The sequence below is a fragment of the Oreochromis niloticus genome, linkage group LG3 (genome assembly GCF_001858045.2).
Source record: "Oreochromis niloticus isolate F11D_XX linkage group LG3, O_niloticus_UMD_NMBU, whole genome shotgun sequence".
Classification (NCBI taxonomy): domain Eukaryota; kingdom Metazoa; phylum Chordata; class Actinopteri; order Cichliformes; family Cichlidae; genus Oreochromis; species Oreochromis niloticus.
Genome location: NC_031967.2, coordinates 15,636,256 through 15,701,405, shown reverse-complemented (window position 1 = coordinate 15,701,405; position 65,150 = coordinate 15,636,256). Strand labels below are relative to the sequence as shown.

Below are 65,150 nucleotides of genomic sequence, written 5' to 3'. Positions count from 1 at the left end.
GTTACTGTACTTTTATTACAAGTATTATACTGTAAAAGCAACAGGCTGCACGCTGCTTTAGCTCCTGTGCAGAACTGAATATCAAATATATGCAAACAACAGCATGTTTTCAGTCTCTTGCCACATCTGTAAAGACAGTAACATTTTTTTAAAAGCTTGTACTTCAATAACTCCTCATTAATCAGGAACTATGGATTAAAGTACTGTAGTGTACTGTAATACTGAAAAAATGTAAGAACTTCAGATCCTGAGTGTGTGAGGACAGAAGAATCAGCTTTATTTCAATTTTGAGGGATAAAATTTATATTTGAGTTTGATGGTTCTGTTGTCTTTGTGATTACAGGAGCTGCCCTCAGATTCAGACCTCAGCACCACCCAGTGACAGCAGACAGATCATCCAACATGTTAACTGCAAAATGAACTGATGAAAACAGTACAAAGGTTAAAGTACTACATGTGCTGTAGTGAAAGCTGCAGCTTTATTGATAAAGTTAAAGACAAAAAAACAAAAGGATTAATCACTCATGTAACTGTGTCACTATACATCAGTATTAACAGGACCTCAGTTTGGTGTTTCACAAAGCTGCTGATCTCAGACCTGCACAGCTTCCGTTTTAAACACTTGATGTACTCAGCTGCATGAAGAGCATATGAGATTTTCTCTGGCACAATTAAATAAAACCTGATGAAGGTCAAAGGTCGTCACTTGTATGTTGAACTACAAACTTGTCATCTGGAATTCTTTCACAGTTTTTTGCAGATAGTGTTATTTACCATAAAGTGATTCAGAGTTATTCATACCAGAGTAACCAGAGAGGATCATATATTTTTAAATATATAACTTTCTACAGGACTGAATATAATATCTTTATGTAAAAGTCTGGAGCCTCTGGGGAGTATCCGAGTATTTATAACATTACACAAACCAAAGGTCTCCATCACAGTGTTCATGAAATGCTGGGTTTATCCATCTCCTGGATCGAGCCTACGGAGGAGTGCTGAAGATTTCCCTGTGAGGGAGCTGCTGGTGAAGATCATGAGTCCTGCTTGATCTATGCGATGAGCTTCAGTCTTCCTGGTGTTTCTTAAATGATGCCTCTTTCAGTAGGTCAACAGCACCTCTGGCACAGGACAGCTGTGATGAAAGAAAAGGAAGAAGTTTCTCCAAACCTCTGGACCCAGGAAACCCAGCTTGGCCTGGTGGTCTCCCTCACTAGTTTCTCTCCAGGGTGAATGTAGCTGTTGATATAATAGGGACTCTATTATTAAATGAAAAGAATAAATCACACTACACTACTGAAACGTTCTGCTGATGTTTTTAAAGTCTCCATGTTACCAGGCTGTAGAGGGCTCTGAAGATTTAAACAGTTTTAGATCCATTACACTCACAGTCTTATGTTAAAATCTCAAAGGACAGCATTATATGTTTGATATTAACAGTAACTCTGGGCCTCTGTAGAGTGTGCAGATGATCTCATCGCTGTCTAAAAATGGATAACAAACATAAGAAGTGCTGAATCCTTCAATAACACAGACTATTAGAGTAGCAGGTGTGTAGCATCGCTAACTAGCTAGCAACAAGCCTCCAACACAGCGCGTATGCTAGCGGCTAATCTAGCAAACGAATTAACAACAAAGTGATTTTAGAACTATAAGATGATAAGCTGTGCGTCTTTTTTTATAACAGTGACATGGTTGTATTTACCTTAATTAAACGAGTCGTCAGTCGCGGTAAACCAGCAAAAAAAACTCGAGCAGCCGGGCTACGTAAAAAGTGTAGGGGGGCGTGTTTGCGGTCATGTCCAGCGGGTGTGTGGGCGGAGCGTTACACAGTCGCTCCACCTCAAGTCACTACTGCGCAGACTCTGGCTCCAAATTTGCAAGATGGCAGCCTCCACAAGCGGGATATTTTGGCTTCATTTTTGCACAATGGTAGGAGGCGGAGTCGCGTCGTCCATGTTTTCTACAGTCAATGGTCCCAACACTGCTTACAACTGGGCTCGTCAAGCACTCTTTTTGGCTGCAGTGGTTATTATAATATTTGCATGTTTCCATCTCCCGTTTCTGGTCGGTGACAACTCGTACTTTTTGACTCTCCTTTTTCTCCCTCCCTCGCGCTCACAGACACATAACGGGTATGGCAGTCCATTCTTGCTGCAGCACGGACTACACTACCCATAACGCATACATTCTTTAGGGCTATGCCTGTAACACACTGCCTATTCGATTCATATTAAACAACTTTTTGAATAATAAATTTTAAAAATATTTCTTCATGTCATTATGCGGGCCGCCAGTAGAGATGACATGGGCTGCGAGACAGACACAGGCATTAGAGCCTCTTAATGTGTGTTTTGTTTGGGTTTCCGTATATTGCTGTTTTCTTTGTGTCCCTAGCCCTACAGGTGTGCAATAAACCCAGAAAAAACACTAAAACTGTGTTGAACCAGTCAGCTTCAAATTTCTTAGTTTGAGTAGTGTTTGTTATATATAGGTGAAATGATAATCTTGCATTCATTATCTTGCTGAAGTTGAGGGTTCATAACAGATTTCCTTACCTGCTGTTTTAAAAGCATTCCCTTCTTCTATAAATAGTGCTTGTTTTTCTTGCATTTGTGTTCTTTAATATGTAGTGTTTTGTAGTGTTATAAAACCTGTGGAAATCCCTATACAACCTCTGGTACCAGTTGATGACAATAAAGGCAATAGAAGATCAACAGATGCAACTTTTCCTGACCTGTGTGGACCACTGTGCAAAGCCCTGACAGCGCCCGAGAACATTTTGGCCAGCCGTTCATCGTGGTCTTTTGTGCCGCACCCTTGTATGTTAAAGTTTTCACATGTCACAAAGTGGTACTTTTAGTACTTATCTACTTTTCTCATCCACAGTGTATGATACTTATCTTTAGCTCAACTATGTTCTGGACATCAGCAGGCCCAAAGATGAGCTGATTGCTGAAACATCTAGTGGATGTCTCACGCGGGCTGATTTTTGGACTCCGGGTTTAAATGGACAATTGGAATCTATAGTAAGTATTTCTGATTTGGTCTGTGAATATATAATAATAAAGTGTTCATTATTTTTTTCAGATTGGACGTGGCTGCTTTGAGCTTGTCACTAAAATTGTTCAGTCAAAGGTACTGTATGTTGTATATGAAGAGTTTTAAGCTTAACCCACTATACACAAAGGCAGGATTTAGGGGCCAAAAGTATGTTTCACTTTTGAGGTCACATTTTTATAAGCATGTTTGGTTTGTTCCAGAGTTTTAAGGAACCTATTCAGTGTTCCAGGTTAAGTGCATCCCAGATCATGTTTTGTTGATCTGGAGTGTTCGCACATACAGTACATTCACATGCTTGTTTATAAACTATATCAGCATGATGCATTACTATTTGATTTTTTTTCTCATCTTCACATTCTGATGGTCAGTAAAAAATAACTTTGACTTGAAGGTATGTGCTAGTTTGAATTACACTCGTCTTCTTTTAAGGGATTTTATTAATGAGCCTTTATTTTCACTGTAATAAAGGGTTTTCCGAGCCAAGACTTTGGAATTGACTGTGGGATCTTCATGCTAATGGTTATTTTTCTCTCCTGTTCCTTAAGATTCATACAAAAGTTCATTTAAGCGCCGAAACAATGTAATTATTATTTTTGGTCCCAAACAGTTAATGCTCAGCTGAAAAAAATATGATGTTTCACCAATTATATGGTGAAAAAATTTTATCCCCCTTTTTTCTGAAAAAATTACTGGTAATATATAACCTAACTGGCATTTAAAGGGTAAAAAAAAAGAATTTAAATAAATTTTTTGGTTTTCATGACAAGGACTGATGCCGATTTAACTAATCAAGTGGAAACTGTTTTAATATATATTCATTTTATAGCATTTTGTGAACGTAACCAGGAGATGGCCACTTTTGGCCACAAGCATGCTGAGTTGAAGTTTTTCTGTCACTGCACAAAAAAGTAATTATGCATATAAAATCAATCAATAAATTGATACTGTTAATTATTGATATACATCTTACTGCAATCATGGTGAGAAATAAATCACATTGCATATTTTATTTTGAACATAAATAATGATTTTATGCTTTTATCTCTTTCTAAATCATTACAATTATGTGATCTAACTGGTACTGAAAGGGTTAAAATTCTGAATTTGAATGACGTTTCTCTAAATGGTCTTGTGCTCATGACCAAAACTGGTGCTAAGTTAAAGAGTCAAGTCGTTAAACGTATTAAAATGTTTTTATATATATTAATTTTATAACATTTTGTGAAGGTACAAAAGGTGGCCATTTTTTGCCATTAACAAGCTGAGTGGGAGTTTTATCTGTTTTGCAGGTAAAACTGCAAACTGCAGCTTAAGGGTTCAAGGGAAAAATGTAAAAGCAGATGTTGAGGTTAGTGAGCACTGATCTGGCCACCGAATGGTTGGAAAACCCCACCGGCAAAGCTTGCATGAAACACTGTGTAGTTCTTAAGTCCCTGGAAAGAGTTGCTGCAGTTATAATGACTGCTGGTACAGAGAGAAAGAGAGAGGGAGACCAGAATGCTAACTGAATCCATTGACTTGTTTTCTTATTTGGTTGCTTCGCTCTACAGACTTTGATAGATGAGAGGTTAATGTTGCACTTCTCTGTTTAATAATCACTCTTGTTCTGCGCACACCTCCAGTGTGAAACCTGGTTGCCACAAGTGCTTTAAAATCCAGCTAGCTGTTTGCCATCACCAACCAAATGTATTGAATGTGCATGCATAAATATATGTATATGTTGAGTGGCCAGTACTCTGTAGGATAACTAACCAAAGCATGTACGGTTGATTTAAGTTGTGCACTCACATGTCGTTGTGCACATGTCCATCCATCCCTCAGGAACACTGACGCATTGCTTTGCAGTTTGTTTTCATGCATAATCACCTAATATTATACCTGCTATTGCAATCTTAGCAATAATACTAAAAAAGACTTTGCTATAAAACAGGAAATGGATGCAACATACACATTTTTACACACCAGAGATCAGTTTTATTTAACAAAGTTTCTCCTACAATATGTACAAATGTATTAAAATAGAAAACCTATGTGCAAAAGACGTGCTATATAAAACCACATCATGTCATCTTGTCACATCTTTCTTCTAAGTTGTTTCAAAAATATTAGTCAGTTTTGTCTTTGTCCACCTTCATTTTTCTACTTCCATGTGCACGGGAGCGCTCCTGTAGTCGAGGGGCTCCAAGTGTTGGAGTGTGTCACTGTTACACCAGGATGGTGTGGAAAAAGTCAGCCACAGTGGCCGCCTCAAATCTCTTTAGACCCTTCTTTCCGGGCTGATCAGAGGCCGATCCCTCTCAGGTGGGCCGGCCCTGTCGCTGGCAGTCAGTCGGATTAGATAGCGGCTGGCCATCTGCAGGTTCCACTGGTATTTGGCGAGGATCTTGACGCAGTCCTCTCTGGAGCAGAGGCTCAGCGAGTACAGCTGCTCCATCTGCAGAGAGAAACAAGAGGAGCAAGCTCAGAAGGAGAAACCCCCCCACTGTGGGTATGGAAGCAGCACAAACATAAGCAGCAGTTTACCGTAAGCAGCATGTAACATGTGCACAGACTGCAGATTTCCTCTCTTTAACTACTTGATAGTAAGTTTATAGTTAATAAGTATTGCTTTAACATGCATGAACAAGCCTGTAAAGCACAGCTGGATACCCTGTTAGGGCTGATCTGGACACAGATTCACTGTTGGTTACATATTAAACTCACCTCTACTGCCCTGTGACATCCTAGCATTAAGTGCACAAACCAGGCGATAAATAGCTTCCATAATACAAAAAGTATGGGCCGAGTTACCTACTTTTGTGCCCCATTTATTGTACCAATCTGTTGGTTTCTGAATTCCTCTTTTGTAGTCTTGAGATGAGCATTTATGCTGTCACCATCTTGGTTGCAAAAAAGCTGATGTGATGAGGAAGGGTGGTTGCAGAACCACTGGCTAATGACCTCTCTTTTTTTTTTTATTGCCATAGTTAGTGTTGATTTAAATAACGTAACTTAACTAAAACAATAATGGTCCCGAGCTTTTAACTCGGAGACCCTCTGCAAAATTCATATCATGAATTAGAAATATACCACCTGCCTTTATCTCCTGCTAACAAAGGGCACAAAACAAAACAAGACTTCTTGTGCTGTATTAATGTGCATATTTTGAGTATTGTTACTATTTATGTGCATGTTGAATAGGCAGTATATGTTAACATTATGACTTTTTTTATATCGTACATATACTGTTTTGAGTTCCCTAGATAGCCATTTATATTTTACAAGTATAAACTGGATTCCTTTGGCTTGTATTTTATCATTAGCTTCAAAAAACAGGTGCAGCAAAGTGGGTTTTTAATTAATTATTCTTTTATTTGATGGTCTGACCTTTAGTTGCTGTTCAGCTCGCACTGGGTTCCACTCATTTCGTTGAAGTGCGTTGTGAACCTCATCTGTGGTCACGCCATGTACCGCCTCCATAACCTGAACAGAGAAATGAAAACAGCTTACAGTGAGTAGGAAAACTTGAATTACTACCAACCAGACAAGCTGTAGTTTGCATCAGTGTCTGTCCGCACTCACAGTATATTTAGTAAAAACTCTGAAAGAATTTATTAGGTGAATTTACTGTGGCTGCAATTTGTCCTTTTTTCCTGTCTTTTATGGTGTTCAGTACATAAACAGGACAGAAGATGGATGTAAACAGGGTGATGTCATCTGTTGGTTTATGCTGACACCATCCTGGTTACAAAAAGCTGATGTGGTGAGGCAGGGTGGTTGCAAAACAATTGGATAATGGTAATGTGGGTAATCTGTGATTTACAAATTAGCTAATGAACGTGTGGTTTTACACCACAGATAATCCTCTGTTTTTAAATATGACCAAGACCAATTTTCATTCAATATGACTCTCAAATGACAAAGTGTTTGCTGACAGGAAACTGTGTCCCCATACCCTTCTATATCACTGGAAGTCTTTTTGCAACCACAGCTATCGTCATCTGTTGGCCTTCAGATATAATGCAGATCATTTGAGACTGCCTATGATTCAGTAATAGCCAGAAAATGGCTTTTGCACAATAAATGTGTCACTGTGAAGTTGACCATGAGACATTTTTCAGGTGAGCCCTTGTTTCTTTACAGGTATTTCACAAAATGTGCATGAACAGGAGGTCATACTGACCTTCACTTTTGATCTAAACAGGTTCAGTTTTACCACTGTAGAGGCATAAAATCATGTTAATCTGCAGGAATCTCATCACTTACCTGTGCAATGAGACCCTCTCTTGTGTTCTGAGGCACTTTCTCCCGTTCTCTTATTCGCTCCCGATCTCTCTCTCTGCTGTCTGAGTACTCATCCAGCTGTGGGGTAGAGCGTGCCAGCTGGGCCATTTTGGTGAGGTTGGAACCCCCGACAACCTGCTGAGGCTGAGGTTGTGTCTGTATCAGAGCAGAGGGAACCATTTGCTGGGGCAATGCATTGCCCTGGGCTTGGTTAATTGTAGGTCTCCTCTGGATTTTTCGAAGCACTTTCAGGTTGGGAGGTGGCGGTCGAGGAGGGGGAACGATACTAGCCTCACTCAACCGACGCGGATCCTGTTGCATCACCGCACTGTGAGCCGGCATCACAGGAGGAAGGAGTTTGCCGTGCTGATCCACTCTGAACATCCCTACTGTTTGAGCTCGGGGCCGATGTCCACCCAAGACTGACTCCAGGCTTCTAGTCATAGCTGAAGACAAAGGAAAATCATTTTTAATGTGTAAAAACGATCAAGTAGATTAAAGTTATACACTAGTGAGCTGAGGCAGAAAGCTGGGCAACTGCTGCTGATTGCTCTTTAGAAAACCAACATATTGGTTCAGATATTAATCATTTTCTCTTCATCCATCCATTTCCTAATTAAATTCAGGGTTGTGGTGGTGCTCGATCCTCTACCAGCTATCAAAGATCACCAGTCTGTAGAATCCCCAGTTAATATAATATGCATGCATTAAACATGGAGTCCTCTTTGGACTGTGGGAGGAAGCCATGGAAGTACCCGGAGCGAGCCCACAGAGGCACAATGACACCATCCAAACTCCACACAGACAGCACCACAGTGATGCAGATTCCAGCTTCTAACAAGCTTCCTGATTGAGCCACCAGGGGGCAGAGTTGCTAAACAAAAGTGAGCAATTTCCACCTGACATGGATTTGATGCTTCATGAAAGAAGTCTGAACTTTAAAGGGTTAAGACTGCAATTGCTTCATTCAGCTGTATATAAAACAGATTAATACCTTCTAAATGTCTTACAAAAACAATGAATGGTGATTCTAGACTACATGATGAAAACAATAATAATGTACACAGAGAATATACTAACACATCAATATGAAATGATCATGTCTTTGCCTTCGGTTTCTGACAGTCTATTCTATTTTTTATGTTGACTTTGTATTTTTCAGAGCTGTACCTGGTGGTTTTGCTCACTACATTTTATACCCACATGTATTCTTAGGTCCTACCTGCCATTTTCTGCAGATTGGATCCCTCCTTCTCCCTGCCGGGGCCTGACCTCCAGCCACCGCCAGCCCTGCACAGGTCACCACAGCTAACACGTTAGACTGACATCTTTAACTCACAAAATATATTAACTGAAAACAGGAAACAGTGGAGTGCTATGCTTGTCATTGTACAATAAAACTCAGTGACCTGAGATGAAAATGTATATTTATATTTTTTTCTTTCCAGGACACAAAACTAGTCAGTTAGAATAACTGTGTGAGTTATAACTGAAACATCTTTTTCACTGCTATTTCACAGGACGTGATTTTCTATCTGATCAGGACATTATGAAGAGGCAGAATAAAAATAATTAAAGACTCAAAGATTCTTTAAAAAACTAATTTATGGATAAGTGAATGAGGGTTATGACTGACTCGTCCAGGGTCACAGGCGTTCCCCAGGAGTGATCAGGGTTGACGTCTCCGTGCCCGGTGTGTTGCAAACTGCCCTTTACTGGGGTTGAGATGTAGCCACCAGGGTTAGGCCCGGAGCTGCTGGAGGACACTGCGGCACCTGAGGGGAGTGATGGGACAGTGAGGCTTGCGGGAAACCAGCCGATGGCCATCGTCCTCTGGTTCTGCCCCCTCCACTCACTCAGCTCCAGACTGCAAAGAGAAAGGGAAAACAACTGGTTAATAAGGAAACAAAACAGCGTTTTATTTGTTTCTATCAGCTGGCACCGCACATAAAACACCAAAACATGCCCACGAGGTAATTAACACATAATGCCGGCAATGACATCGGCCACTTATGTAGGTTACATCGCTGCTCCCTGCGGAAGTCTAAATGAGGCCTTACACTGACATGCAGCTTCCCTCTAAAGTAGCTGAGAGTTATGTGTAATCGGCTCACTTGGTGGTCATTTGCAGTGAAAACACAGTATAATGATTAGCACAATGATTATGCCTCCATTAAACAAAATGTAATAAATTCTAATAATGATGCAATAAGCCAGAATGTTCATGTGAAACGCTCCCTCAACTGACATTTCCTACTCGGAAAGTCGGCTCCAACCCTGAGTTAACAATCCAAGATGGCGGCATTGAAGGTAAACAACAGTTAAACTGTTAAACTTTAAATCTGCCCTTGACGTGTATTTGTATTTGTAATACGCTGTACTGCCAGTGATACATGACTAGCTCTGCCTTGCTAAAAAGCTAAACAAATATGACTTCCTTTCTGGCAGGCACAACTCAAGACTGATGTCGCTCCCAAGTTCCTGCATTCGACTTCTAAGGTAACTGGAACGCAGCTTATAAATCAAGCTTAACCATGAAAAGGTGCATTTTATTGTTTCGGCATTAAAACCTAATTAGTAACAGAAATTATGTGTTAGCTTCTCATTTTAAAGTTAAACCGTGTCACTTTAAATAGCAGCAACCATCGAGGGGCTGGCAGGATACTCAAAAATATGTGCTTAGGAGTGATCTGTAAGTCGCTTTGCTAAACAAATCGAGGTGAAGTGAAATTCGACCATTACTCATTCTGTTTGGAGACGTCACAATAAACTCATGGTGAACAAATAAATAAATAAAACTAAACACTACTACAAAAACACTATTGTTGCCTGGATGCCATCTGTATCACGTAAGCAGTTACATTACATCAGTGGGCTTAACTTCCAGCATTGTCAGTCACTTCTAAAGAGAATACCTGCCGTGTGATAATCTGATTTAACTTTGGCCTTTCACTGCATGACTAATATACCTTTAATTGTAGATTTTTGTGTCGCAAACAATAAACTTCATGAAGTTTGTCAGATTTATATTCAACAAGATTGGTGGAAAAAAAGTGCTAATCGTGACGTAGGTAATACCAATATACCCATCAGATGTGTTACGTAAAATAAAAACAACACAGGGAGATTTCAAAGCTGCTCGACCTGTTCAGCAAAGTTAAATGCATTCGAAGACTCGCTGAGAGCGGAATGTCTCTTTAAGAGCGGGCTGGTTCAAATCCCCGTCTCGTCTCAACAAAGGTCCATTGTGCCAGCTAAAGTTTTTCCTTTACTCCCCTTTCGTCCCGCCCACCCTCCTTTCTCTCACCCACCTGTGGTCGATGACAGTCACGAGGTCGTTGGGCAAAAGGGCGAGCTTTCTGGGTTCGGCAAATTCTCTTATTGCTTGCACCTCTCTGGGTTTAGCCTGTGGAGGAAGACGGAAAAGAAATGATGTGACATGCAGAAAAGTGCTAGAACAGCAATCTCTGCTTTGATTTTTTTTTTTAATGAAAAGGACAAGAAAAGCTTCAGACCTCTGCTACCATCGCGGTGAGCTGGGCAAAGCTGGGTCTGTCTGTAGGATTGCATGCCCAGCACTTTCGCATTACAGCGTATATCTCCTGAGGGCAATCTTGTGGCTTCTCCAGGCGCTCGCCCTCCCGCTCTACCCGCCATAATATCTAGGGGAAGAGTGAATGTCAGTGATGCTAACACACTGAGTCATAGCGCATGCCAGAAAAAACAAACAACATAAGGGCGGTGCTACACATTCCAAACATGAATGACAAATACCTTGCCTGGCATGCACACAAATACAGAAAAAACATGGCGTCAGTGTTCTGACAAACGCTTACCTGCCGGCCCGACAGACCAAACCAGGGCTCTTCACAATAGGTAAACATCTCCCAGAGAGTGACACCAAACATCCACACGTCCGAGGAAAGGGAGAAAGAGCCGACGCGAAGACTCTCTGGAGCACACCTGGAGAGAAGGGAGGCAGACAAACCAGAAGCAAAAGAAAGAGTCATTGGTGTTATTAGTGAGAATCTGTTAGATTTCTAATTATTTCCCACTCAAGCTTCAAATTTTACCCAACTGCCCTCACCATGCAAACGGTATCCGCCTGTGTGCCGACATGATGTAGTGATCTTTCTCCTGGTTCAGGCCTCGCATCAGACCAAAGTCCCCGATCTTCACCATATCCTTGGATGCAAGCAGTACATTTCTTGCAGCCAGATCCCTGTGGATGAATCTCCTGCTCTCCAGGTACTCCATGCCTGACACAATCTGCGTAGCAAAGAGCCAAAGGCGGACCAGAGAGTACTCATACTGACGTGCACGCAGGGTGTCGTAAAGCGAGCCCAAGGCGGCCAGCTCTGTTACCTAGATGAAAGGAAAAAAAGGATTTAAAAAAAAAAAAATCTGCCTCCTAGAAAACACAGTAGTTGGCATACGCCAACGAATTATTTCTAGTTTACCATCTTGAGGGGCTGTGTGAGCACCACACCATAGAGTCGTATGATGTTGGGGTGGTCTAAAGACTGCATGACGGTTACTTCTTGAAGAAAGTCTTTCAGTGTGTCCGCCTGCCTCGACATACTGCTCCTCAGCGATTTAACTGCCACAGGCAACTGAGGAGAGGAAGGGGATAAAGACAGATGCTCAGTTTCAATCAGGCACAAAGATCGACACCTCACTGTGTACACGCCTACTGTTCCAGGGTACAATCATAAAAAGAACACGAAAGGTAAACGTAGCCACTCTGAAGTCACCTGCTGGTATTTTCTTTTTTTGAGCAATGGCTAACACTATTTATACGGAACGATGGAATGATAAGTTATCAGCTAATCTTAGCAAGCTTCGTTTGCAAGGCATAATCAAGTGGCAGAAAAGTAATCTTCATGGACTCCATGTTAAAATGTCCTACTTTAGAGCAGAAAAAAAGTTTACACCTATTTTCATTTGTCTATGTAAAAATTGTTTCCCTTTGTGATTTTTTTTTAACTCACAAATTTATACATTATTAAGGTTTAAACTGAGGAGTATGGCTTCTCTGACTGATAAGCACATGTTCACGCTGGCAGCTGTAACTGTCCGCTATGAGCAAGCTTTGGCCTTCACTGAGTCATTTTTGGAGCGCTTTTAATTTAACTTTCTGACTAATAACAATGAATGCTATGCGATTAATTACACTAACAGTCTGCTTAAGAAGTATGTGCTCCAGTTTTTTGTGAGCGTACTATGTGAGTAATACTTTAGTCAATGGATGTACCTTGCTAGCTTGATTAGCAAGATAGCACGCTTGCTGTTAGCTGACAGTTTAGCATTGTCATCCAAATATTGTAATTGGACTGGTACTTATTCAATGTTTTTCTGCTCTTTGAGCACTCAAAGTGCCCTTACATTCATATAAGCACTTTTCCCCTCAATGTTAAAAGACTTTGCCCAACATTCAGATACACGATTACACTCCAATGGATGAACTGGGATGATGTTATGTTGATTATGTCCACCTTTTGCATACAGTTGTGGCCAAAACTCTTTTAAAATTTATTTGCCAGTAACAGTTTTTAAAACGTATTTAATCTTTGTAAAAACCAAAAAGTTGTTAACGTAATTGTTAAAAACAAACTTTGTGCCAGAGAAAGTCCAGCAGATCTGTAACTGGTCCTCACCACTCTTCCAGTGGGCGTGTGCCACTCTCCCCTCTTCACCACCCCAAATGACCCAGAGCCCAGCCTCTCCGCCAGAATCAGCTCACTGTCTTGGATCAGACAAGGAAGAGCCCGGACTCCGACTTCCTGGCCCTGTGCTTGGCCACCTCCAGTTAACTGCTCTCCGCCATCTGAACCTCGGCCGCTGAACACCTGTGTGCATCATTAAGTCAATAAAAATGACAAACATGATATCAGGCTTGAGAAATATAGCTAACACATAACAGTTCATAATAAAGCTAATGCAAAGTGTTTCGGACCTTTGGCACCCATGACCGCCCGCGTGCGCTTGTCTTGTAGCGTTTCAGAGCTTCCCATAGTCTTCTTTGTCCTACAGGAAAGAAAATACAGAAATGTTTGCATTTTCTGTTAAGTATATTGAATATCTTTAAATCAGCAGCAATTGTTACTTTCCTTTATTCTACACCCTTCTGAAATGGTACACACTAAATGAATAACCATAACATTATCAAGTAATAGTTGATAATACACCTATGAAATAGTTGCTGCTCTGTGTGACAGTATGTTGAAAACTAGGTAGAGCTGGTATCTTAATAATCTTAGCTGCAAACAACGTGAATTCATTTACATCAGAAAACATTTCTTATTATTTTAAATTAGGGGGAAGTTTGAAATGCCAGAAGATGTGGCTACGAAAAAGATTCTTTTATGTTAAACTCTTTACTCAAACGGGCTTTAAATTCATCATTAAATAAGGCCTACACTGATTAGAAGCCAATCTCCTGCAGGTAAACAGGGGACAATGCTTTTGTTTGAGGGGCACTTAAAGCCTGTCTTTCTTTTGTGATTAGCCCAACTCCATTACTGAGCCTAAGGGGAAATGTTTTCAGTCAGGGGGAGCAGTTCCTATTCATTTACAGCCAGGATGAATGATCAGAGAGGATGATCAGGCTCACCAGGTTTGCTGATTCCTATCTGCTCCAGATCGGCCTCTTTGACGTAGCTGAAGTGCTCAATGCGAGTGATATTGAGGCCATCTCTGAGGCGCAGGTAAAACTTCTCCAGCTGGACTTCAGCTAGGAGTTGGTATAGCCATTGAGTGTCCTGGTCCATCACCATGACCTGGCTGACCTTCCTGTTGGGGTTATAGGTCAGAGGTTATAAGACAGTGGAGAGAATTTCTGGCCTATTTTTTCCTTCTCCTGAAAAATCTAATGTTGTTCTAGTAGATGGAAAATTCTTATAGGACGAAACATCCAGGGACCTGAGGATATCACACCAAAACTTGTAATATCCTCAGCTCACGCTTAGGTCAAGTAGGAGAAAGCTCTAGCTAAGCTTTTAACAAAGAGCCAACTTTTCTTCAACAATGCAGGAATCATATAATGATGACCAACTTCACATTTGCTGATATATATATATAAACATACTTTTATTTGCATATGGCTCACACTTTCTGTCAGATACGCAAATGAGGTCACAATGTGACATAGAAAGTGCTGAAACGTGGTGGAAGATGCAGATAAGTGAAAATGAAACAAGCAGACAAAGGTACCACAAACACAGACTAGCATGACATTGCATAAACTGAAAAACTATCTGTATCTGACTCTAGCTTGACAGTCTGCTGAATACCAGTGCATCTGCCTCAAACAGGCCCTCCTCCACACTGTCGTCATTTACGAAGTGGTCTACAAACCCGAACATTACAGCTAACAGGTGGGTTTTCCTGTTTGAGTGCAGCTAGCAAACACTGAAGAACCATTTACTGCTTTAGAGACAGAGAGTGAACGTAAACATCCTTGGTTTTTTAACAGAAAACTCATTTCTTCAGCCAGGAGCAGCACAGAAATGACCCTTTTAACTGCTCTTTATTAGTTACTGTTTCTGTCACTAGTTAGCTCATGTAAAATATTAGCACCAACCAACCAACCCAGTGACGCCACGTTCTGTACTTAAACAAAATGGTGTAACACATGCTCTAAAAACTTCCATTTCATGTATTTCTTAAATACACCTTCACAGAGTCGGAGCTGTGGCACTCTTGAAAGCAGGGCTCCACAGTGTAAATTAGCCTTTATACATGTAGTCTTTCATATCTGCTTTAATCTGGGGCTGAGTTTGGTTCACACGTTAACACCTTAAGAGTGTGCTTTGTCCCTCGCTTTCTTAGTCAGATCCAGTCTAGCCTTCAAAATAGGACCTTACAAAAAGACCAGTCTATGCTTGTGCGTGACTAATTTTGAACCTCAGAGGCAACGATCCCGGTGCTCTGTGAAAAACACAGTTGGAAACTTTAGCTTGTCTGAGGTTTAGGGGCACCAGTCTAACCGGATCCTGTTCGCACAGCATTTATGTAACTGCAGAAGTGATCATGTGTGTTGTAATAACTCTGAAACAGCTGCATGACTGTGACTGATATGAAGATTCTGGTCATATTTAGTTCAAATTTACCAATGTTAGTGCTGATAGTTTTGAAGCTCTTTGTGAGTGAAACAGAAGGAGTGTGTTAATCTGAATAACTTCCTCACTACAAGAAACGAAATGTTAAATGTCAGCAAATTCTTCTTTTATGAACCATGCTGTTCAGTTTACTGGAAGACTGTACCGCCATAAAACACTTGCTTATCACCAAACTAAGCCGAGCAGGTATGAGAGAGGGAAGGCCTTCAACATTCCCCTATCAGCTACTCTGAGGAAAAAACAAAACAAAAACACCTTAGACTTAGCAACTAGCTGGGCTACATTATATTTGACAATTAGCTTTCCTCATTCTAACAGCCATGCACAGGGTGCAAGAGGGTACTAGCCCGGGCTTGCATTACAATTTGTAGGGACAACTCCCAATTAAATGAGCACCTACTGCAAGTTCAAATCAACTCAATTCCCTGCAGATTGCGTTCAAGTTAATTAGTGAAAGCCCACACACACAAAAATGCACACAGGTAAACAAAGATAACTCTGTGATCATTGTCTTTATGTACACAGTGATGAATATTTAACCTGTTGCCCAGCTACTGAAATCTCCTCTCAGTCTCACGTGAACCCAAGGAGTTCAACTATGAAGTTAGCCTAATGTGGCTCAACAGTCACGTGTAGCACTCCCCCACCTTTTATCACACAGGCAGTCTTTTTTTTCCCCTTCCCAACTTCAAATACCAAACTGTGTTGTTTATCCAGTACAGGTGCATATGTTTACACTGCAGAAACTTGAGCAATTTAAGAATGAATCAAGACGAAACTGACAAGGAAGCGCAGAGGAGGATTACTTTTCAAAGAAAGTGCATATTTTTAGTCATGACTGGAATATTATAGTCCACAGACACTCTGATCTGTGATTGAAAGGGTGCTGGGTGTGCCTAAAAAAGGACACTATGAGCATTAAGAGATTTGATTTCTTACCTAGGTAAAAAGCAGTAATTAGTAAGCATACTAATATGTACAGTATGTAAGAAGGCTAATAACTGAAAAAAGTAGTACTCAGAGAATAAACGATAATGTAGTTATTTTGGTTACCTTACTGGATCTGCCATATAAAGGGCTTGGTGGTTTAATTATTATTAAACTGATTGCACCTACTTCAATAAACTGATCAAATCTTTTGTAGCTGTATTGAAAACACAGCAGTCAAATAAATGTAAAAAAGTACTAAAAAGTGTTGTATTTTATAGATACATGTAGTGAAACACGCTAGTATAAAAGCACCATGTAAGTAAACTACACAGTACTTTAACAAAGACATTAACTCTCAGAATTTGTTCTCAATTATTCTTCAAAGGAAATGACAGTCGGATACAAAACAGTACATTTAACACAGTTTTGCATTTCTTAATAAAAAAATAAAAAAAACAATTTCAGCAAACTTACTTATATTATTGAGTTCTTGTTAAAACGCTTTAGTCGCCGGTTGGTGGCTGTCTTAGTCACAGACGCTTCGAGACAAGTGCTCCATGTTTGCGGTGAAACCTGTAACGACGTCGACGACGGTGCTTCGCTTCAAATCAAAGCTTCTGTCTGAGCCCGAAACCCGCTCTTTTTAAATCACCATGTGACAAATTCGGGGTGTTTTTAGTCACAGGTTTGCCCTATATTATTTCGTTTCCCGGTGACAAGTGGATAAGTCATCTACCTGTAATGCTGCGGGTTCCTTCCCCACCTCTTTCCTTTACCTCACTAGACCACACCCCTCCGTCACTCTCACCTGAGCTTTGAACACAAGGGGAAACATGTAAAGTCACTCAAAGGGTTATAATAACCAAGTTAGGCTTCACCCCATGTGGTCTGAGGGAAGTAAATGTATTAATGTGTCAATCGTTGGGAAGTTCTTTATTTTGCTTAATTTTATTGTAAAAAAATAAATAGATAAATAAATCCACAGCACATTTAAACGTACTATATGAATACTTACTAAACAATATGACTTCATGTTTCAAGTATGAATATTAAATCACTTGTTTGTTGTTTTTAGACAGAAAATTTAATTATATAGCTACTACATTAAAATGACTTAAGTTGTAATACTTTGTCTGCTACAGTGGTTTGAGCTAAACTAAAACTGTTTTCATTAAGTTTATTTGTATAAAACGATCTATAAATAAAAACTAATATATAAGGGTCGACAGTTTAGTGAAACTGATAAAGCAAAATAAAGTCTGTCTTATTTTAGTTAAAATATCAGCTAATTTTATTTAACGTTAGCTTTGAAGCTAATAGCGATTTCTTATGTGCACTTAGTTAAAAGTAGGTAAATTTATTGGCAGATAAACATTAGGCAGCTAAAACTGCTTAAAGGTTCAGAAAAGTGTAAGTTGCTTAAGCAGCTCTAGCTGATTTTGACTATAATAATTATAATCATCATCATCATGCCACGTTGAACATATGTTGCCTGCATGTAACTTAATTCTCTCAGAACTTGCATCTGTGACAGAATTTGGTTCAGTCGCCACTAAATGCTGAATAAATATTTAGAAATAAAGTACTTAACTATCATTGACATATAGCTTAACAGACCGCAACTCGAACTGAAGACATTTTTGATGACCTTCAGGACTGTGTGAACCCTTTAGCAAATACTGCTAAAGTTTATGTAAAACTTTTAATTTTAAATGTTTTGTGGGTTGCCACTGCTGTAACTAGCACGTGTTATTGCACTGGTAAAAACCAACAAACAATGTGGTCACTTTGTAAATACATGTTAGTAAAACAGCAATGTGTGTTGTCTTGCTAATACGTGTGCTGCTTGTAATGTGATTACTTTTAATCAGACATTGACTATAGTTTGAAAAGAAGATATATATATTATTTTGGTAAAGTGTTTGTAAACAACCATGTCTTTGTCACCGTATACTGAAGACATTAAGAATGACAAGATGAACTATCTGTAGATGCATGTGCTACATGATGAATCCAAAAAACTGCCTTTAGGCTGGATGTTTGCTAAGAATAATAATTATAATGATGATGGAAATAATATAACAACATAAAAAAATGACAACTTTCAAAAAGATTACAAGGTTTAATTAATACTTCTTTGAACTACTTTTAGTTTGAATCTCTGACTGTATTACTGAATGTATTACTTGCCTTAACTGATCAGGAAATGACCATACTAAATCATAACACTACTCCACATGAATAGTGTTGTGATTAATTTAAGTTAATGAATACTAGAGTACAAACTGTTACTACGGTGTAATTAACACTATTGTGTTACTCTTAAGACTGAGCATGGATGAAACCTGCTATTAAGTTTGAGTCATATGAAGTGTCACAGATGGTTTTCTGTTTCAGTCTTTCTTTCCTCCATGCCTGTTGTTGCTGAGCCAGTTTGACGAGATTTTTAACCTCTCAAGTTGCACATGAATGCAAAGCAGGCAGCACAGATAGAAGACCTGCCTGAACTTTGCACTTCCTGGTACAGTCTCTCCTACTTTACTCCTCTCTGCCTGCCTGCCTCGGTTATACAACCATGACAGCAGAGGAGCCTATCAAAGGACCGTGCACACATGATCGCCCTAAAAGATCTGTTTCCACTTCTTTCAAGCGCTTCCAGCTCGGCTACGGCTTAACAGACACAACAGGCTTGTGATGACTTAGACCTCTTTCAGGAATATGTTTGGGTTTTTTTTTTTTCTGTAATTAGCTTCAGGCAAACAATAGAAACATTACGACATAATGAGGTGACAAATTATGGTGTCATAAAATTTCTTAAATTAAGATGATAATAACCCGTTACACATTTATTTAGAGAGAAATGTGTTGTTTCCAGCAAGCGACGACAGGGTAGAGGCTGACAGGAAGTGTGTGTGGGAGAGATGTTTCCTGTTCTCCTAAATCTCCTGGTTTTCTGTTACACTGGGCATAACTCTGATTTATAGGACACAAGCTTAGCTGGAGTTCATTTCATTTCTGTCTGACCGTAGCAAGATAGGCAGTACCATCCAAAACACAGAAAAACAAACAAAAGGGGATGAAAAAGATACATATAATAAAAATAAAGGGGAAACATGACTTATAGAAGATAAATATGTTGAAAAGTGCGAGAGCTCGTATATGTGAACTTGTATTTTTTTAAATGAGATACAGCAAAATATTTAGTAATGTGTAGACTGCTATTTACACACAGAAATATTTGACTCATATATTTATGTTTTTTAGTTAATATTTACAAGTTCTCACATTCACAAGCTCTTGTATTTTGCAATGTATTTAACTCTACACGGGCGAATCATTGCTGTGAAAATGAAAAATGTCACGACTGAACTGAAAAGACCAGAAGCAGAAAGAAATATAATAGTCTTCACTGTCACTGTTTGTAACTCACACACAGCCAGACTCATATTCATACAGTAAATAAAAGAAATAAGAGACTGAGAACCAGTGCTACCTCTGGGCTGGGCTGGGTTCACCCTGTCAAAAAATGTTAATTATCTTAAAGAGTCCCATGAAGAGAAATAAGATATATGGAGGATGGGTAAAGAATAGAGACTTTGACAAGTTCATTCAGCATCTTGTTATTTTAAACCTTTTGTGTCCGTGTACTTGCTGCATTGTGTGACACTTGTGTTATAAAACTCCACAAGGACTATTTGTTTCAGGTATAATTATTGTAGTAGTCAAAACAACAAAAAAAATCTAATAACCATTTATTGTGTTGTAAACACACACACACACACTGTACCACTTACCAAATCTCACTTTAACCCCCGACTGTTCTTGTTTTTCTGTTTAGGTGTAGAGGTAAAGCCAACCATGTAGGCAACAGAAAATATATTTTTTAAATTCTCTTTTAGTGCTTACAGCTGTAACATGGATTTAAACCATAGCCCAGCAGTGATCGCGCTAATGAATGAAGCGATTCCTGAAGTCTGGGCCAGGACCACCCCCCCTTGTGGGCTGCGAAGGTACTGCAGCTCGATGGCAGTAACAACAAATGAGCCACAGCTACAGTTACATATTTAAAGAAATCTATCTATTTCTATTAAAAAGTCAATCAAAACTGGTACTAAGAGGCTGTTAGTTTGCGATATTACGCATTACTCTGAGCTAATTTTCACTGCTTAGGTCTTAACACTTTGCACAAGAGTGGACAGTATTAGCAAGTTAAAGCCACTAGCCAGTTTTGTTTATGCTTTGAATAAAAATGTAAAGGAAACAGATCATTTTCTTGGCAGCGGGGGGTCTTGAGTTCAACTCCAGCATCTGGCCAGGTCCTTTCTGTGTGGAGTGTGAGTGGGTTCTCTCTCAGTACTCTGGCTTCTTCCCACAGTCCAAAGACATGCAAGTAGCGGTTTTAAGTTAATTGGTGATTCAGAATTGATTGTGTGAATGTGAATGGTTGTCTGTCTCTCAGTGCTAGCCCTGCGATAGACTGGTGACCTATCCAGGGTGTACCCCACCTCTCACCCTATGGTAGCTGGGATAGGCTCTTGATAAGGATAAGGGAAAGAGAGTGGATGAATGGATAGATCACCTTCTCTGATTAGACAGAGGATTTCAGATTAGAAGCAGAAGCAGCTTTTTCATTGTTTTTTTTTCTCTAGAGATTCTTCTCCTTTTCTTTAATCAACCAGGATCTCTCCTGGACGTACAACACCACAGCACTGGCCAAGAAATCACAGCAGCGTCTCTTCTTTCTCCGCAAACTAAGAAGAGCAGGAGCACCAGCCCCCATCATGTACACTTTCTACAGAGGCACCATCGAGAGCATCCTGTCGAGCTGCATCACTGTGTGGTTTGGAGCCTGCAATGCGTCCTGTCATAGAACCCTCCAACGCATAGTGAGAGCTGCAGAGAGGATCATTGGTGTCTCTCTCCCCTCCCTCCAGGACATTTACAGCACCCGTCTCACTAAAAAAGCCCTTTGCATAGCGGCTGATCCCACGCACCCAATGCAAAGCTTCTTCAAGCTGCTGCCGTCAGGGAGGAGACTGCGGAGTCTCCAGGCCAGGACCAGCAGACTGAAGGACAGCTTCATCCATCAGGCTGTCAGGAAGCTTAACTCCCTCCCGATTCTGCCCCCTCTCCCCTCTCTCCTCCACAGTCTCACTGAACTCTGTCACACACACACACACACTCTCTGACTCACTCACTGGCCTGCACCAGTTATTAGTCACTTTGTGGAGCATTGGACTGCCATTACCTCATAAGACTTTGTTGTTACACTATCTCCTTCCGTACATTACCAAATCTCCATTTGCACTATTTGCCTATTTGCACTACCTTGCCTGGTTTACACTCAATGTCATTTACCCTTACCTGAATATTGTATATTGTATAGCTTTTTTTTTGTTATATGTAAAATTGTACTGTATTTATTTAAATTTTTACTTTTTAATTATTTTACTTGCATTTTTAACCACTCTCTTATATTTAAATGTTCATTTGGGTTTGAGAGTAACGAAATTTCTATTCTCTGTATGTCCTGTACATGTGGCAGAATTGACAAATAAAGTTGACTTTGACTTTTGACTTTGACTTTCCTCACACAGTGAGCTGTTTATTCTGTGCATTATGGCTAAGGAACAGAGGAATCAAGGTCATGTTTGAATCCATCTTTAATTGGACCACAGAGGAAATATTTGCTGGAGGACACATGGTGTCTCCCAAATTTCTTCCTTTTTTTAAAGTTTAAAGGGTCAAACTTTTGAAAATGACCACAACTTGAAATCAGAACTTCTATTTTTAACAGAGACATAATATGTCTCCCGTGCACCAGAAAGATGGTGCACCATTTTTGGTGTTGTAGGTTAGATTTCAGTTCAGTTCATTGTTAGAGTCAAAATGGGCACAGGGTTTTGGACCCAAAGGCAGACAGTGAGAGAGAAACCAGGTTTGATTACACAAGAGAACGGGTCTGAGCCAAAGGCAGACAGGTGAACAAAGTTTTTCCTAGACAGTTTGTTTTCTTTCAGATGGGCAGACCAGAGGGGATCTAAGACCGATGGAGAAAAACAACCAATGAAGACGATTTCCTAGAGCTGCACTAGTTACTGAGTCCAACACTGAGCTGGACATAAGTGGATGAAGAGCCGATTCGTACACGTGCAGGTAACTAATGATGGAAAGTTTGTGTGCCAGCAGCACCAGGTGAGGAGAAGCTCCCACATCTCATCGCACCAAGAAGGTGTCCTGACACACTCACTCAGGAAACAGGGAGAGAGAGAGGACACTGTGGAGTCAGGATAATAACGTCCAGCAGGAAAAACCTTTTGAAATCCAAGCAAAATCACAAAGCCACACTTGACCTATTAGATTTGACTGGTGATTCTATATGTGCAGTTTTTATGATGTGATGACCACTGAAAATAGATATGTTAATGAGTCGGTGTATAATAATATGAATGTCACAATAATTGCAGAGATTGAAACTTTACTTATAATTCTTCCAATAAAATAAAATAAAATAGGAAAAAAATCCCCTATTCAAAAGTGTCATGTGACCAGCTAATTTGCACATGTAGTGTTGACCTCAGCAGCAGCCTTGTGAGATTTTTAGGATATAAAATTCACCTTTCTTTGGTCTGAACTTTTAAGTAGGCAGAGAGAAAGTTCCATTTTCAGCCCAAATGTCTGTTTGTTCAGAGCTTTAATGTTCACAGCCATCAATCATTCAGTATCAACTAAGAAGAATTCGAAAACATTCAGATTCTTAGAAGAGTCGTAGTATCGAGATACTAAAACTAAAAAAAAACAACCATGAAAAAAGGCTCACCCCATCGCTCCTGAGTGGAGTGAATTTGTAGCACTCAGAAAGGAATTTGATAAACGTAGTGAGGAAAAACTCCACCTGGAGAACAGGATTAAGCAAAGGCATGTGGAAAAAACTCAGTTGGACAAGAAGTATCGTGAAGTGCGGTCAGTGTTCCAAGACATGGAGAACAAAAATAAAGGCCTGCAAAAAATGTTTGATGAAAGAGAAAGAGGAGCAGGAGGAATTACGCCAACAAATGCAATGTAAGCTTCAAGATATGGAAGCTGAACTGAAAGCAGTTCAGCAAGAGAAGCAAGAGGCACTGAGATGGAGATCATGACCCAAGACATGATTGATGAAGCACAGCAAAAACATAAACAAATGTTGTATGAGCATGAACAGCAGGAGGAAATACAACAACATTTGCAGTGCAAACGTCATAATATGGAAGCTATACACCAAGTGATGAAGTGCAAGCTTCAAGTGGAAGAGAAGAAAAAATGAAGGGCTGCAAGTAATGTTGGAAGAATCAGTGAGACGAAATACCCAACTGTTGAAAGACAAAGAACAGCAGGAGGCAGCACACCAACTGATGAATGGCAAAATTCAAGAATTGTAAGCTATAAATCAAGAGATACAAAGCAAGCTCCAAGACATGGAAAGAAAAAATCAAGGCTCACACACGTTTGATAAAGCCTGCCAAAGAAATGCACAAATGCTGAAAAAAAAGAAAGGGAAGAGTCCAAGCTTGAAGCCAGGGAGAAGAAACATGAAGAGCTGAGATTATTTTAATAATTTGCCTTAAATTTGTGAAGTAATCTATGTATTAGTGTTGACTAATCCTAAAATCAGTTGAAATGGTTCAGCAAGGGGAAGAACTCACAACTCAGAATAAGTTCTATAGCAGGGGTAGGGAACGTTAGTCCTCGAGAGCCAGTGTCCTGCAGGTTTTAAATCTCACCCTGGGTCACCACACCTGAATCAAATGATTAGTTCATTACCAGCCTTTGAAGAACTACAAGACATGTTGAGGAGCTAATTTAGCCATTTGAATCAGCTGTGTTGGATCAAGGACACATCTAAAACCTGCAGGACACCGGCCCTTGAGGCCTGGAGTTGGAGACCCCTGCTCTACACTGACAGTACACTGTTCATACTAACTTATAATAGATATTATAAAGTTGGTACGAAGGAGGAATTCGGTGAATGAATTTCATCCGCTAAAAATCATATTAATCTCTGCTACACCTGATGTAACCTAACTCTGACCATGAGAACAGCTGCTGTGCAACAGTCCAACACCGTGTTACTTTCACTTTATACCACAGGCATCCAAGCTGGTAGCAGTTAAATCGTTGCTTATAAAGCCATCAGTTGACCTAGCTTTCTTAGGCCAATCTCCAACCTAGTAAAACAGCATCCTGATCATCTGCAGAGGAATGGTTTATTTGAAGAGTTTCGGTCAGGTTTCAGAGCTCATCGCAGTACAAAAACAGCTTTAGTGAAGGCTACAAATAATCTTCTTATACTTTTAATGATTTCGTTTTGACTTGTTCGCTATTTAATAAAACAAAAACATCCCCCTAAACCGTGAATGACCACAGAGTCATACAGACAAAGATAAACAGCACCCTCTATTGGGCATGCGACGTAGATGATAGAGTTTTGTCGCTGGTGTAAACGTCATCACTCAGCGACATAGTAGTGTGTTTTTCTAGCTCCCTCTCGCTTTTTCTTTTAAATAAAGCTCTATAAAGGTTTTTGGACCAAAGTAGGATTTATCGTAAATGATCCGTTTTTGATTTCATTGTTCTTGGAAACATATATCGGTGCAAAAAACCAAAAACAACCTGTCCGGAAGTTGATTCAGTGATTGTAAACACACATGGTTCGCTTGCTCAATTATGCCAAAGCTCTTCGATATAAAGTTCCCGGGAGGATGTAAGAGTCTCCCCGATGGCTTCTGGTCAGCCGTAGACGTGTGGATAAAGAAACCTCATGTTGTAAACAAGCGTCTTTGCGGAGTTAAAGAGACAGACAGCAAAGATGCGGACCAAGACGACCTACGGCTCCTGCTGCATGATCCTGAACTCTTCACAGATGTGCTGCTCTTCATGATCAGTGGGGCCTCACCTGCCCACGAACCCGACAAACCATGGTCCTCCAGCGTCAGGACATTTATTCCCAAAGTAAACTGTTATGGGACAAACCTGCATAAAGAAATAATTCTGAAAGGTAAGAGCTTCTCACTTCTACAAACTGTTGTATCAGTTATATTAGTTTCTAAGGCCTTTTCTCTTGTTCTCTGCAGACTTTGGTAGACATCGAGTGACCTTTATTCCATTTGAAGAGGATGCAGAGGGAAAAGTGTCGCTGAGGAAAGGCAACATTTATCAGATTCAACTCTGTAATCAGGACTGTGAGGAATGGTGAGTCTGCAGTCATCATCTTTACGTCAGCACATTAAAAAAAAGAGGAAATGTCTTGTTTTGGATGATAGTTTACTGGTTGATTATACAATCCTTATTAATGCAAATGTCTAATCAGTCAACCACATGGCAGTAATTCATTACATTTAGGCATGTAGACATGGTAAAGGTGACCTGCTGAAGTTCAAACTGAGCATCAGAATGAGGAAGAAAGGTGATTTAAGTGACTTTGAGCATGGCATGGTTGTTGCTGCCAGACGTATAGGTCGGGATATTTCAGAAACTGCTGATCTGCTGACATTTCTAGAGTTTACAGGGAATGGAGTGGAAAAAGAGAAAATATCCAATGTGCTGCAGCTCTGCTTCTTCATGTCAGAGGTCAGAGTATGTCCAGACTTCTTCGAGCTGATAGGAAGCCAACAGTAACTCAAATAAACACTTGTTATAACAAAATTTATAACAAGAATTTAGCATTGCTGTTGCTTGAACATGACAATGAGTTCACCGTATGCAAATAGTACCTCCACCTCTCCACTCACCAGTCAGTCTCAGTCCAACAGAGCACCTTTGGGATGTGGTTTAACATTTTGGGCCAAAATCTTTGAGACATGTTTCCAGCACCTTGTTGAATCTGTGCCATGAAGAATTAAAGCAGCTCTGAATACCAAAGAGGTCCAAGTTGGTGCTAAAGGCAAACCTAACAGTGGGTGTATGAAAGAAAGACAAGTTATCAGGATTTTTTGAGGGTCTTCACCATATATTCCATACTACACCACACCATATAGTATTATTATTTTTGTAGTCCACCACTGATGTTTAAAAATGGGTCAGGCATTCAGTGTCAACAGATATAAGAAAATTTAAACCACAGAATATAATTTAGAGTTGTTATTCTTATTGTTTAATAGTTTTAAATAAAAAAGACTTTGTTACATTGTTTCTGGTTTTTTATTTATTTTGGGTTATCTCCTTTTTCTTGTTAATATTTACAATTATTTTCATATTTAAAATCCTCCTCATGTTGAAATAAAGGAACTTGGAGCAGCGCACTCAGGAAAGGCGACATCACAAACTCTCAGTTAATATACATGTTACTATACTTAAATGAGCACAACACTGTAGATGACTTGTGCTTTATCTGCAGGTCCCTGGAGTTGTGTGCGCTGTCGGTCGATTCCTGGTTCTCTGATGGCGTCGCCTACCCCAAGCTGCCCTGGCTGTCCTCTGACCTGCTGCCTAAACTGGTGCGCTGGGCCACCGAGTGCAGGAGTAGCGAGTTCAGGAACACGTTGTCTCTGCTGCCAGTGGAGAAGTACAGCCTCATGTACCAACAGCTGAAGGACAAGTACAAGGCCATGGTGAAGGTGAGGAGACTGGATGATGTGAGGCTTGTTTATTCTTTTGTTTACGTCCTATTCTCTTGTGTTGATATATTCATATATATTTTTCATACTGTTTCCAGGTTTGGCCTGAGGTTACAGATCCTGAAAAGTTTGTCTATGAGGATGTTGCTATTGCTACGTATCTCCTGGTAACTTCAAACCTTCCAATAATGTTCTTTTCACCAAATGAGTGGATCCTATCACGATTATACTTGTGTTAGCTTTTGAAATAATTAACAAATATGTCCACACAGGTACTGTGTGTGCAGGTAAAAACAACAAATAACTCACATGACCTTATGCCACGTGTCACAGGGTCATGCAACTTAAGCTAAGTCAGTCAACCTGAATGTGAAAAATGACCTTTGACCTTAGGAATCTATACGTAGGTCACGAGTATCAGCAGCATCAGCAGCATCAGCAGCATTTGTCACTCTGCAAATTTGACTACAAAGCTCCCTAACCATGAGTCTGTGTCACCGTGCACGCTGCAGGTGCTGTGGGCTGAGGAGAGAGCAGAGAAAGGTCTGACTGCCAGGCAGTCCTTTGTGGACCTCGGCTGTGGAAATGGCCTCTTGGTTCACATTCTGACCAATGAAGGGGTGAGTTCAGTGCTTGATGAATTCATGTAAAAGCAGCAGTTTATTAGGCCAGATCTTCACGCTGAACCTAGTGTTTGATCTTTGCGAGTGACTGAATCATCAGCTTTTGTTCTGCACATTGATTTTCTTCTAAACTCAAACAAACAGCAGCTACTTCCTGGTTACATTCTCACCCAAAGCCCACAAAGTCCTCAAAATCAACCACAGTATGAGATCACTGTTCATATTTGATAACCCTGTATATGGTGGTCACATATAAAACATTTCACACTAACTTTAGGAAAGCCAGAAGCGCTGTCTTAAAGGTACAGTCAGTATATTTCTTTTAGTTTATTTGATAAAAAAAAAAAAAGATAGTTGTACTCATAAATATACATATATTAGTGTGTAATTACCTCTTTCACCAAACTGATATGTTCATATAAACTTAGAATGAATCCATTAAAATTACATCGTAGAAACGGACTGCCATGTTTCGCCGTATTTGACTACCGTAGTCGGGAAGGACATCTCCCTTATGATTAAAGGCTTTTTAAATATCTGTCTAAGCCAAAGTCGAAGCAAAAGAGAACTCGTAGACTTTTGAGTGCCGTGGAGGGACATTTAAATTTGTGCCTGCACATTTAGGCTCGCGACATGAAAAACTATACCTGACCACTTCTCTGTTATCTGAGAAGTGGTCTGCTTCCCCAAACAAGCAAAAATGCAAAGGCAGGAGACAACGTCACCGGCATCTTAATAAAATATAATATAAACCTTATCTCATACCTTGTTTCTTGAACTGAAGACACGAAAATATTCATAACTATGCTGATTTATTCCAGATATTGTCCCAATTACATATTTTCAACAGATTAGAAATGTGACCCTCTCATATTCGGGCAACTGACAATGAGCTGGCTAAACAACAACAACAGTTAGTATAATATAGTTTAAAGGTCACATTTTCCCTCTGATAATCAGTTTGATTGCATTCTCACATTGGATACAAGTTTATTCAGTAAGTGTCTGATTCCAACAATGTTGGATCCACTTCACTGACGTTGGCTAACAGGAGCTAACAGCGGCAAAAACAGCAGCTCAACCCGTTTCGATCTCCTTTGACAAAGTAAAGCGTAAATAAAGATGCACATCTGTCACTCAGAAGCTGAGGTAAACATTGGACTGACAGCCTTTTATAGACAGGGGAAAATGCCGGGGCAGATCCAGATCTGGTCCAAACAGTAGTAGAAACAATTCGGCCGCCATTGTCGTTAAGGGGTTCATTCTAAATTTGAATGTTTTTGATCTGACTTGGCTGAGTGTGTGAATGTGTTTGAGGTTGATTGGCCTCTCTGACCATCAGGCCATCTTGTGTTGCAGCACCCTGGAAGGGGCATCGATGTTCGCAGGAGGAAGATCTGGGACATGTACGGCCCCCAGACTCTGCTGGAGGTGAGCGAGCCGAGCATGTGTCGTTATCTTTTCACATGAAATGTCTGACTCCGTGTCCTCACTTTGTGCTTCAGTTTATTGTAATGAGAAAGTACAATGCAGCATTCATAAAGATGTAAAAGTAATGATCAGTGAGAATTTTACACCCGCAGTGCTGTGAAAAAGTATTTTCCCTCTTCCTTATGTGTTTAGAAATTAGAAAAAGACAACCCGAATAAATAAAAAGTGCAGTTTTTAAATCGGGATTTAATTTATTCAGGCCAACAAAAATCTATCCAAGCATACACGGCCCTGTGTGGAAAAGTAATTGCCACCCTAAACCTATGAATGTGGTTTTGCCTCCCTTGGCAGCAAGAACTGCAATCAAGTGATTGTGATAACTGGCAGTGAGTCTCACATCAGCGTGGAGGAATTTTGGCCCACTCATCTTTGCAGAATAGTTTTAATTCAGCCACGTTTGAGGGGTTTCCAGCATGAACTGCTTGGTTAAGGTCACACCAAAGCATCTCAATTGGATTTAAGTCCACACTTTGACTAGGTCACACAGAGAGAGCATGCAGACTCCACACAGAAAGGCCTGACAACATGGCGGATTTGAACCCTGGACGTGTGCGACGGTGAGGCAACAGTGCCGTTATCTGAGCCGTTTAGAGGTGGACCTGCTGGTGTGTTTCAGATCTTGAGGTTTAGGGCAGAACTTGATGGTCGTCCCATCAGACGTTCTTTTTATGAATTGCTTTGTTCGATTTATGCCCGATGTAACGGGACTCAAACGTTCCAAAAAGTTCAAATTTTGTCTCATCAGTCCACAGAATATTTTCCAAAGGTCTCTGTGATCATCAAGATGTTTTTTGGCAAATGTGAAACAAGTTTTTTTTGGTCTGCAGTGGATTTCTCCTTGTTCTCTCCCCTTGATGCTGTTTTTGCTCAGTCTCTTTCTATCGTTGAATCATGAACGCTGACATTAACTGAGTCATACGAGGCCTTCAGGTCTTTAGATGTTGTTCTGGGTTCTTTTCTGACCTCCTGGATGAGTTGTCAGTACTCTTGGAGTCAATTTGGGAAGCCGACCCCTCCTGGGAAGGTCCACACTGTTCCAAGTGTTCTCCATTTGGGGATTATGGCTCTCAGTGTGGTTCAGTGGAGACTCGAAGCCTTTGTGACCCTTTCCAGACTGATAGATGTCAGTGACTTTGTTTCTCAGCTGTGTCTTGAGATCGCGCCATGATGGATTGCTTTTTGAGATCTTTTCGTCTGCTTCACTTTGTCACACAGGTTCTGTTTAAGTGGTTTCTTGACTCAAAAAGTTTTTTTTTTTTTACCCTTAATAGTGAAAATGTAATCTAAAACCTTCAGTTTGCATTTGCTTGGGTTACCTTTGTCTAATATTAAAATGGGATTTTAAGTGTTAAAATTACACAGAAATGCTTTTTCACAGCACTGTACATTTCTCGTAGTATACTTAAGAGATTCTTGCTTTTATGATTGTATTAAGCTGCACAAAGAAAATACTACCAGAGAAGCTTGCATACACATGTGGACACACACATTTCCAGAGAAACCTGCCCTGAAAACGCCGCTTTCTCCCATCTGCCTCCTGTCCTCAGTCGCTCATTTAACAACAAGCTGCTGACTGCTTCCATTTCAGGTCATCTATTATTGACCGATTTTAGCGGAGCGGATGTGGTAGAACAATCTCTCTGCGCCCCCGGGGCAGCTGTACTCAGTCCTCAACCTTTATTCGGAAGCTCTCTGGACTTCACAGGCTCTTAACTCTCATCATTTGTGATGTTGGTGTCAGGGCCATCTGTTATATATAAAAGGATTTATATAAACTCTCTAAAAAAAAAAAAAGTTGTTGGGATCTTGTAGTTGTTTTCTAATTGCAATTAAAAAGAAAATTAGTTGAGCCCACTAAGAAAAAAACAAGCCAAAACTTTAAATGCATCTCAAATAAAAGTCTAAGAAGATAAAAAGACTTATTTCTATTAAATGATTCTGAATTAAATTAGACCAGCGTGCATCCCTCCTGCTCTAAGGACCTCTTGTGCTCTTTGGGTCTGTGCTATTTCAGGAAAAGGCAATTACTCCCAGCGAGAGCTTCTTATTCCCGGGTACAGACTGGCTGATTGGGAACCATTCGGACGAGCTCACACCGTGGATCCCCGTTATAGCAGCCAGGCGAGTCATCAGGAGACACAATCACACTCAGCAGCTCAAGTGCCAGCTGATCTCTCCAGTTTTGGAATAACATTATGGGCAGGGGGTGATGTGTGAAGAGTGTGTGTGTGTGTGTTTACTGAGACGGCCACCTGATGGCGATGTTGAGCCTCAGTGTGAGGAGTCAGATTTTTCCTTGTTTGAGACTGCAGATGATGATTTCTTGTAGTGTGTGTGTCGCTTCCTGTCTGAAAGCTTTCAGTTAAAGGTGGAAAAATGCTTAACGAAAACAAGTCCTCTGCAGTCTGACTGTATTAAAGAGTAATGTAATGATTTATTTTGTCCCTTCTTTTTCAAATTATAGGTCGTCTTATTCCTGCCGCTACTTTGTCCTCCCCTGCTGTTTCTTCGACTTCTGTGGAAAATACCAGAGACGCCAGTGTAAGAAGTCTCAGTATAAGGAATACATCGACTTCATCGCTGAGGTCAGCCAAGTCTGTGGCTTCAACACTGACGAAGACTGTTTGAGAATACCTTCTACTAAACGGGTAGGCTGACAAAAACAGAGTGGAGGCGGCTTCACAGTAAATCCATCTGACTTGTTGTAAACATTTGTTTGACTCCGGCCCCTGTTTTTTTCTTCTCCTTTCAGTCTGTGCTCCAGAACAAATCACATTGTATTAGTTCAGCAATTTGTGAATTCTTCTTCTCTCTCCACCCGTCTACCGCGCAGCTCTGCTGTCAGCTATCAAATATTTAATACAAGACAGAAAGGGAAAGAAATAAAGACAGAAATCCGTTTGATCCATTTGATTTGTGAAAATTAAAACACACTCTAGTTATGACGTTTCCCATAATGCACCTCAACTGCATTTCTCCCCTGCACATATCTGAAAGTTATAACTCTTCTTAAAGAATAGCACAAAAGGTCCGCGTTGCCAAGACAGCATCACAGTTGCTGCACATCCATGATGAGAATCTGCCGTTCCACCGCATCACAAAGGGGCTGTGTTGGGTTGAGATCTGGTGACTGTGGAGGATATTTGAGTACAGGGAACTCGCTGTCATGTTGAGCTTTGTGACATGGAGTGTTATCCTGCTGGAAGCAGCCATCAGAAGAAGCTACACTGTGGTCATGAATGTATGGACATGGTCAACAACAAAACACATGCAGATTGTGGTGTTTAACATTTGGTTAGTACTGAGTGTCCCACAGTGTGCCAAGACTGCCTGTTGATCCAAGGCAGGATCCATGCTTTCATGTTTACACCAAATACTGACTCTACCATCTGAATGTCACAGCACATAATTGAGACTTATTGGATCAGGCAATGGTTTTCCAGTCTTCTGTTGTTTGGAAAGTCTGTGTGAACTGTAGCCTCAGCTTCCTGTCAGCTGGTATGGTCTTCTGCTGCTGTAGCCCAACTGCTTCAAGGCTGGATCTGTTGTGCACTGAGATGCCTTTCTGCACCTCGGTTGGAATGAGTGGTTATTTAAGTTACTGCTACCTTCCTGTCAGCTCGAAACAGCTTGGACCTTCATCAGGTTGTCTTGACCAGCTGCTGTCATGCAATTAGCTTATTAGCATATGAGCAGTTGAAGCTAATAGTGGTGAGAAGGTGAATTTTACGTTTCGATAGAACAGAAAATCAGTACTTGTAGAAGTTTGTCAGCAAATTCATTACATGCTTTTTATAATCCTGGGATTATGTGGAAACACTTCTCAGCGCTATGACAGTGGATGGCTGAAGTAAATCATACAGCTGTGCTTCCCAGCCTTTTCTCCACCTGGGCTTCGTTTAGTGTAGACGTACAATAAATCAAGGATGTCTTTATAATCCCAGAGGGAACAATAAATCTGTTAGCGGGTAGCCATTAATAGCTACAATATACACGTGGCCATAAAAAGAACAAGCTATTATTTTCTGGGCTTTGCTGTTTGCTCATCAGTAACACTCAGTTTGCTCATATCAGCAAAAGCTCTCCCACAAAATTATTTCAGTGTGAACATTTTCAAATGAAAAGAAAAAGTATGATTTCTTTTTTTTAATCATGAACATAATTCATCTCATTTAAAATGAATGACAAGAAAAGAAACCAAAACAGGGAGAAGAAAATAATTATTTGTCGTTCCTGGTTTTACAATTTTAATCCTCAGCACGTGGGAGTTGCCCTCACACTCAGCTCTCTTTTTTTTTTCTGTTTTTCCTGCAGGTGTGTCTTTTAGGAAAGTCAAGAAACTATCAGTTATCTGACGAACCTGAGGTAGAGCAACAAAGGGCTCATTACATCCACAGCCGCTGCACTGCTCCCGGGGTCACAGTTCAGAGGTCAGACGTCAGTAATGACGAGGACTGTTGCAATGGGAACGGAAGCTGTAACGGCACCCCCGGGAGCTCCTGGGGAGCCGGGTTCCAGCCGCGAGATCGCGTCGAAACGGTGCGAAATTGTGCTGCTCTCCCGCGGGACGTTGTTGATGGTGTTGTTCTGCGGGTTGCTAATGCTCTTCTGGGAATGACCGTGGGCGATGGAGAAGGATCCTGCCATGACTGGAACCAAGGAGGTAAAACGACTGACATGAGTCGCTGCTGAACCGAGTCACAGGTTCAGATCAAATCCAGAATAGGATCAGTATCTGTGAAGTGTTCCTATTTGCCTGTAGGACAGAAAGTCTCAGCTCTGGCATTCAGATGCATCTTAGGAAGGTTCTTGTCTATATGAGATATTATGATGTCATCATGTTGCCTAACAACCACCTAGCAGTGGGCTAAATTCACCAATTTTTCGCACCATAAACAGCTTTTAAAGGCATTGTCACGTTTTTATATCACAATTATTATTAATTATTGTCTTTACCAAAAAAAAGCACCTTGAGGCAACTGCTGTTGTGATTTGGCGCTATGTAAATGACCCAGTTTTAGCATATCAAAAACATCTATCACCCCTATTTTTTTATTAACTTTTCTCACTGTGATTAAGTGTATCAACCTGTAATTAAAGGCAAAATGACTTTATAATGTGTTTTCTGCTGGAGAGGTGGCTGAGAAGAACATTAGATGAGCTTGAAAGTGTATATAATGTAAGAAAGCCTAAAAGGGCTGGTAGGTGGATGTGAATGTCTTCGGATAAGCAGCTGTTGTGAACCACACTATTTAAGCCTTGTCCACATATACAGGATACAGATTCACTGCTCTCCCTTTGCTTCGTAGCTAATCGTTGGCTATTAGTGGACATCCCGTTGCTTATGTGGTCCTGTAATGTATTTACCACATCGGTGTACAGTACTCTGCTAAAGTCTTCAGCCACACCTCATTTCTTTATATTTTGCTGGGAAAATGAGAAACGGGTCCAATGATTTATTGAAGAGTGCAAATATTTGAATGTGGGAGACAGACCTTTTAAAATCAGGCTTATCTTTCCTTTTTTTGAGAAAGATTATAATTAAGGCTCGATCAGGTAACCCTTAGTTACGCTGCTGAGTTGCCAGGGGCTTGTTGAGTGTTTCTTGTTCTTTCACCCTTTTTTACTCTTTGTTTTTATGCACCACTCTGGATTTCCACAGTGTGCCTTTTTTCCTGTCTCCCTCCCCTCACCCCCAACCAGTCACGACAGATGGCTGCCCCCCCCCCGAGCCTGGTTCTGCTGGGGGTTTCTTCCTGTTAAAAGGGATGTTTTCCTTCCCACTGTTGCCAAGTGCTTGCTCATAAGGGGTCATCTGATTGTTGAGGTTTTGTCTTTATCATTGTAGAGTCTTTACCTTACAGTATAAAGCGCCTTGAGGCATCTGATGATGTGATTTGGTGATGTCACCCTCTGCTGGCCATTACAAAGAATGCAGGTTTGGGGCATTTCCCTACCACGGTCACTTTTCCGATCCCCGGGGCTACCTCCATCTTTTGTACACAGGCTTTGCCCTTGATCAGTTACATAGTGAGTGCTTTTCACCTCGTGTGGTGCGGTGCAGATGTAACCAGATGCCTCTGAAACGGCACCGTCACAATCAATCGTTACATATAGTGTCAGCACTTTTTAAAATACACCAGCTACACCATTACATCAGCAGCACCTACTGCCTGAACTTCGAATTTCACTCTTCGTCCATCATCCCATCTAACCCCCCACCTCGCTGATTACCATCCTGCCCCTCAGCATCAGCCGGTGAGACCTCATGACACAGAGCGACGCCTCTTTGAACTCTGCCACACCCTCCGCCAGCTGCGTACCACACAGCCCGTATCAAACACCCACAGACACGCACACACATGCTCTTTTACAGCACCCACGCAATCACCTTTGTCAACACCTCTGCAGCCCCGCTGACACACACACTCACACACAGTCACACATTATGAACGAGATAAGAGCATGAAGCCCGCTATTATTAAAACAGAACGTTTCTCGTCAGGGTGTCGGTGGAATTAAAGGTAGAAAATTTTAGGGAGAGTGAATAAAGGGAGAGTGTAACTCTGTATGGAGATGACTGGATGAATAATGCACCACCATCTATGATTTATGCATGAGCATGCATTTGTATTGAGGGATTCCTACCAGTTATCTGCTGTGTACGAACAAAGGCTAAATTGAGAGGGAGCCAGCGCATGTTAAATAAATCCAGATGGGTCTCGGAGTCATTTAAAGTGCTTTGGAGTTTAGTTTCTGTCTGTTCTTTAATGCATCTTCAAAAAGTCTAATCATTTTCAATATGTGATGCATCTCTTTTTGGCACTTAAGCGGATATTTTATGATCATTTTGTTTCTGTGGCTCTGGTGCGACGTCAGACGATGTTCTTTTATCTTTTCTTTTATCTCTTTTACTGTAAAGACAAACAAATAATCCGGTTTAAGCTCTGAAACTATCAGAAACAGGTTTTCACTATGCATAAGAGTCAGTATTTTTCCTGTTTGGCCAACTAGTGTTGGGTTTGTATCATAAGACTGATACTCAGTGATTTATAGTAATTCTTTGAAATGAGAATTCCCGATTAACATCAATCGGACTCTTTTTTTTATTTGGGCCAAGTTCTTATATTTAACAGATTTGCACTGAGCAGTTTGGCGTATTTTACTAAGTGAAAAAAAACAAGTTAAAACATCTTAGTATTGTTGCTGCTGCTGCTTATATCAGTTGCATATATTGTGCTTCCTGTGCATTAAACTTAAATATATCTCACAGCTCTTCTGAGACACTGTAAATATGAAGCAAGTTACTAATTCATGCATGCTGTAGTGCTGAGTCACAGAGTTATGCAATCATGCCGAGAATGAAAATCTGTGTGTAGCTGTACATCGAGCGACACTAAATGTCAACTCAGTAAAATGTCAGAGGTACAGTAAACACGCTATTGTAGTGAATAGAAGCAGCCTGCGTGGAAGGGCGCGGTGTGTTTTTGATGAGTGAATGCTTCACTTCACTCTTTTTCACGCTGGAACATTTTCTGCTTTCTGCTTTCCTTCAGTTTAAACCAAATATTTTTCAGATTGTCGGTTTGAAAAAATCCAAACTGTGTTTTTTGGGTTGTTTTTTTTTTTTGTATACTTTTGCTTTTGTCTCCAAAATGTCATTCATACAAAGACCGGTTTAAAAGTTGCTTTCAGCTGCTCCCTTTTTCGCAAAGGGTCACCACAGCAGGTAGCTCCGCATGTTTGATCTGGATGTGCTGGACGCACTTCCTGACACAACCCCAAAGGGATTTGTGTCTCCTCCCAGACTGAACCGGGGGATCTTTTGCTTGGCAGGGAAATGTGTAAGCCACATGCTCGAGCCATAGATATATGAAGATGAGTGTAAACATTATTTATTGGGTGCTATAAGAAGATTCAGCAAGCATGCATATTAACTTTTAGTAGTAATAATAATGTAATTATTGGTTCTAGTACATGTCAGTGTCCTGCATTACTATATAAATGCCAGTAGTCCATTTTTTTTAGGTTGCCAGGCAACATGGTGGCATCATAATATAGCAAGTTCATGTTTCAGTTCACCTGATTGTTACTAGCTTTGCACCTTTGCCAGAACGTTTACCAACTTTTCATCACCCTGTTAATAGATTTTTTTTAAAGGTCTAGCAAAAAGCTGGCGTACTCATTCCTTTGCATTGCAGGGCCGTCTTGCTCTCCCGGCACAGCAATAGCATGTCTCCTTTCCTCTCTATCTGCTGTGTTTATTGCTCTGTGAGCTGAGGTTGCAAAGAGAGACGGAGCGCAGCCGTGTACAGAGAGATGTGATGGAAAAAAGTGAGACTTCTGTTGTTGTTTGTCTGAGTGACCATTTTATACGCAAGTTAAACGGTTTGCAGAATCATAGCATTGCTATTGTCTCCAAACACTATGATTCCCCCTCCCTCTGCTCGCCTGGAGAAGCTTTGATTGTTTCTCAAGCCCAAAACTGGTATTCAGGACAAGTATATAGATTTATTCTTCTTCTTTTGGCTGCTCCATTTAGGGGTCACCACAACAAATCACCAGCCTCCAACCTCTTCTGTCACCCCAACCCTCCGCATGTCCTCCTTCTCCACATTCATGAATCTTCTCTGTGGCCTCCCTCTATTCCTCCTGCCTGGGCAGCTCCGTGTCCACTACCCCTCCTCTGCTCATCAAGACAAATATCACCCTGAAAGTATGTCATCCCTCAGAAATATGTCCTGTCATCCTTAGTCGCCTTGTGAGAGTTGCAGTTTTTGCAAAGATGGAAATCACAGCTGAGCTCTTCTCTTTTTTTTCCTTCAGCACAACAAAAACAATCCTACACAACAGGCATCGTTTCAAACACACAAGTCCAACTGTACTTTAAGCCAAGCCATTAATACTCGTCTGCACCTGGTCTTAGTCCAAGCTGCATCTACTCTGTCGATACTGTCCCTATCCCATTAATCCCCATTAACATTGTAGGCAGTAAAGGGCAGCTCTAAACGGTGTATTGATATTATATTAAGGCCTGGAGCTCCCTGGCGTCAGAGCTGTGGGATGAGAGTCTGCCCAGTTTCACACTCTGCAGCATACGACTGGGTTTGGCTGCACTAGTGTCTGTGAATGTGGGAGTGTGTTGCATATTTTAGGGATTAACGCAGCAATTTGGCCAACTAAAATTAGGATGTATTTGGGTGGACAATATGTTTTTCGATGAATTTCAGCAGCAGAAAGACAAAGTTCAGAGACCCGACAAGCAGAAGAGTTTAAAGCTGAACAGTTTCTTTGAGGAACTGAGTTTTGGATAAGAGGGGCAGACGGTGCTTTTCATTCATATTCAGTATTCATATCGTCTCTAAGCCAGCAGGGATTGCAGGGAGTGACCACAGAGGTATGATGAAGATGTCATTGAAGATGCAGAATTAAGTCAAATATAGTTATGAAATCATGTGGCGTGTCTCTCCCTCCAATACGTCAGAGAAAGGAGGAAGATTGTCATTTGTATAAACCAAAGGTCAGCTCTGATTCAATTCCCTTGTGGTGTAAAAAGGGCAAGGCCAGAAATGCCAAAAGATCTTTCTAACCATTGCGTGAAAGCATGTGTGAATACAAAGGGGTTTGTCACCTATACTATGCTAATCCTAGAGGTTAGAACTGTATATATCCTCTTTTTCCTTTCTAAAATCTCTGCCCCAGTGGAGAGGTGACAAAAATGATTCAGGCTCCCAAATGGCTACTCTGGCAAAAGGCGTTCCAGTTGCCCTGACAGCTTGTTGGAACAGCTTTAACTGAGCATACTTTACAGCTCTGACAAACACTGACAGATAGCTACTCTCTACTGTAAACCGATCTGTATATACTATGTGTATATATAGCTTTGCTCGCATTTTCTTGTCATAAAACAGCTGATAACATCAACTCAAGCCGAGTGGTTCTTTGTCTGAAATGCTGGATAAAAACGATCTCTGTGCATGCTGAAGCACCGTGTTAATGCATTGATGATTATAAAATCAATAGACCTCTTCCTGCACATGTGTAACTCCCATCTTTCATTGTTTGTCCCTCTTCCCTGCTCTTCAGGCAGCCTTTCTGTGAGCGAGGTTGCGGGGCTGTTGGGGCAGGAAACCCTGCGGCTCCTGAAGAAAGAGTGCGGAGGTCTTCAGACGCTTCTGAGGAACAATCATCAAGTATTTAGAGGTAGCTTTTCTGCACGCTTCTCTACGTTATCATAGATGGTTCATTTGAAAGTCGTATTGTTGAGAACTAGACTATTCATTAAGTACAATATAGTGCTTAAATGAAACCAGTGACAGTGAGAGAGATACTGGAGGTTATATGAGTAACAGAAAGGGTGTTAAATAAAAAACGTTAGCTTCTTTTTAAAAAAAGATTTTGTTTGAAAGAATTTTTTCCAACAGTTCAAATCATAGACTGTATATAAAAGATGGAGACCTTAACCCTACTTTCTGGGGATATTTCAAAGTTACCCTATTTCTTGTTTGTTTTATGACTTGAGTAAACGGTTAAAAGTAAAAGTCTATCTTCCTAGATTCTGGTTTCAAGTCTTCTTTAATAGATCCCCCCAAAAATGTCTTAATTAGAATACAGCTTCTGCTTTATTTTTTACACCTTGCTCGTTCAGTGTTCGTCAGTAGAAAAAGCCCTCAGAGGAGTCAGCTGTCCAGTTTTTCCATTACGAACATTTTGTTTGATCTAAAATGAGCATCCTATTTAACATCACAGTGAACAATGAATGTAAGCTAGTTCTTCAAACTAGCTTGCTAGCTAGCATTAGTCCCACCTCCTGGTCTAAATATGGTCACTTCTTTAAAACAATAAGGTGGCGATGGCCTCGTTCCAGGTTGCAAAATTTTACCCATATGTTGACATCTTTTAAATACAGTGTATGCTTTAACTTAAGACTTTTAAAAGGGACTATTTTTAAAGATAACCATGGCGACAACATTTTTTTTTTTTTCAAATTTTATTCACTCACTAGTCACAAAGAAGTCTCAAATGCTGCCATGGAAGTCGTACCGTCATTGACTTTGCTACTAGACCGCAAAGCAGTGTGTTTTGCTGCTGTCCCTGGTTAAAAGTGTCAGACAGCAGTGTGAGAAGTATGCCTTCCTTTTTTTCCCCGGTAACCACAACATTGACATCAAAGTGTGTTTAAGCGTACTTGTGCTTGGCAAAACTCTGAATCGTCCGATCCAAAGAGTTAGTTTGCTTGGTGTCATGGCATCAAACTGGGCTTTTGTTGATTGAAAAAGAGGGGAAATGAGCGCTTTTACCATTGTCATTTGGAATTTGGTTGGTCTCGAGGGATCAGTTTGAGAAAATTGGATCCCCTCCCCTACAGAAATTGCTTAGAGTGCAAGCAAAGTGAGACTTGAGATAGAAACAAAGTTGACAGTTCTTTCCGATAATAGATAAAAATGACCCTCGAAAGGTGAGGAGCTTAAAACCTGTGGGGGTCAGCACAGACATGACTTTTTCTGCCCTGGTGCCCTTACAGCCAGGCATCTATGTGGTGTTCTTTTCCAAATCTCTTTCTTTTGGGAAAATGTTTATTTGTATCTTTTGGGAGGAGTGTTTCAGTCTGATAGATTTTGTGTCTCCCTCTCGTCACTCGTCTTTAGTTGAAGGAGGGCGTGTCTACATAAGAGACTGGCGGGAGAGGAAGCCCTTCAGGGCGGATGCCAAAAGGAAGCCCGTCGCCCCGGGTGCCCTGAAAACTCGCCTCTGCTGGTTTCATGCTCAGCACCCTCAGGGCTGCCCCCTGCAGGCCGAAAACTGCGCCTTCGCCCACGGAGCAGACGATCTCCGACCCTCGACGAGGCCGCTGAAGAAGATAAAGAATGACGCCTTTTGATTGACTTGTTCGTCACGACTTTTCATTGACTTTGTTTGGATTTTTAATTTGTGCAGAGCTCTGCACATCGTTGTTTGAACTCTAGTTCCCAGCCCTGTAGCCTCAAAGATAAGATTCAGGTCCAAGCAACGAGTTTTATTGAGGCAACGTTACATCATTTCTGGGAATTGAAGCCTTGAAATCTCACTGTCCTCTTTCTTCTTTGTAAGGCTGCCAACATGCGATGCTTCCTGGTGGGGCTTCACTGCTGGAGCTCTCTAAACCTCTGGGTTATGTTGTCTTGTGAAATTTAATTTCAAAGCATCCTGTCTCCTATTTATTTAACTGTTGGTCTTCTGTCGAGTTCAGGTATACTTACTCACTATATAAAGCTGATTTCAAGCTACGTCTTTGTATTTTTATTTAAAGATTATCAGCTCTGTGGTGGATCTTCTCCTCGCCCACAGCATAAAAAACTCTAAAAGCTCCTGTAAACTTTCAGTATTTAGCTGCGTGCTTCACTTAGACATTTCATTCAGCTCAGACGTGTGCTTTGAGGTTCACAGACAGGGCGGGGGAGAAAGGCCGGACAGCATTTGAACAAAGTAAATGTTAGCAGTATGAATTATTTGTTGGCAGGAGTCGAGGGCTGAGCTGCGTGTTGTCCCGTCTGGATGGGCGCTCACTGCTGCGTCTTTCTAACAGCTTCCATCACCCTGTGGCTCAAATGTCAAAGACGGTAAGGCCCTCCGAGGGACTGCAGCCGAGCAGTGAGAAGAGCCTCCCTGGGGTTTGTTTTGTGTATGTGACAGACAACAATCAGACTGCTGATACAATAAAAACATTGATTATACAATCAGTGTGTGGCAACACTTAATCATATTTTACCAGATTGCCTAACAATTTGCAATTTGAAGCCTAAATGTATTCTGAGTGCTGTGTTTCTGCTGTTTGAAGCTAAAACATATACATTTAGTTGGAGACTGTAACAAATGTAACACATACCAAAGGTCCTCAAACACCACTCAGCTATAAAGAGAGACAGTTATGTATTGTGAAAGCGAACGCACCATTAATGCTGAACGTAACGCACTGACATTCAGAAGTCTTTTTTCAGACACCAGGCAGTAAAAAGAATAAAATAAAAACACAGTAGAGGAAGCGAGACTGAAAAATACTGGTTTCAAAACTACTTTTGTCGACTCAGAAACATGACGACGTTTAAAGATTTGACTATATACACAGTGGTGTGAAAAAGCGTTTACCCCTTCATGATTTCCTATTTTTGTATGTTTGTCACAATTAAATGTTTCAGATTATCAAACAAATTTAAATATTAGACAAAGATAACACAAGTAAACACAAAATGCAGCTTCTAAATGAAGATGTTTATTTTTAAGGGGAAAAAGTGTCCTGTGTGGAAAAAAAAGGACCTAAACCTAATAACTGGTTGGGTCAACCTTAGCAATCAAGGCTGCAATCAAATGTTTGCGATAACTGGCAACGAGTCTTCTACAGCACTGTGTTGTAATTCAGCCACATTGGAGGGTTTTTCAGCATGAACCGAATTTTTAAGGTCAAGCCACAGATAATTTGTATCTGTTTGATGATCTGAAACATCTGTGCGTGCGTGCGTGTGTGTGTGTGTGTGTGTGTGTGTAGGGGGCAAATGTTTTTTGCAGACATAAATGAGAAAATCTTATTTATGTCTGCAACTGAAAATGTCTTTGAGAAAAGCTTCCTTTGTATTTTTGTACTTCACAAAATAAGATACAATCTGCTTCTGATACATTTGTCTAACACATATAAAGAAATCACCACTTTCGCTTGTTGTGTCCTAATTTCCTGACTTAACTCATGATGGTGACTCACAGTAAATGCTTGAAATTGGCTTTTGTGGCATCAAACATATACAAAATATAAAAGGAAACTCCCCAAATTTGACTGAATGACTCAATTCAGTCTAATTCAGTTTATTTATAAGTCGAGTAAGCACTTGGTGACAGTGGGAAGATAAAACTCCCTTTTAACAGGAAGAAACCTCTAGCAGAACCAGGCTCAGGGTGGGGCAGCCATCTCCCATGACCAGTTGGGGGTGAGGGGAGGAAGCCAGGACAAAAGACACACTGTGGCTCCATAAAAAGGCGAGTGTGTCTCATAAAGTCCACACTGTGGTTGAAATGGACATCTTGAGGTTACATGTAGCTGACCGGGTGCTCACGTCTCCCTGCTCAGTGGCTTCGTCACTGAATATTGATGTGGATTCACAATCATTTGCTCAGCCTGGTCAAAGGTTCAGTAGAGGAAGAAAGTTCTCTAGTGTTTTTGAGTAACTGCGATCAGTAAATAGAAACTTCCTCAGAGATGACAGAGCATTTAAACATAACAGATGCTTCAGCTGTGAGATGGACATAAACTGCTCAGTCGTAACGTGTATAGCAATGTGTGGATTTTAATGACCCGTTTAAATCACTTGTCCCCCTCCCACCCTTCACCCCACTCTGTTATGTTTCTTGGAAGAAATGAAATGATGAAAATGCTCATCTGATCGACCTGCTGCCCTATATTTAACTGCTGCGACATGGCCGGGGAGTGGAGGCGGGTACGTACCCATCCCAGCTCTACACTGTTGCTGATCCTGTTGTTGTGATCTTTTGGCCCCGGCCCTTACACTGTTGAATAAACCCGCACAATGACTGTTTATGTCTGTTTCACACCGCTACCCTGGAGATCAGTAAAGCAGACCCACCCTGTCCCTATAAAACATAACAGGAAGTCTGCTGTCTACTCATTTGCAAAAACAAATATAAACAAAATAAAATATACATATGCACATGCATCAACTTAACCCTTTAAAGCCCCAAACCATGAAATACTTGGCAGCAAATTCAAATTTTTTTGAAAATTGAGTGTTTATCGAATGCTCTGACAATTTAAAAAAATTATATTATTAATTATTATTATATTATTATTGCTTAAAAATGTACTAGGTTCATTGCACTGATGATATACAAGTCTCAGAAACTCACAGGATACACCGGACGTTTAGGGGTTAAATAAAGATGCAGTGAATACGCGTCTGTGTTGAGTCGCTGTCTGGGACTAAATGTTGAAACCAGACTTCATCTAGTTCAGCAAAGAAAAAAAATTATCAGTGTTACATAAAGCCATTTCAGGAACCTGAGCGATATTAAAACGCGGTTATTAAAATGCTCTTTCCATTATTGCTGAAGGATTGTCAAGTTTCACAGCCTGCTTTTTAGCCAATTATTTAAACCTCTTCTGACTTTAAAAAAATCAGTTTCCCGGGAGCTCCTCAGTGGGTGCAGCATTAGTATTAATTATAGTAAAAATGTTCACTATTATTGAAATATGAGGTTGTAAAAAAACTCATTTGGACTCGTGATTAGAGGCACAGAGAAACAGTAAGAATGATGTAATTAAACAGCCCTCTGTCCTCTTATTCAGTCATAAACTGGAATTGTGAAATTCAGGACAAATTGTTTATCATTAGCATCAGTAGCTCTGGCCTCATAACTGCTGGGTTAGTTGTATTTAAGTAGCCTGGCTATCACAACACAGATTGCAGATTTACAGCTGGAATATGTTGAGCAACTTTCTGGTCTTGACTCACTAAGCAGTCAAGACCAGGTCATGAAGACCGGAAAAGAAGAAGAGCCCATCAAACACTGGAAACCACACAGAAAGTAGAGATGGAGCTGCCTACATGTTGCCACATAGGGGCATCAAGCTGTGATCTGATGTGTTTTTTAGGTATTGGATTAATTTTTATCCTTGAAAGCCTCAAAAGACTTTCATGGACTTTTTTTTCATAGATGTTCTGTGTTTTTTATTGTAATACCTGTACTGAGTTTATCAATCTCCTCTGAATGGGTGACCTCCATACAGTAATAATAAAAAAAACTAAAGTAAATTTAAATATTAAATAGTCCTGATTTATATTGATAAAAATAAAAGACCTTTAGATAATTAAGATTTGACAAAATGAAGCTGTAAAAAGGCAAGATTAATCCACTCCATAATAAGGCCTGCGCATTAAAAAGTATTACATTTGTACGATATAAGATCGGGAAATATTGTTTGATTTTCTGCAAATTAACATTAAGAATTGCACATTACTCAGTAATAAAATAACTGACTGAATAATTGTTTTCTTTAAAAATCGGACGTGTTACCCCTGTATTCTAGTGTGGCTACTTTAAGGAATTTTATTTAAATATAATAAAACTTTTGAAAAAGTAATTTCAAATAAAAATCATTGAAATTTCATGTAATTACAGGGAATTATGCCCTTAGTTGTGGCAAATGAGCAACTTCATTTGGAAACAAAGTGAAAACAACCAGAATTGAAAACGAAAAGTCAAACTGAAATAGAAACATCTCAGTAAAAACAGCACTTTTCTAATGTTTTACTATCATTAACATAAAGTTAACATGTATGATGCATCTAATCCACTCCTCGTGTGTCGCTCTCAAAGCGTGACAGTGGCACAAGAGAGGATTCAGGCCCTTTCAAACACCTTTGGTCAAATACAGTGCAGATCTCCTTGGCTTAGTGAACATCAGTGTCCAACGCTGCAGTGTTTTAAATCCTGGTATTTTGCTGCCTGTTGCTGGGGAAACACAAAACGACTCGACCTGATCTTTCAGTGCATTTGATATTCTGCTTGGCAGACCCCCCGAAATGGGGTGAGGCGTACAGACAGACCACCTCCCCCTGACCACTGTGAAAATGACAGCCTGACACATCACAGAACTTTGTCTTCTGTGTTATCCCAAATTCACATGCAGGTGAAGGATGCTCTTCCCACTCCAGGAAAGGAGTGGTTTTGTCTGACAACCAACAAAACCAGAGGGGAAGAAGTAAAGCGGTATCATACAGCAAACACCAGGTTTGGAAGGAAAAGCCTGTCCTCAGCTTTGTTGCTTCACTTATGAGAGAGGAGTGCTTTGCTCCAAGCTCCAGCCATCCGTCCAGCTCTGGGACAACAGAACAGGAAGGACATGTCACAGAATGAGGACCTCAACCCAACCGCTGCCATGAGCTGGATATGTGTTCATTGTGTCTGTCATATTCTCTGTTGTGTAGTGCTGTGTGTAAATCTGATGCTGCCAAGGTATATCGATCACTCCCTGTCAGATGAGTGGGTTAAGTGTGCGCCTCAGCCAGAATGTGATGAAGAATCACAAGTTTCAGTGTAAAAATGGACGTTTTGTCTCATTACTGCTTGTTACGCACCAAGGAGTGGCATTAGCATGCTTTCTGTATGACACACTGGGATGACCTCAGTCGAACTTGACTGAGTGTTTTGGGGACTGATGTTTATGTCGTAAATCTAATATACTTGTGTGATGATCAAAATGAGGAATGCAGTGGGAAATTTTTAGGATTGTGCTACTTCACCGTGTCATCTTTGAGATACACCACATGTTGATGCACAAATGACCTTTTGCAGACAGTGATACAAATCTATTCTGTGACTATGGCAAATAGATAATTTGATCTGTGTTTACAGTCCCTGTTTGTCAGAAAAGCTAAGGTAAAAGTAAATAAAACTCATACAGACGAGCTGGTTGCGTGCGCTTCAATTTATTTCAGATTTTTACAACACTGCCTCAGAAAGTGTAAAGCTTAGTGTCACCGATCCAACAGTAAATTCTCCATCATACCAGAACTTTTCAACAGGATAAAGACTGTTGAGCACACTGGCAAATCCTCAGAGAAACAAAACAGCCAACAAAAAAATAGCAGCTGAACAAATTTTCAATGATTGAGGACGTAATGTTAGAAGCTATAAGAAGTTATCTGTGCTAAAGGAGAAATAAATAGAGTAAAAGGGCAACAATGTGCATTGCAATTAATTCTTGGCCTAAGGAGTTATACAACTTAACGTCCTCCCACAAACCTTTTTTTTAATCCATAAATAGTCTGTATATAAGTAATGATTAAAACAGAAGGCATTAAAACTTATTACTGGGCTGTACATGAAAAATTATGTTCAGTACAGTAGGAGAGCAGTTTAACGTGACTATGTTCCCTAAAGATAAACACATATAACACAAATGCATTTCTTCATTTTCTTCCATTTTCAAACTGCTCAGTTTATACAAGGGTCAGAATAGCTTAATCCTATTGTTGCTCCACTGGTGAACTATGTGAATTATGTGAAATGTGTAAACAAACAGCCTTTCTTTAAAAGTGGGTCTTTGTTACGCTGAAGCCTAAAACTGATACTCTGCTACTTCACATATTTATATGTTTCTTAGCTAAAGTAGTTTGTACGACGTCCATCAGTTCTGATTAATGAACTTGGAGATGGTGAAAGCAAACGACAGGACAGATGAAATGACTCCCCGTGCCCGAAATCTAGGTCAGAGAGAAGCGGCTGCATATCTTTGCCTAAGCCAACAACTTTCCCCGTGTTTCTCTCATGCTTTATTCATCGTTGCATCATGGGACTCGATGTAACGCAACGTCTCTGAGACGCCGGATGAACAGAAGTCTCCCTTAGCAAAGCGAACCATATTGGACTGTGATGCTGACAGCTGTCACGGCGATGACTTCTTTTGTGTGTCTGTTTCCATTTTAGAAAGAAAACAAACCTTTCTTCATTTTATTCTTTAAGTTTTTTTTTAAAAATGGAGGGTGTTTTTAATACTATTATTTTGTCAGTATATGTGAGTTTGTTTACAGCTCAGTCACACTAGAGTAAAAATAGGATGGCGAGCAACTTGCAACAAGAGGAAAAAAATAAATAAATCAGTGGTTGCCTGGCGATGGCATTTTTGGCTTTGGTGATTTCAAGTAGCTGGGTAAGTAACTGGTTTCCCAGCGATTGAGCGTCCAGCCCTCTCAGTCTCTGGATGACTGTTTTCATCTCCACACAGTCATCGTCTGACTTGGACTGACCGCAGTCGCTATCAGACAGATTGTGACAATAAAAGCATATTTCATTTTACCAGAAGCTGGTCTAAACAGATAACCTGTCATTATACATGCACAAAATCATATATATATATATATTAGTAAAACTTTGAAACTCACAATGATTTGCTCTGACTAATGAATTGCATAGAATACAATAATGCTATATTCTTTGATTTGAGGCTTTACCTGACTTTGTTTTGTCTCTCAGACACATCTGGCTTCACCTGGACTTTTTCAACAGGTAGTTAAAAAGGAAAATGTTTGCATCTGTTTCATATTTTCCAAACAGCAGCTCTTACTTTTGGTCTTATTAAAGAAACAGCTTTTTAATACCCACAACCTTGAAATAGCTGTTAGTCACTAATAACTGCTGTAGGTTGGACCAATGAGTCATGTGACACACTAATGTGTGCATACTCTATATGTGTTACAGCTCTTTATGTATTACACCTTACAGAAGCTTTGCTAGTAGCTTACAAACCCAGCTGTTTTTCTTTAATGGATTTAACGAATTAAACAAAAACTACTGTATGTAGAAATGGCTTCAGCATTTAAACCCCGTCCTCGAGATCAAATCTAAAGCTATTATTTGTTGAGTGGCTCCATTAATATTCTTTCAAACTGAATTTCTTGGATGACTAAGTCGCCTCGCTCATCCCAGAAAAATTCTGACTTGTGATTTTACATTAACGAGATATCAGTGAGTCACTGGGTGATTCGTTGTGGTGATGTCATGTCATGTGTAATAACGTGTTGAAACCGAGGAATGCCACAAGATATTTTTTCACACTCTGCTTTCATGGTTCGGTTGTGTTTTCCTCCACGTTCTCTCATCCTCAGTTTGAGTTCACCTTCTTCTGGTTGTGTTTGTGATTTGTCAGGGTGCTCGGTCTTTTGACGCAGCACTTTCTCTCCATTTCCTTGTCTCCTCAGCCTGTCGTGTGCTCCCATGTTTGCTTATTCCCGTCCTAGTGTCACTGTGCGTGTTCGTGTTACTTCCTGTTTTATTTTGTTATCCTTGTCTCATGTGCATTGTGTCCAGTTTTGCTTCCCCTGTTATGTTATGCCTGATTTGTCCCTCTCGTGGTCTCATGTATCTTCACTTTCCACGCGTGTCTCCTCACGTGTATATATTGTGTCTGTTCCCCTTTGTCCCTCGCTGGATCTTCTTTTCGTCTCCATGCTCCGTGCTCTCTCTGTGCTAGTTTGAGTTTTGCCCAGATTAGTTTCTCATAAGTGAACATCCAGTCTCCTTTTGCTTTTGTTTTACATTTCCATGCAGCCCCAATAAAATAAACAACTCGCTTTTTGTTAAAAATAAATTTTGCCTCCAAGTGTCTGCTTTTGGATCCTCTCTGCAAACAGACGATCTGTGCCTGCAGATCTTGACAAATCCAGAAGGAAAATCAGAACAAAACAAAATTACTAATTACCATCCAGCCATGGATTCTCTGAATTCAGCATCTTTTGGACGAGTGATTCTAGATACTGACACCATGAAAACATGGATCAATCATGCTTTGAATCAGTGGCTCAGGCTGGTGTAATTGTGTGGGGGATATTTTCTTGTACCCATCTTCTGATGGCTGCTTCCAGCAGGATAACACAATAAAATAAAACAATTCAAACAGGCCCTCAAACAACCCTTAGTTATAAACAGACCCAATTATATACTTTGGAGCTTTGGAGGAAAAAAAGGGGGTATGGCCTCTGTCACTATATCCTGTAACTGTTATCTTTGTCCAAACAGAGTAGAAAGTACAAATAAAAAGTACATTCCAAAATCTGAAGCATTTCCTGTTTAAGGTTAGTATAGAAAAAAGTTCCTAGGAGGATTTTCCAACAGGAAATCTCTCAAAATCTCTGCCACTTGAGCTTTCATGAATTGATCCAGGCACTCGATCAATATCTCAAAGCTGCCGAGTGAATGGCCACGGTAGATGAGTCAGATGTCCCTGTACACCTGAAGGAAACACCTCTTTACCCCCTCCCACCTGCCTCAATTGTCCTCATCACCCGAGTGGCACTCAGAGATAAGGGTGTCAGGCTTACCAATTCATACCTGGTGCTTCCTCAGTTTGGCATCGTGTAAACTTTCCTGCACCCCCACAGACAGAAAGAGAAATGAAGGGAGGGTTTGTTTGGTAATATTTCCACATTCAACACGTTCTTTATTTGAAATTCAAAAAGTTTAGCTTCGTGCCATCACCAGTGGAGAGCTGCCAAGCGCTGATGGCGCTTCTTCTCAACGCAGAGCTGGAAATACACAATAGACACATGGGCTGTGCAGTGGCACCTACCCAATTCACTCAGATTAACATGCAGTTAAAATTAGTACACTGTTTCCCTGCAGATACAAGGCTGCTGGATCCCATCCATATCAGTCCATCAGTTCATCAGATTTATCAGATCCAAACTGCTGAACAGAAGAAGAATATAAATATATATTGCATTACTTTAGATGAAGTGTTAATCTTATACTGGTTTCATCACAAAATGTGAAGCCTCACAGAGTGTGAATTCCCACTCTCTTGGTCCTTTCCTTCCCCCTTCGCTACTCATCAGATAAAAATATACATTTTCTTGCTTCCACATTGCATTTAAGTCACCTAATTTTGTGCAACTGAAACATCTTTTAGCCATTAAAAGAAACAGGCCAAGGCATCATGACACTCAGACGGTTTCTTTGCTGGTTTAGCTTCAGTGTCACAACAACAACACCAGGATTAAATAATCGGAGACTTGCTGCTGCTTTCACTCAGAATGCATCATGTTGTCACACGCCCACAGGTTCTGCTTCTCCAGGTTTTTGGTTTAAAAAAAAAAAAAAAGATTTTATAAATTCACCGCTTTAAAGTCAGTGGTGACAGCAGATGGGTACAGATACATGTAAAAAATCCAGAATTTAATTTAAAATCCTTTTCCTCACACACAAGGTTTTGAATATACAGGCCTCATCTTTTCTTAAAGGCCTCATAGTAGCACAATATCACTTTGAGGAAGGAGAGGCAGAGCTGTCAGCTTTCAGGCCTCTCTACGATGGAACCAGCTCTTAGTTTAGATTCACGAAACAGCCAACCCTTTGGTGTACATAAAATGTACATCGTACCCTCTACTTTTATGATCAGGCTCAGAAATACACTTTTTCAAAAAGCCTTATAGTTAAGGATGTTTTCTTCCTGTTAAAATGGAGTTTTTCCTTCTCACTGTCGCCAAGTGCTTGGGGGGTTTCTGATTGTTGGAGTTCTCTCTGTATTATTGTACAGTCAATTAGTGCCGTCAGCGTTAATCTCGTTAAAATGACATTAATGTCATAACCGCATTAACGCGGCAAATCTCAGTTAGCGAGTTAACGCGGATCGCCCCGTGCGTGGGGCTGCACGGCGTCAACGCATTAGCGTTGCTCGTCATTGCGTTAGTGCGGTTAGCTTATTAACGCTTTAGCGCAGTTAGCTCGTCAATGCGTTAGCGCGGTTAGCTTGTTAATGCGTTAGCGCCGTCCAGCCCCACGCACGGGGTGATCCCCATTAACGACCTAACGGAGATTTATGGCATTAACGTCATTTTAACCAGATTAACGCTGACGGCACTACTTACAATAAAAAGCACACAGAGGTGACTGTTGTTGTGATTTGGTGCTATATGAATAATGAATTGAGTTTTTTTGCTTATGCTGAAATCCTCTTGTTTTATCATAAATTAACAATATTCTCTTTTGCCAAATACAAAGTGACTTTTGGAAAAGTTGATTTATAGCAGCAAGAGCTGCAATGTTGCACATTGTTAAAGGATTTTTATATGTATTCTGCTTTATTGTAGTTAAAAAACCCCTAGTTGTTTAGCTTCATTTAAAACTCCTATTTCACTGTGTTTCATGACAAAGCTTGCATGAGGAAATATCACAGGTGCCTCCACCTTTGCTGAGTTTGCTGAGATAAGCTTGACCGGTTACTATTTTTAACAGTTTGAACATATGTTTCATGCTTATCACCTTGTAAGGAGTTGTTTTACACACAAGGGGCGCCGACCTGACATATTTTAGGAAGGAGCAGTGTATAAATAAAGAGGGAACTGATGTCTCAGTGTGAGTCTCCACTGAGATCACCCATGTATATACATGTTTGAGTTGTGTCTTTCTTTGCCTGCTGAAACAATTCTTTGACACACATGACACAAAAAACTCCATCTAAATATGGAAAACCCCATAAATAATTCTTCAGTTTTAGCGTTTTGCTGTTCAAGTTTCAGCATATTTGTGGTAATTTATTAATTTCCCTTCAGTCTTTAAATCAGAATAAAATGTATTGGATCATCTACGCTCTGCTGTGGGAGTGCAACAATTCTCACAGTGTAAACGCACATCCAGTTGTGCTTTTCATTTACAGCAAATATGATGCAATGCACCATCAGAACACCCGCCGCCCCCCAATTCTTTGGTTTTTAGTTTGACATCACACCTTTAGCTGATGATCACATGAAGGATGTTAAAGTGCTGTGAAAACCCACTATCCATTAGGTAAGCCTTCACAAACCCGCTAAAATGAAAAAAAAAAGAAAATGCATCTGACCAACATAAGAGCAGTGCAACGGCTCTGATGTGAAGTGAAAATGGGGTTACCACAGAGGCAGACCAGGGAGGGGGTGTTGTTACCATGGGCGACGGGCCTATGTGACCCAGATGGCACAAAAGCAGCTGAGACTATTGGACCACTGTGACAGCTACACCTAGTCTGTCTGCAGTGATTTAGAAAAGCCAACGATGCTACATTATCCACAATTTCAAATAAGGTCACACGTCTGAGTGAAGAGAAAGGCAGCATCCTTGTTTACTCATTTCCTGCTGCTGGATAATGGACTGTCAATGGTTTAATCAACAGCCATGAGTAAATGAAGATTTTAGACAAAAATAATTAAATAAATAAATGAAACCCATCAGTGGCGTGCTTTCATCAGTCACAGCTTTTCAAATACAGCTCATGTGTTTGCTTGAAGGTAGGTGGCCCTGGCAGACAGGTGATCAGATCCCACGGGTCTCTCAGGGTAGGCAAACATTGTCAAAATACAGACTTCTGCTGTCCTGTTCCATTTATGAAAGCTGACCAATGTAGCATGTGCTTTATATGGATTTTATAGATGTTAAAAGGGAGTTTTTCTTTCCCCCTGTCACCAAGTACTTGTTTATAGAGGATTATTTATATAAAAAAGCTGGAACAACTGATTGGATTAGTCTGTTTTGTACTCATGCATTTCTTTTTAAAATGTAAAACGGACACTTATTGTGGCTAACAACAGAGCGCCCTGCAGTTGCTCTCCAGAGTTTGCTGTTGATTTCCTGAAACTGTTTAATCACTGAATAAACGTACTTGAGCTTGGAGTGGTATAACAGCCATTTAACATATTCTGTCATATGAATGTTTGGCAGCATAGCTTCACCACATACTTTACCTCCTAAGTCAGTCTGAATTTTAGCACATTTCCTACAAATACACATACAAGTAGCTTAACAAAAATGCTTTGCACAAGCTAACACAACAAGAAGCAAACTTATTTGCCATATTTTCTGCACTCCCGTTGCTGCCCAGGCTGCTTATTCAAGATCGGTTTTGGATTCAGGAAGTTATAATTTTTTGTAGGTTTAGTAGCTCTGCAGTTTGATTTTGAACCTCCACACTGGCGAGACAAGAATGTGGAGCTCATTTTCACTGGGTGCTACACCTCAGCAAGGTTTCCAGAAGTTGATCTATCAGAGGAAAGTGGACTTTGTAGGGAAGTGGGAAGCTTAAAAGGACAGAAGGTAATATGGCCTCTTTCAAGCACATGCTCAACTGAGGTGCTGCAAAATAGGCGATATTAAATAAAGGGTTTAATAAGGATTTATTAACTGCGAATAATGCACAGCTGTCTTAATGGAGTACCTAATTGGAAATATAGAGCATATTAGATCCACTTTATGTTTGGGTAGAGCCATGTTTATTCTCCTTACCTCTGCTGCCTGTATGCTAAACCAAATTACCTGCCTCCTGAGTCTTGCTCCTCACTTATTGAACTGATTTGAGATCGATCTTCTCATTTAACTCTTGGTTAGAAAGCCCACAAGCCCATTTCCCAAAATCCTCAACTAATCCTCCATGCTGGTGCTTGATATTGGGCTTATAATACCACTAGCATTATTCCATAAGCCTATAGCTGATGCAAACTCGGTATTTTCTAAATGATAGCAAATTTGGTGATAAAAATGGCCAGGAGATGGCTTCCAGCTACTTGAAGTAAGACCAGTTCCAGCTGAAATGGGCATGGTGTGATGTACTGTCCTAAAATATTCAGTGGTTATTCATTATTGTCTTCATCATGTCACAGTGAGAAATGCTGATATGCAATGACATTTCACTTGTTCTGGGTTCTTAGTGCACAATGTAAGCTTGATGGCAGGGCCAACATCAAGTGCCAAAGCACATGAATTATGAATCAGGAAGACTTCCTGTTTCGATATGCCACATCTCTAATCATATTCCCTGAATCTCTCGAATGATATCAAGCACAAGAAGTCACATGCTGCAGACACCATGATTATTTTACAGCATGCATGTCACAATCCAAACAGACATATGCTTTGGAGTGTCCTTCCTCAATCCAATCACTCTTTGACAGGACTGTTGGGTAGCCTCTTCTTCGCTTTTAAAGGCTTCCCCTACCTCCCCAGAGAGGGGAGGAGTGGGCAATGCTGGCTAAAAATAGATCTCGTTGAGAAAGGATGAATCAACACTGCACCTTATGCTTAATTAAAGATTAAAGAGAAAGTGCTTGCTGGCGTGGAGGTTTCTCAAAGCTTCACTTTACTTCTCTGATTAAGGTTATGTAACACTTGTTAATACTGCATAGGCCATACTAAAAAAAGCGATGACATATGCCAGTGAGGCAAAATCAATCCTGTGATGACAGGTTACAGAAAGTTTTGTATTAATTTGCTCCTCACAGCTGCTAAATCACTTAAATCATCCTGATTTGTGCAAAATGTATCTGAATTAATAATGAACCCGACATGAGAATGTCCGAGGATCTGGCCTAAATTTGTCATGTGTCTGAAGCACTGAGAAATGGTCGCTGAAATGGACTAACTTGCTCTACAGAATGACCCCAGCACCTCACCGGTTAACATGAAGACGTGGTATGTTTTCAACACGATACCTGTTGATGTGATGTTGGCTTCCTGTCGAGCTGTTTCCTGTGTTATTTTGTTGTTGCTGGCCTTTGTGTATTCTTGTAACTTCCTGTCTGTTTCAGTGTAAGCCCTGCCTTGATTCAATTAGCCCATCACAATGTAAATACTTGTAGTTATTCACTTATCTACTTGTCTTGTAGTTGGGTATTTTTACTTCAGGTCTCCTCATAATACCTGAGTTTCGGTCATTTAGTACCAGAGCCAAAGTAGAGCAATTTTAATCCTCTAATTGAAAACAGTAGTTGCTAGAAAAGTAGCAGCTACCTACCTGTCACCAATGGATATTCACCCAAACTGAGCTCAAGGTCAAAGTCACATTTGTCATTTTACCGCAAAAACCTGTGAACTGAGTTTCATCGTGAGGCATAATATGGGTTAACTCACCCGTTTAAAATGTGTTAAGTTTTAAAGTTATACAATACTCTGCAACAGTCTTGGGTTAAACTTTATATTTTACTAGAAAAATTGAAAAGTGAGTGAATCAATTTATTGAAATCTGCAAACATACATGGACTCCGGGGAATCCATGACTTCTGCCCCATTGTGTTTTTGCATCCAGGTATGCTTTTACTGCTTTGGCAGTGTGTTTGGCATTAGAGCAAACAACGAAGCTGATGCCAGTCAGATGTTTTCCAGGTGGCACTGATTGGTGGATTTAAATCTGATGGTATTTTTCTGCATTCATAATTTTATAAATTTTGACAAGCTCTCCAACACCACTGGCTAAAATCATGACAGACCCCCCAACGTGTTTTACAGATGTCTGTAGACAATCCCTGTTGTACTTTTCTGCTTTCCTTCTGCGCACATATTGACAACTATTTGAACCAAAAACATCAAAATTGGATTTATTGCTTCATAAGACCTGTTGCTACTGATTTACAGTCCAGTCTGTCTCCTTCTTTAAGAAAGTTTTCTTGACAGCTACGCTCCAGTGAGGCCATTTCTGATGAGGCTTCAGTGAACAGTAGATGGATCAGCTGAAGGGCCAGATGCATCTCTGAGGTCCTCTGTCAGGTCTTTGCTGGATTTTGTTTAAGGCCATGTCTTTCTGATGCTGTTCATCTGCTGTAGATAGTTTCTTGGGCCTGACACCGACCACTTTCGAAAATCACTCTATAGAATCAAAATGTAAAGAAAATAGTGGAACTCTTTGGGGACAGTACAGTACATACCAGAGGATGTTATTTACAGTTCAACGACAGTTGGTTGCATTTTGTTTTTGGTCATTTTTTTCTGGTAAGTCAATTTTAGTTTAGCAGCTAGCATTAGCTGGTAACTCTTCAGGTCAGAATACTACTCCACTCTCTGATTCAAGTTTATCAAATTAAAACAACAACAACAACAACAAAAAAAGGTGATTGTTAGATGTTTACAGAGATTAAAATTAAGAGTAGTAGTAGTCCTTGAACTTTTGGTTGACTTAACGGTGGCTAGGCTAGTCTTTTATAGTCAGAGCTAGCTATGTCTGTGAAGGTTCTCAGTTATCCAGGTCATCGTAGTCTAAGAAGCTTGAAAAGAAACGCGTCTGGACTTCTTTAAGTTTGAAGACTTCACCTCTCATCTGAGAATCTAATTGGTAGAGAGTAACAGATTTTTAAGCGGAGCTAAAAAGAAAAAAAGCTGAGCTAGCTAGTTAGCCCCCAACCTTTAAGGGTTAGGGTTTCAGACAATCTCAGTTTGGTCAGCTGTAATATATCCAATTTATGCAGCAGATGACAAACAAGGGGGAGATGATCCAGAGGTAGCTGAAGCCAAAATCAAAATCACAGCTTCTCCATCTTGCTAAACTTAAGGCAAATACAGCATCCATTAGTCAGTGTTTATCTGGCCCCAGCCATGCAATTTTCCCCCAAATCTCATTTTTATACAAGAATCCTGAATGGCGATTAGGTGTAATGGGGTACTGGCTGCCACACTCCCCTTTCTATCTTTAACTTTTTTCCGCTTTACTTTGCCTTTGACAAAAACTGTGCCTAAATGAGGCAAAAATAAATAAATAAAGCAACCGACAAAACCATTTTCTATGAAAAATGTCACAGAATGATTGTTTATCTGGATTTGATCTGAGGTGTCTCACCCACCACTTCTGCCTCGACTCCCTCCTGACCCGGAGCGTCCCCCTCGCTCCCTCTCCTTGTTTGTCTGTCTGTGTCGTGTCCTGATTATACGAGTGGGATCAGGTGCACAGGAGATGAGCAGTCGGCTGCCAATCATCTCCAATCATCCCTGCCATAAACCACACTGCCACATCATAGACTGGGATTCACAGTTAGCCCCGTTCCAGCCATTCTTTGAACATCGTTGCTTGTTAGTGCTTTTTGCCTACTCTGCTTTGCATCTGCGAGCTCTTCCTCCCCCTGCGCGACTCCTGCCAGTGCCAGAACAGTAGAGAAGTGGCACAGCCTCTGACCTGCTCTGCCATTTCCTCAAGCACGACTCGGCTCAGCTCCTGCAGCCTCTGGCCCTGCTGCTTCCTTCTTACAACTCAATTTGTTACTACATATATCCTTGCTCACTTGTGATTGTCTGTCAGGATTTTGGGTTCACGAAACAAGCACCATGACATAAAGCTGAAAGGATCTTTTATGGATCTATGTCGCCCGATTAGATTGCAGATAATGACTATTTTACAGCATAAATAATGCAGGCCGAGCTTGGAGCTTGGACTATGGTTTTTAACAGAATTTGCAAAATGCACTTTTTCTACACAGTTTGCATTAAAATATAAATGACTTCATTTCAGCGAGGAGCAGGTGGAGCTTATCATATCCTCCTTTAGGCAGAGCCCAAGCAATTACTCAACCATAAACTTCACCCGTGTCTGCTGCTCTCCTCGGGTCATCGGGTGGATAAATGGAATAAAAGTTCATGAGAAAGCAGAGGCGATTAGCATGGAAATTAAGTATAATAAGTTGTAGCGAGTACAGGATTCTTTTCTCTTTTTGCTTTCTTCCCATCTCCAACAGTCTCTCTGTCATAAATGTGAGGTCTTCAAAGTCCTCCAGCTTTTACTCTAGGCTGTCTTTATACATGTGTTGTGGTTTTCAGTCATTCCAGATGTCTTGCCTGCTCATTGTTTTGGTGTGTTTGTGTGTTACAGGCAAGTCTTTGCATTTTTTTTAACCCAAAAGAGGTGCCTGAATTAAGGCAATAACACTTTTTTAAGCTCCTGTTTCCCCAACTTTCTCCATGGCATCTAAAAAAAAGAAAAAAACCCTGCACAGTAGGCTTTAATGAAAAATTATATAATCTTCTTTCACCTAGATTGGCATCTTCATCTTCAGCTTTATTAAAAAACACAGTCTTATTCATGGACCCAGCCAGTGGGAGTAGTTGTTGAGCAAGGAAAAATTACACACATACACCCACTTGGGAGCCACCTAGTACAAATACAATCTTGTACTTGTGGCAAGTGAGCCGTGAAGCCTGCTCACCGGTGCAGTCACAGTTGTTTTTGGAAAAGGGAAGCACATTTCCTTTTAGCGGTGCTAGACAGAGTCTTCTATAACTTTCAAGTTATTGCTGTCCACTCCTGTAAACCTGTTTAGCCTCCACTTTGCAGCCTTTAAATCTTAATAAATATCACATCTCAGTGTACCTCTGCTGTGACAGGAAGTGTAAGGTGGATGTCCTGACCTTAAGCTTGGTGTGTAGTGACTCATGCAACTTATTTAGATGAGTCATGTGTACTGCAGTCCACACCTTTTCAGATCACTCAAGCCTAGAAAATGCCTTGAAGCAGATGTTTTTAGAAACATCCTGTTCTGGGGGCGTCTTGTCCTTACGGCCAATGGGCTGCAGTAAAGGTTAGGTGAGGATGAGTAAGAACCGAGGACTCGGCTTTGGATCTTGGTGTGTGCAGGGAGAGAGAAGAAAATGGGCACAGAAACGAGTGAGTCAGTGCTTGGACTGTGCGTATAACAAAAGGCTGGAGCACAAGGAGACAGCTGGTGAAATTATAGATCTCATAATATATTCACTTGCTGTGCAGAAAATGTAAAATCTCCAGAAGCCTCACGCTGCTGTAGCTGTTGGTTTCCACGAGCTATGAAAGCAAAGCTCAGTGTGCAAAGATGAGCTTTGCTTTACTCTTGGATGATCAGGAAGCTCCTGAACAGCATTATGTTGTGGTATTTGAAAGTGAAGGGCGCAGCTAGTCCCTCCTTAGCCCAGTTGTGCATTCACCAAGGCCCTCTCAGTACAGTTTGGCTTTCTTTTTAATAATATCTAAATATTTTTATTGATGAGCCAGTGATTGAAATCAGTTTTTACTATGTACAGTGGATATGGAAAGTTTTTAATACCTGTAAAAATGCATAAAAAGTTTTTATTTGCCATATACAGGTAACGATGGCTCATTACTACCTGCAATGAAATTCCTAGGCTCAGTGTCTCCTCAATCTTGAACATTGAAAGGTAAAATTGCACTTAGATGAAAAAAAATTAAACTGTATAAATAAAGAAAATATATATTTATAAAAAAGAATAGAATGAATAAATATAGAGTGTTAAAAGGACTGTAGCTGTCACGATCCTGGGTGTTTTGAGTCCTTCAGGTTTTCTAAGTTCATTTCTATTATGCCTAGGTTGACATTATAGTTCTTTGTTATTAGATTCCCCTTGTTTCTTTAACCCCTGTGTTAAGTCTTCCTTGCCCTTCATGTGTTTCATGTCTGCGTATCTTGTGTTGCCGAGTTCTTGTTGTCATGTCTGTCTCTCATTATGTTTCCTGTTTTATTTTGAAGAGGTCTTGTGTTCCTACGTTCAGTGTGTTTGGTTTTACTCTCCCCCTGTGACGTTGTTATGTTCATTCATATCAGCTGTTTCCCCATGTGTTTCCACTTCCCCTGATCACCTCATGTGTGCATTTACTCTGTGTGTTTCCAGTCATCCGTCGTCAGGTCGTCTGCTAGGTTCACCTCATGTTTCCAGGTATTCACGTATTGTTGTCAGGTTGGGAAAAAGCTCCTTGTGATTCCTTTAGCCGCTAGCATATTGCTGTCCATATTGATGGACTTGAGTGCAAACACAGTCCAGCTGCTCTCTGAGTTGTTGTGAAACTGTGAAGCCCAACACAAACTGGAAAAGGCAACGGTTCAATCACAAAGTAAAAGATGTGCTTAATGAATCATGCTGGCTGCAGTGCTGCCAACATGCTACTTTAAAGGTGAATTGTCTTCATTTCCAGTTTGTGTTGCACTTTTCACAGTTTCATGACAGCTCGGAGAATAGCTGGACAGTGTTTGCACACAAGTCCATCACTTTACACGTTTCCCTAGCAACCAGTGGTTGTGTCACATCTGATATGGCAGGGAAATTTCAAGCAAAGTGGGTATTATGTGACCAACCTCAATACTAAGTTGCATCTTACAGCAAAGAGTTTACAAAGCATCAAAAGGTCTCAGTCAGGAGAAGGGTACAAAAGGCCATTAAATGTCCTGTGGAACACAGTGTAGCCGGTAAATATGGCACAAGAGTGGCATCACCAAGAACTGGATGTCCCTCTAAAATTGCTGGAAAAACACAAAGAAACCTCATCATGGAGGCTGCCAACAGTTCCGCTGTATCATTAAAGAAAAAAACTTTTTCTTAGAGAAACCATCCAAAAATGGCTAAATTAGCACCAACATACAACAACATACTGCACATCAAGCTTCCCGAAAGCGCGTGGGTAAATGTATTCTGTCCTGGTCATAACACCTACAGAGATGTTTGTTACAAAAACAGGACTGCATACAGTGGTGGTGGCAGCATCCTGGGATGAGTTTCTTCACTGGGAGATAGGGTTTTGTTTAAGGTGCAGGAAATGATCAGCAGTTCCAAATACTTCAACTTAGATACAAAGCTTCGGGGATCTACTAGAAAGCTGAAGCGGAATTCCACATTTAAGCATGATAATGACCCAAAACTCACATCCAAGCCAACAAAAGAATAACTTCACCCAAAGAAAATGAAGGTTTTAGAATGGACCAGCCAGAGCACCTACCTGAATGCAAAAAGATTCCCTTGCAATCTGTCAGACTTGGAGGACGTTTGCAAAAGAAGAGCGGCCAAATATTAACAAGTTAAGGCTGATTAACACAAACCACAGGTAACATTCACAGTTTAGTGAGGCATATGCAGACTTTTCCACTGTTGTTACTGTAACAACAGTGGATATAAAACAACTGTAAAAAATGGATGAGCCACCTTGATGTTACCCGTCATGGAAAATCTGAACTCCACATTTGGAAGCCTCAACTTTAGCTTTATGGCTGCTGCCATTGTGGAACCACAGGTGACAATATTTGAACAAAAGGGTGAAGATGTCATCAGGAGCAAGCCTTATTAGTAAGAACCACCCAATTTTATGTGTGTGTTGTACTGAGATGGATAACTAGTAATAAGTGCTAAGTGCCTGACTAATAAAGTAACGGCTCACAATTCCATTTAAAAGCTCACACACTGCAGAGAGCTCCAGTGCAGTGACCTGTGTCGGCACATCTACAGCCATACACCCAATTTTAAGTCTTGCCAAAAGGTTAAGTTGTTGTGATGGAGGAAAATATCTGAAGAGATTAAAACTGTTTTCTTATGTGCGCATATAAACATAAGAGTGTTATAGCTGAACTTGGCCAGTTTACGTCACTTGTGGAGACAACCTCAAGTGGTCACTAGAGGAACTGCAGTTTTTCAGACCTGTTCCTATCCTTATTTAAACCAAAATTACATTTTCCACATGCATTGCTTTATATTCATTTTAAAGTTTCTTTTAAAAGGTAAAACTCCGGAATTTATTCCAATTTTAACCTGATCCAGGAATGCATTAGGAGGCATGAAAGTATGATCATGTTTGACAAGAAAATGAGAGATGTGCTTGAAGGTTGTGCCAAATTATCATTTAAGTGCTTTTTAATTAAAGTACATGTCAAGACTGAGAAGGCTTTTGAGATTATTGCGCATTTTCTTAAGTGAAGATTCAATTATTTGTTTTGTTCAGAAATAACTCACAGCCTCCTCAGAGAGCTGTTTTCAAGAAATGACAGAGGGCGCTTTGATCATGTTTAATAGGTAATGTTATGACAGCTAAAAAATGATGACAAATCCTCTGAAATAGGTTTTAAAAATTAAAAACAAATGCCCCAATTTCAAAGATTAGCAGGGAAAAACCAATATCACGCATTACTTTTGAGAGAGGCTTTTTCTTAGCACTTTTTCTCTCTTTTCAAATTATTTTCACACAGCTATCAAATCAGCTTAAATGGGTGTCCACTGTATGTCACTTTTAAAGTCAAAGCTTTCCCATGCAGTGGCACACGAATCTTAGAAAGCAGTTCTGGTGTCTGCACATCATCATTTCTAAAGGCCTGAGCTGTTCATTAAAGCCCGCCTGTAAAAAGCAGTGTTTTCTTCATCAGTGGGCCGGCACGTTTTACGAGGCTCTTTTCATAGTTGGCTGCAGAAGCTGTAATGCACCATCACGTGCCTGCTGGCCTGGTCTGCCTGCCCACTGGCTTCAAAGCGCTGCTGTCGCCTAATGGTAATGAATGCAGTGTGTCTGCTCACTGTGCTTGCGAGCTCACTGTTAATCCATTCCAGTCAGACTCAGGTTACAGTCTGCTGTTGCTCTGCTCCCCATGCAGGAGAAGCTGCCAAGAAAGTCAGTTTTCCTGGTTCTGCGGCCTGTTGGCTGCGCTGAATCTCTGGTCGTGAACCCTCTGCCATAACAATGTGTTTGTTCCCCTGGTCCGAACCAAAGGAATGCCTTTTTAAATCCAAGACAAACACTTCGGCCAGCAGATAGAAACAGCTGAACTCGCTGCATTATTCTTCCACAGATCCTTGTGACACCATCCAGGATGGCTGTGGATCATATGGAATATATACAGTTCCACAAAGAAAATCTTTAACCATGTAAAAAAGGATTAATAAAAACATCAATACATGAGTAGGCCATTTCCTGCTGGGTCATTAATAAAACACTAAAGGAGTCCTTTCAAAAGTGGCTTTGTGTGGTCTGTCCTCATTGGGTCAAAGCAATCTATTTATGCTTCGTCCTCACCCCTGCTATCTCCTTTAGGTCTCCAGATAAAAGAGGGCTCATTGTGAACAAAGCAACTGCTTTGACAGAGCTTTGGGCACCTGCAGCGGATCAAACCGTTCTGTGCGCTCAGGTTCGATAAAACGGGGACTACGTGATGGTGGGGGAGACCACTGTGCCTACATGTTAGGAAGTCTATCAGCTGTACATGCTTCCTTTGATATGCAATTAAAAAACAAACAAACAAAAAGCAGCACCAGACAATGGAGACCTCGTAATCTCCATTAATCACAACAGCAGCCTCCACGTAAAGGATATTTACATCCACAACGAGAGCATGTGCTGCCAGAGATGGTGCGATAACTTCTTCGAATGAGGCGTTGCTATGGGAATATGACTCACCACAAGTCTTCCTGCCTTACCTGTGGCAGCTGCACAGCACTCATGAAAGCTATTTCATGCTCCTTTTGTTTGCCAACCAGCAATAACGTATCATTATCAGATGTCTGCGAAAACACAGTGAAACTCGGGTGTCTAAAAAAAGGCTACTCTCGCAAGTTTGTTATTTTTTCCTTCTGAATATGTTTTACTGACTTTAGAGTGAGGCTGCGACTGTTTCATAATCAGGCAATCAAGCGATGATGACGACATCCCTGATTGTGTAACGAGGGGCTGAAGAAACTGACATTTTCCTGCGTTTGCTTTGGTGCTGCGTTTTGTAGAGACGTGATAATTTCTTCTGAATCAGTCGAAGTCTACCCTAGCAACAATCTCAAACTCTGCGAGGAGTCTCGTACAGCATCTGACTTTTATTTAGCTACTTAGGAGCTGAAAATAGAAATGTTAAACATAAATACAAATCTGGCTTAGAGGATATGATGACTGACTGACTAGTTGGACTCGGCGTTAACTAATTGTTCTTAATTGTTTTTATGATTGTTTTGTTAATTTTGAATCAGTACTGAGGTTCAGGAATTACGCTGCAAGCTTGGAAATAATCACCATTTTTGACCTACGGATCTGAAAATGACCTTCTGCTCTGTAAGAGCAAGCAAGTCTCATGGAGCTGAAAATATCTGTGCTTGATTAGTCAGATCTTGTACTCAGAGGTTGAGTTCTGTGTTCTGCTGCCTTTTAATGACTCCTTTCAGGCACGCCATGCACCTCAGGTATGGCAAGATGCTGTGGTGGTCTCTGTACTTAAATCCAGGTAAAACTCTAATTGATTTCAGGCCAGCCACCTTTAGATCAGGGATAGTGAAACTGATGAGGACAAACGGAGCATGTGCCTGAACCCATGCAGTTAGCTTCTAGACCACATAGAGGAGCAGAAGGTGCCACAGTGACCTTTTTGAGCCTGATTGTTAAACACTTTAAGGGAAAAGTTTCTCATGTTCGATTACTGTTTGCTGATTTTTCTTCAGCCTTCAGAAAAACTGAGCCTCATATTTTAAACAGAAGTTTTTTGGAACATTTCAGCCTGAATAATGGATTTTTAATGAACAAGACTCACAAAATCCAGATTAACGGACTCCCATGCAATAGAGTCTGCTCCTCAACTGGCTCCCAACAAGAAAGTGTGCTCTCGTCGTCGTTGTTTATCCACTACCCAAATACATGTCACAGCAGTTATGAAAATAGGATCATTTTAAAGTTTGCAGATCGGTCTATTATTGTTCTGTTAGCCATGGTCCATTCCTCTGCAACTTTGTTTAATGGTGTGATGAGTTCTTTCTTCAATTACAAATCTGAGACCAAAGATGTGACGTCCATTAAGGATCAGACGAGGGAATCTGATCAGTCTTATAAATATCTTGGAGTTCTTATTAATTCAAAGTTGAACTTTGAGCCAGGTTGTGTGTAAGAAAACCCCCCCCCCACCAGTGTCTGAAGTCTGAAGAAACGTATTTATTTATTTTCAGACTGACAAAACCGCAAAGATTTCTATTTTATTGTCCTTTTACTTGGTGTCGTGGTTTTAATACTTACCCGTGAACAACAGAAACTCACTCAGTGG

The 65,150-nt window shown here is 40.5% G+C and overlaps 2 protein-coding genes across 3 annotated transcripts; one reads left to right on the top strand and one right to left on the bottom strand.

The window, feature by feature from the left end:
* Positions 1-5,010: 5,010 nt before the first annotated feature.
* Positions 5,011-17,176, bottom strand: tnk1 (tyrosine kinase, non-receptor, 1). The gene is made up of 14 exons (XM_003459153.5): positions 16,851-17,176; positions 13,940-14,118; positions 13,283-13,353; positions 12,984-13,175; positions 11,787-11,939; positions 11,414-11,691; positions 11,163-11,289; positions 10,842-10,988; positions 10,638-10,732; positions 8,963-9,193; positions 8,549-8,616; positions 7,309-7,772; positions 6,430-6,525; positions 5,011-5,497 (listed from the first exon to the last, which is right to left on the bottom strand). The coding sequence occupies exons 2-14, from the start codon at positions 14,100-14,102 to the stop codon at positions 5,321-5,323; spliced, it is 2,262 nt and encodes a 753-aa protein (XP_003459201.2). The 5' UTR covers positions 14,103-14,118; positions 16,851-17,176; the 3' UTR covers positions 5,011-5,320.
* Positions 17,177-24,824: 7,648 nt separating this feature from the next.
* trmt44 (tRNA methyltransferase 44 homolog) lies at positions 24,825-42,767 on the top strand. Of its 2 annotated transcripts, XM_013266786.3 has the most exons (12): positions 24,825-25,410; positions 25,487-25,604; positions 26,749-26,968; positions 27,067-27,135; positions 27,481-27,588; positions 28,951-29,022; positions 31,097-31,203; positions 31,547-31,730; positions 33,397-33,745; positions 37,625-37,798; positions 39,169-39,285; positions 40,731-42,767. In XM_013266786.3, the coding sequence occupies exons 1-12, from the start codon at positions 25,080-25,082 to the stop codon at positions 40,961-40,963; spliced, it is 2,082 nt and encodes a 693-aa protein (XP_013122240.1). In that variant the 5' UTR covers positions 24,825-25,079; the 3' UTR covers positions 40,964-42,767. The 2 variants fall into 2 exon arrangements, with proteins under 2 accessions (XP_013122240.1, XP_003459200.1); XM_003459152.5 differs by lacking the exon at positions 37,625-37,798 and having other exon boundaries at positions 24,827-25,410.
* Positions 42,768-65,150: the final 22,383 nt, after the last annotated feature.

Coding starts and splice junctions, on each gene's coding strand:
- tnk1 (XM_003459153.5), bottom strand. CDS start 14,102: ATGGTGATGGACCAGGACACTCAATGGCTATACCAACTCCTAGCTGAA. Junction 9,194..10,637: donor GTGACTGTCATCGACCACAG/GTGGGTGAGAGA, acceptor TTCTCTTTGCAG/TCTGGAGCTGAGTGAGTGGA. Junction 6,526..7,308: donor GAGAGGGTCTCATTGCACAG/GTAAGTGATGAG, acceptor TTCTCTGTTCAG/GTTATGGAGGCGGTACATGG.
- trmt44 (XM_013266786.3), top strand. CDS start 25,080: ATGCCAAAGCTCTTCGATATAAAGTTCCCGGGAGGATGTAAGAGTCTC. Junction 25,605..26,748: donor AATCAGGACTGTGAGGAATG/GTGAGTCTGCAG, acceptor CTTTATCTGCAG/GTCCCTGGAGTTGTGTGCGC. Junction 37,799..39,168: donor AGACAAATATCACCCTGAAA/GTATGTCATCCC, acceptor CCTGCTCTTCAG/GCAGCCTTTCTGTGAGCGAG.